A 72089-nucleotide genomic window follows, 5' to 3' on the forward strand; every position below is an offset into this window, starting at 1 on the left:
GCCTGTAGGCGGATGACGTCTCTCCGAGACTGAGTTTATTAAATCCCGTATGGAAACTTTTCACACCATTCACTCCAGAAGCCTTAGAATCTTCATACAATGTCGGATTCTGACGTTTGACCATAAATTTTGAAGCTGGGAGACTAAGCTATTCTACATAATTGAAATCACATAATTCGGAGCTTGTATGGTCAGTCATCTATGCATGCACATTTGTAATTTTTAATCTCGTGCAAATTTTCAGACTCCATTGACTTTAGGATAAGAGCCACATTTCTCAGCCCGTATATCTGATTTACGGGCCCTTTTGGTAGTCATAACAGAGATATAGATGAACACTTCTCGTGAAGGATGTATTGTCATGTTCTCCACAGATTGTTCTCAATTTCCGAGTTTTGTCGAATGCAGAGTTGATAGTAAGGATAATGACGAAGAGTTTGATTGAGATAGTGGTGAGAGATTTTGTGGGGCCAGAAGAAGAACCATCAGGGAAAAGGTTACCGCTAAAGACATCTGAAGAAAGAGGATGACCTACTGGGATGAAGATTTCTCTGATTTAAACATCTCATCTTTCTTAGAAATCTCATCGTCTGCCTTGAAGCTTGGGCACCTCGTGACCTGACTTAGAAGAAACCTTGCCATCTGGCTTAGCATATATACCTAGGATGGAGCTCAAACACCTTGTAGCCTATATCAGATATCTTTTCTAGATTGGAAAATTGAGGAGTCGTTCCATACTAAAGAACTTGGAGGATCTGAAGCTTATATGAAGAACTTGGTGGTGAGTCATGACATGAGGTGGGACCAACTGCTCCTAACGACTTGTTGCAGCTCCAAGTAAGTTTACCCTCTTGTCTTGAACCCATAGTGACATGAATGTAACCCTTAACCACCAATTGTTTATATACGTACTTGATTTCATGAAAAAAATTGGCGAATTTCGTTGTCATAAAAATTCAAACTCAGGTCATATTACCATAACGACCATAAAATCTTCGTCCGGAGTCGGAATGAGGTAGTTGACCTCTCATTCTTTAGCTATGAGGAAGGTGCTATTTTCCCAAAGGAATTTCCTGAATTGGAGTCCATTTGATAGGTGAAAAGGGACCTAAAACCAAGAATTCAGAACTTTTCCAGGAAGAATTTTATAGGTTTCCAATTGTTATGTAGTCGGGTGCTTTGATTGCCACTTAGAGATCGTTCATCCCACATAGCGCCTTTTTAGCATGTTATGTATACACCCATGGTATATAACCCATCCTCAAACTCCTCACTAATTAGCAACAGTTTTAGTTCTTCCGGAAGGCAATGCCAAAACGTTTCTGACGGAGGTCTTGCAAAACGACCAGTAACCTTTCTAAACTATATGACATTCCCCAAAAAGGTTTTTAATGAAGATAAGATTCTAATGAACATGTTTAATGAACTCCATAACTTATACTTGAATCTCCATGCTTAAATCATTTTTTAGCTAATTATAACACTCTTATGAATTTTCAGCGGAGGTATGACCCGAAACATCTTGTGGAAGGGGACTTGGAGTGAAATTTCTAATGACGTGTCTTTCAAATCCAAATTCATGAGAGGGATACTTCTGAAATCCCTGTTGAGGATAGCGCTCCAAGTGGTGATGTTGTACATGATGCCAATGTGATACAAAGTGCACCAATTGAGTATCTGAATGATGAAGTTGTCTCTGATTTCAAATTTGATAGAATCTGGCCTGAACATATATGCATTGGAGGCTTCACCGTCCCTTCGACCTAGGTTGAGTTGTATACCAAGGTGTGGAAGAAGTTCGGCCACTTCTTTGTAGACAGTTATGAAAACTACCGTACTCCGAAGGGAAGGTATCCATGTTATTGTCGACCGTACATGAGATGATTTTTCTTAATCGTAGAGAAATTACCGAAGTAGTGCTCTGGGACTGGGATGGTGTCTTGGATGAAGCTGAGAGAACTAAGCTTAACGTTGGATGGCTTCGTTGTCATATGTGAGTCACTCAGAAAAATTTGAAGGAAGTAGACGTATGTTCTGACTTAGAGGCGGTCTCCAAGGCTAGACATGAAGTTGAAAGGATATTCGATGAGTTGAGGCTTGTAACTGGAACTCTTGGACAGATGCAGAAAGCGCTAAACCAATCTTCGAGGATTTTTCTAAGTAACAGGTTTTGAGGATTTTTATGTGTCTTTGAAATACCCGAATTTTTATGGTTTTATTTTGGAATTTTGAGTAGGTAGATTTTTTTTCTTTTTTGATGAATGGTTTGCAATGGATTTTCCGAAATGGAAATACTGCTTTTTTTAATTAATAAATTAAAATCCTAAGTATGAAAGCAAGACATTGCAAACATTTTGGAGGAATTATAAATGTCGCGTGAAAACACTTTCTCAGTATAGATGAAATTCAAGCTAAGATACTTTGAGATTCAAGCAAACACTTTCTCAGTTTAGATGAAATTCTTATTAGGAATTTATATAAGCATGTGAGAAGTTCACCTCGAAATCACACAGAAAAATAGACACTATGGTCTAGGGATCTGGACCCGTGTACAATGATAGTCCATCGCAAATATGCCTTATAAACTTACAAACGTAAATCATGCCCATTAACAGTCAAGACTTAAACCAAGATTCACAAACACAAAGTGATTTAGCGAACAAGGTTGTCTTAGAAGTATTTATGAGAATTGTATCAATGCCAAACGTATTGGTGAAAGAGTTTATGAGAATCTGCTTAGTTCGATACCGGGAAGGTATATGTAGGGGTACACATACATATAGTCCAGTCCGTGAAATCAGGATATTGGGGTACGCGTACTTGGTATGTATACCCGTAGCCATTCACGAACTAAGATCTCATGGGTACGGGTACTAGGTATGCATACCTCCCTCCCATTCACAAATTCATAACCTTAGGGTGCGCATACTGGGTATGGGTACCTACCTTATTCCGGAACTCAGATCACTAGGGTACGCGTACTAGGTATGCCTACCTACCATGTGTCCATAATTTTAGTAACTTCAGGAAATCTATTTAAACAATTTGAAATATTCCCAGTCACTACAGATAATTAGTATCACTGCTTGGACAATTTCCAAATGATCAACTTGAACACAAATAGCTTTTGAACAATAAATTGTTCTTAACCAAGAATTTCAATGTGTAGGATATTCATCGATTGAATCCTATTTCGAGAGATTTATCAAGAGAAGCTTGACTTGAATTATTTTTTTATTTTTACAATATTAAATCTACTAAAATCATATGATATAGTCTCCTAAGATAGAATGGTAAATGTCGTGAGTAAATAGGATGATTCAATCTTCACATACCTCTTTGTCGATGAAGCTCTTCAAATATCTTCGTTTGATCTTCAGTCTTCAATCTTCAAGGGTTATTCAGTGATATCTGATACTCAAATACCATACTCTAATTCTTAGTTCGAGATGTCACAGTGTGATTGTTAAACCAATTGAGGGTCTGCTTCTAGTAATTCAGATGGGTGCCTTACTAAATCTCCTTTCTCATTTGATTTGTTAGCAGTCAGTCAGTCAGTCAGATTGTGACACGTGTGTCCAATCCGTTGGGTCTTATCTAAGTTCGATTATTGGTATTAATTGTGTAAGAGAAGAGTATTATCTTCTCATTAAGAAAAGTCAAAAAGAAAAACCCTGTGGCTGTGTTCTTTCAGAACCAGAATTGGCTCAATCCCTTGTGGATTTGAGATTTATTCTTCCATTTACATTGTCCTTCTTCCAATTTGATTGTCAGTTGTTTTTGTATCACAACACGAGACTTGACTTTGGTAGACTAGAAACCAAGATATTGTTTTGTGCATATAATATTGATAACAAACTTGAGATAGCTAAACGTGCAAGTTCGAGAGACCGCTGCTTTAACAAACAATTACAAAAATAAAAAAAATGTATTTAGGTATAGAACACAAACTTATCATGTTAAGTGACAGGTATTTTCCATTAACATAAAATCATGAGTTTTACTAAAGTAATGTATTCAGTTTTGTTTGGTCAGACCCTTATTAATAAAGAAAACAACAATTTTAGAGAGATCAAGATTTTTGGACACGTCAAAAGTTGACTCTCAAAATTTAGTCAGTGGGTCCTCCGAGGTTAGCAAGGGCTCTGTTTTATGTGTGTTTCGGTTTTGGTTTTGTTCAAAACTCTCAGTCCATGAAACATTTTTGTGAAGAAAACTAATTAGATACTTTTGGTGGGGTCTTTTTAAGATTTTATCTATCACAATATATTCAGTGAGACTCGTTATATATAAGAAAAAGTACAAATTACATTAGAATAACCAAAAACTAGGAGAGAAGAAGATACAATATATGTTCTTAATGTGGTATAACAAATATTTCATTTTCTATACCAGCTGGCCTGGCAAACTAGCCGCACCACTATAAGAAAATAATGGAGTTGTAGACTTTGTATCAAGTGATCAAGTCTAAAGCACCAATGGTAGAGTCTTAATCATTGGTGGTTTAGTTTATGTCGCTTGGTGGAGACTTTAACTCCAATGTCTCTTTCTCTGTCACCTATAAATAGTGATTTTCAAATTTGATTTCTTACACTAAAATTTTTACATAATTTTTTTTCTTAATCTCAAAATTTATTTTCAAAAATGTTCAAATGGCAGAATTTAAAACCCAACTTGATTTTTTCGGAGTAGTACTTGAAGTTGTTGTGATCAACATATGTAATAGTTATAAAGAAATTGGTAAAAAGCAAAGAAGTCTTCAAGTTTTGGATTTTAACCTAGTCAAACATCTATCTAAAAGACAAAGAAGAGTTCAATACAAGGAAAATCAACGCAAAGACAAAGAAAAAGTTGAAAGTTAATCATACTAGTTAGAAGAACTAAGGAAAATCTCCTCAAGAACGCATCTAGTGAAAGTTTCTTCAAATGAAAAAAACTAGGAGATCAAAGATTGTCAGAGATTTTTATTGAAGTATTTATTTAAGTTTTTGTTGTCCAAGTTAATATCTTGTAAAAAGATACATTATTGTTATTTTGTTAAAAGTTTATATCTTGTAGAAAAGCATAGTTGTTAATGAATTCAGAAATTTGACTTGAAACAAGAAGTATTGTTAAAAATTAACCTTATATTTTTAATTCACCGATATTTAATTAAAATTTATATTTAGCTAAACTCACATTTAATTAAGAAAAATTATAGCTTAATTTAGACTAAAATTGAGAATTAAGAAATTAAAATTTTACTTAGGCCTTGTTTGGTAAAATTTATGATTATCTATTTATGATTATAGACAATTATAAATAGAATGATTTTAGTATAATCATTCTTATAATAAATTTTCACAAACACCTTTCTCAAATAATTGATTACCTTTGAAAAATACTCTCAAAAAAGAGTTGAAAAATCAATGATCTAGGAGTTTTTTTCTAAATCTCTTATTGTTTTTTAGCTCTCTCTTGATAGTTTAGAGAAAATAAGAAGAAAAAACCCAACTCAATTTTATTAAGAAAAATAATTCATTATAATAAGTTTTAAAAACAACTTGTTTCTGTTTCTGAAAATAATGGATTTTTTCAATTATGATTAAAATAATCAATTATTATAATGGTTACCAAACACATATATAATCCATTATGAACTATATAATGGATTATGGGTTGATAATACATTATAATAATGGTTACCAAACAACCCCTAAATAACAAGACTGGATTATATTTGGGCATCACTTTGAAGATCTCACAATAACTTTCATAATCGGTATCTTTTTCGTTCATGAATATCCACTCCATCTGACATCTTTCTTCATGTCCATCTGACATCAGGCTTTCACCATTTCATATTGATATAAAGAAGTGACCACTCAACTTGCTCGCATCATGATTATAGAGGTTCATTTTTCATCTTGAAAATTCTGAAATATGTTTTCCCATGATGACCCGCCTTGTTTTCGTGTACCATCCATAGAAGGTAGAGTAAAAAAAAACAATTCTTGTAAATGCATTCATCTTCAATAAAAATAAATTTCACAGGTCGCCTTTTTCTTGGAGTATCTGAAATATGTAATCCCACATTGACGCGGTTAATACATCTTTGATTTTCGGTGGCATGTTGGTTTTCTATGAACTCAGCAATGTTAGAATTCATATTACGAAAAATTATAAGAGTTTTGAGATGGTTTGTGAGACAAAGATGGTTGGCAGCGTGTGTTTTATATGACTCTATTCGTTTTGAACAGACTTAAATGGAAGAGGTGTGAAATTATGAGAAGTATGGAGGAGGTAATGATTTGAAATGAGTATAAATTATAAGGGGATGAATTTGTGACCGTTGGATGTTGAGCACTGAACGACAAACATAGCGCCGAGCAATGGTCTCCGTATCACTCGCATTGTAATGGCTAGCGAGCGCTAGTTAGCGGTCAATAGATTCTATATACACCTGGCGAAGAATAGATATATTTGCCACTTAGCCAATAATTTTTGCCATCTTGACATGCTCGTAGTGGGTGCATAATTGACAAACCAACTTGTTTGGCTTGTGCACGGGAACTGGCAAAGAATTCACACCAAGAGATTACCATGCGAACGACAGTCTACCGGTCGGTCAAGACTCTAGCGCTCGGTTTGCCGGTTGGGTTTGAAGAACCTATGAGAACCGTCGGATAGGCTTACGTGTGAGATTAAACTTACGTCAAGGATCCACTCCCATTAGAAAATACTTTCATTTCTTCATAAGATCTGATGTACAAGGAAGAAGAACACGTCCAAATCCGACAGTGTATGAAAGAAAGAAAATCCCATCTCAGTTGAGTTCACATTGGGGACATAACTTCACATTTTTTCACTCTTAGCTTTAGAAAAAGTAAATCTAGACATTGAAAACAGTATCCTAAACCAGATCTAGACCTTCTTCGATTCCACAATTCCTTGCTGAAAGAGGAGTCCACCTCTAAATTTGCAACCGTAGTCATTGCAGTATCAGAAAGCATCGCCTAGACAGTGATATAGATAAATGGGATCTAATCAGTCATCGCAATTAGAAGACGAGGAAGATGAAGAAGAAGGAGAAGAAGAACGAGAACACGAAGAAAACAATGGTAGAAGAAGAGGGATAAATGGATTAGGAAGGGAAAGTGAGGAACTATTAGATAATCCATCGTTGATGAAGAAAGTATTACAACAAGAACCAGAAATGTTACCATGTCATGCATCAGCATCACCATTATCACCACAGCTATCAACAATAGGTACACCAAGGTTAGGACCATCAATTAAAGTATGGGATCCATATAATGTATTAGCACCACCACCACCGCCACCACCGTCATTACAGCAACAGGCATTTTCAAGGAGTTATTCATCTGATGGACTAATAGATGAAGATAGATGTGGTGTTACTGAGGTTTTTTTGATTTGTCATGGTGAATGTGGACTGAATTTGAGATCAGATTTGGTTCCAGGGAGATGGCCAGAATCCAGTTTGACACCTAATGGGAAACGGCAAGGGAGAGCTTTATCGGTTTTTCTTAATTCTCAAGGGGTGAGATTTAATGAGGTTTATTGTTCTCCGTTGGATCGAGCTCGGACTACTGCTATCTCAGTTTCCAGGGTAAGTAGTACATTCTACTGTTGATTTTTTATTTCAATTTCGTAGATTCAGAAATTAATTTGTAATTATATTAGAAACACACTGGATGCCACTCAATTACAGCTTAAATCTTTATTCTTGTGTAGTCTTAGGAATAATTTGGTTATCTGTAAGCCAAGGATAGATAGGGAGAATTAGATTAAGGTGACAGGGCACAAATATGAAAATTCTCTTTAGTGGGTAGAAAATGTGGATGTTTTGGAAAACCAGGATGGGGTGTTATTGTGTTCTATAGATTTTGGAGTCATAGGTGGCTGGTAGTGAGGATTTATGCTGATGCAGTTGATGACATTGTATTTGATATATGAAACTAGTGGATGCTGAATTGTTTTCTTTATAGGATTGAGCTATCCCAATAAGGGTGTTTATCTGATAATGATTATAAATCCATCATATATGGTATCCAGTTCACCCACTGAAATTGATAAGTGAATTTTGGTCGTTTGATCACCTGATTCTTTTGGTTCATATTTTAAAACTAATTTGGCGGTATCAAATGGCAAGCTTGGACTGTGTAACAGTTTGAGTAAAGTATGCTGTATTGCTGTAAATGAAACACAGATGGAGAGAATTATGCCCCATCTTAATTTTATATTTTCGACTTAATTACTGAGTTATTTGACCTTTCGATATGTGTGGTGATAAATGTTGATACTGAGCAAATTTTATGTAAAGTTAGCAAATACATATGAAGAAACACGGGTGAGAGACTCATGTCTAATACGAAAGAAAATAAAGCTTTTAAGGTTACAATCCAAAATATCAGTAGAAACCTTAGCTTCCTTGGCATTTCTGCTTAATGTATGGATAGGATAAATTAAAAAGTGGTAGAAATTAGATACGAAGGTGATGCTTTCATAGATTAGTTCGAGCTCTCCAGTTTAAATTATTGGCATCTGCAACTGATCTTGAACATGCTGCCACCAACTGCTGACTATCACTATGAACCCAAAAGAAGGTGTTGCGAATCTCTTTCATCCATTCCATTGCAGAATGTAAGGCCATGTTATCATATCAAAGGCACATTTGACCCAATCTCAGGTTAAGATCCCTTGGGCCACCTATGGGATCAATCAACATATTAGAAATTCCAATTGTTTGTCATGGTCCACATATGAAGCATCCATGCAGGTGTTCCAAACCGACTAAGTGCTTTGCTCCATTGACTGAGCATTGCTTTTAGAAAAAGTGATGTTTTTAGGTAAGAGTGCATGTTTGGGGATAAGGCCAAATCTACATATTTGATGCCCAATATGGTCGTCTTTCTGATGCTGGTTATGACATTTGATATATCGTTTATGATTTCACTGGCCAAATTTGTTCTAGATTTGAATCGAGTCAGGTGTATAAACTTTCTGATTGTCTTTATGCTGAATTCTGCAGGAACTGAATTTCACGGAGGAACGAATACAATACCTAGATGAGCTTACCGAGATGAGTCAGGGTCAGTGGGAGGGATGTCTTCAATCAGAGATATACACCCAAGACACAATGAACATAATTGATAGATTCCAGCCTGATTTTTGTGCACCGTCAGGAGAATCACTTAGGCATGTAGAATTCCGAATGATGCAGTTCCTTAATGTTACAGTTCTTAAACTGGATGAGAGACTGAGGGATATATCAATGCGCCAACAGAACGAGGGTAAACCATTTTCCCCTCAAAACTCGCATTTTTTGCCCAATTCATTCCATGACCGAGATGGACCAGGCGTTCCATCATCACAATCAGATCTGCTTTATAGGCAACGGCAAGGTCTTACAAGGAAAAAATCAGGTAAAAGCAGGCTACAGTATGTAACAAAAATTGGAGATCATGAAAACGAGGACGAGGGTTCTCCAAATGAACCAAACAACCTAGACCATTCACTTCAAGATGGGAATGTCAGAAGCTCATCTTTTTCCATTGGTGTTTTCACCCATGCACTGCCTATTAAGTGTCTCATCACTGGGATACTAGGGTGCGGCCCATTGATGCTGCAAAAGATCTGTGTTGATGATTCCTCAGTCACTGTATTACAACATTCAGTAAGAACAGGTTGGCAAATAAAGAGACTGAATGATACTGCACATCTCAGGCTTCTGTAGCTGTGAACAAGAGAAGAAGCCTCAAAAGATCCCACGGATAAGACGATCCGGACAGATCATTTTGACGAGTAAAAAGAATAAGATCGACACACGAAGGTGGTCGATCAGTTCTTTTTCGCTTGCCTGGCGCCACTTATGAACTTATATTTCAGTTTACTTTACCAGTATTAACTAATCACATTGTAGAGCTGTCAAAAAGAATGCGAGTGAACCAATTCCTCCTTAAAAGGCCTTTGTAGGAGTTGCATCTATATGTTTCTGAGTGAATCTTTTCATTTGTAGAATTCACAGAATCGTTTTCTGTATCATGAAATTAATTTATTTAGAATCTTTTTTTGCCATTTTTCTTAAATCAACTTGTTCATGTAAGACAATTCATCATTCACAGTTATACTCATTTTCAACCTCAATGTTTTCTTCTATTACTATCAAACATGTCTGGGTTTGTTTGTAGGTAGTAGTAGACCTCTTGGAGATTTAAAAATTATTTTCTACCTACCTGCTTTGTTTGGTTTTATTCGGAGGTAATAGATTTTTTGGGGGTTTAAATTTTAATATGGCCTTTGGGTTTTAACCCAACCGAAAAAAGAAGAAGATATGTGTGGATTTTGTCATGTTGACCGGTTCCAAGTGCTTTAAGGTCTTTTTGAAAAGGATTTTGCTATTTTGGTCCAAAATTTATGATATGTTCTGAAGGTGAACATTATCCACAGGAGATATCATCGGTTTTTAGAGTATCTTTGATGGTAACTTAATGTGCATATGATGTGTGTGAAATAAAATTTCCTAATTTAAAGATGTGAAAAAGAATCCATCTCCAAACATAAATGATATTTTAAACCACTGATTTGAAACTTAAATAATCAATTTTTTAATCAATAATTTTAGTTTTTGATGATTAGGATGTTTACATCTTTTAAGGGAATCTCTAAAATCAAAAGACCAATAACTGACATTCGAATAACTACCTCACGCATCATATTTATCTTTGAAGTTTTCACTTGAACCTAGCAACTTACAACCTGTTGGATTAACCTTAATCCGGACCATGTAGACCCGGATCGGGTCGGGTCGTTGCAAAAGCAAGTCGGGTTAGGGTTATCCTTTATGAACCCGTCATAAAATGAGCCAACTCATGGATTATCCGTCAACCTTCATCGGAATTGTTAATTTTAGGATATCATACTAAAACTTATAACTGATATCTCCCAAAATGTTGTAAAATTAAAATCTTATTAAATTTAAATTTTGTAACAGCACAACACCACGTAGAGCGTTGGTTCTACTCTTATCTCATAAAACTACACAACATATCTGACCCGTAACAGAAATTCACGTGGATGGTATTGCCAGAGTCAACCTGCAACCCGCCAGAGCCATCCTACTTAGGGTTTAGGGTTGACATATCTGACCCGTAATTATAAACAGTACGAGCTAGTGTTGGTTTTTATCAACCTGTAATCCGTCCAACTAGCCTAAGACCGGCTTTAACCCAGCCCATTGCCAGGTCTATCTCCAAACTCTCATTAGAGATGCTCTTGGAACAATGTGAAAATTGCTTTTTCTCTGTTTTATCTTCTTTCTTCTTAAAATTAGAGAAAAAATCTCAAAAGTTGTTAGATATCAAATTAATAAATGAATTATTGTACCAAAAAAATAAAAAGAGATAGTTTCTTATCACTGGAAAATGGTGTACATCACAAAGAGAGTGACCCTCGTTTATTGGCTAATACAACCACAAGAAAGGATAATAAATGTAAGATTCATCCTCATAACTACAAGTATTAAATTTAAGTTATTACACTAATTGTGTGGATCATCAAGCAATAGAGGACGCGAAGAGGTGGGAAGGGAAATGAAAATGTGGTGGCGTAAGTATGGTGTAAATCAACCAAATATATAATTACAAGACTCCACTAAGATGGCACCAAATTACTACGACATTGCCTCATTAAAACCTTGGCAGGAAAAACCCAAACGGGATAAAACCTAAACGGAGGAATGATCAAATCTTACAGTGTATCCCCCACGTTATAACAAATGTTGATAATAATGATCTTATGAGAGTTCCGGATGACACTGAAGTTTTCAAAACTCTAAAAAGTATGAAATCTTGGGAAGCACCTGGACCAGACGGTTTTCCACCAGAGTTCTTGAAATCTCATTGGGATATTATAGGATGGATGTGAATGAAATGGTGCAACAATTCTTTCGTACAGGTTATATACTTAAGAGTTTAAATGCTACCAATGTGTCTTTAATCCCAAAGACAGGAAACAAGCAGTTTCCATCAGATCGAAGACCTATTGCATTATGTAACACCTCTTATAAAATAATATTCAAGATTATGTCATTTAGAATGAAGAAGTTAATGGGAAAAATAATCTCCCCTCTACAAGCAGCATATGTCCCGGGAAGACAGGTTTCAGATAATATTCAATTAGCTCAAGAAATAATGCATACTAAAAAGCAAGAATGAAGATGCAAAGTGTTTAGCCTTAAAGATGGATATGTCAAAAGCCTTTGATCGGCTTGAGTGGTCATTTCTTAAGAATGTAATGATTCAAATGGGCTTCTGCCAAGAATGGTGCAGTCTTATTATGCAGTGTATTAGTACTACAAAATTTTTGATACTTCTAAATGGTGCTCCGTGTGCCGCATATCAACCAACGCGGGGGTAGAAGGCAAGTGACCCCCTCTCGCCTTATTTTTTTATTATCGTCATGGAATTTTTTTCTAGGCAATTGTATCATGTTCAACATATGAAAAAAATTGAAGGAATTAAAATAGCACCAGGGACTCCATCTATTTCGCATCTATTTTTCGCGGATGATTGCTTACTATTCTTGAAGGTTAATCTTCATAATGTGCTGAAAATTATTGAAGATTTCGGAAGAGCATCAGGCCAGATGGTTAACTTCAACAAATCCAACGTGTATTTCAGTGCTCAAGTCCCTCGGAGATTCTGTAGAATTTTAACTAGAAGATTGAAGGTACCCAAGATGCAGTCAAATACAAGATATTTGGGAATACCTCTCATTATTTGGAGGAAAAGAAGGAGTGTTTCTCTCATCTGTTGGATAGAGTAAAGAACCGACTTTCAGCTTGGGATGGTAAAACTATGTCTCAATGTGGTAATTCGTTAATGATAAAGACTGCCACAAACACAATCCCAGCATATTCTATAAGCTGCCTTCAAATACCGATTGATACAATCAATAAGATAAAAGTTGTACAAAGGAATTTCTGGTGGGGTTTTGAAGAAAAAAATGGTATGTATGTTATTTACTGGAAAAAAAACTAGGACTGCGTAAGAATTTTGGTGGCCAAGGTTTCAGGGACCTGAAGGTTCTAAATCAAGCTCTATTGGTCAGAACAGCTTGGAGAGTTTGCACAAATACAGATGCACAATGGGTAAAGGATATCCAGGCTAATTATTTCCCATGCACTAGCATGCTTCATGCTACTGTCAGATCGAACTGCTCATGGGATTGGAACGGCATACACAAGCAGATTAGTTTCATAAAACAAAATAGTCATTGGAGACTAAGAAGAGGAAATAAAATAAAAATCTGGCTGGATATTTGGGTTATGGGTCCTGACAGTCCACCAATACCGAGAGAAAAAGTGGCAGATAGTGAAACTTACGTGTGGGTGCAAGAACTTATGCTTCAATATAGAAGACAATGTAACTCTGAATTGGTACGGTATATTTTTGATGCTCAAACTGCTGACTTGATAATGGGTATGCGAATTCCTAGTTCTGTTGAAGATAAGTTGGTGTGGAAACTAACGATAAATGGATGCTTCACACGTCAACATACAATAAACTACATGTTGGAAAAAAAAAACAAACGGATTGGGCGCATCAAATCCGAACCATCCGAGGACCAACCATTGGGAAGCCTCTCTTGAACCACCGTAGTAGTTAACTGCCGATCCAAGCTCGTTTCAAAATAAATTTTTTGAATTTGGAGCACCACAGAGGTAAGCCAATATGGTTTCTATTGCCTGGCTAAATTGGGGCCTAGACCACTTAATTGAGGTCTATAGGTTTTTCCTTCTCACACCCCAAATTACTCTAGGCACCCAAATCTTATAAAAATACTAATTTACCCCCACATTAATTTCTAAAACTTACTCATATAAATTCTAATATTTCTATTTTCAATAAATCCAAAATCAAAAAAACCTAAACCTAAAAAATCTTTCCATTTCTATCATAAACTTTCCAACTTCTCAAAACCCTAAACAAATTTTTTTTCATCCTATAGTCCGACGATCTTCGATCCAACCAAGAAGAAGGTAAATCTCCATCAACCCATCTTCTTATCTTATTGATTTACATCTTTAAATCATCGTTTTTGACAAATCAAAACTCTGATTACACCCAGAATCGGTTTTTATTGACCTATCGAATAAACCGATTCTTGATTTTTTTCGACCATGAAGAGCATGCACAGTAATCGGTTTACATTAGGATTGACATTATCCGATTCTGGCTTAGAAATGAAATATGAAAATACATCGCCAGAATCGGTTTATATATGTAATATGTATAATCCGATTAATATAGTCTTTTCATCTTTCTTTCAGAATCGGATTTTATACATGCACCACATAAACCGATTTTAGTGGTCTCTTCAGAATCAGGTTACATATATTTCTTTATGTACCGATTTTTAACTTGATTTTTGTTTATTTTTTGTGTAGAATGGACTTTGGACACCTACCATTCTATAATCGCGATTTAACCGTGGAGGATATCTTGAGGCAACCACAAAGAGTGCCGGTGAGGAGCCTATATAAGTTTGCTTTCGGAGCTGAGACCCGTATTGAACAAGCCCTTGCATTGATTGATATGCTTTCACTTGAAGAGCTTATTGAGGTCATCACCTTCGCCAGGATGAGGAGAAACATGATTTCAGCTGGAGGAATGCCCACCAAGAATTAGAAGGTATGTTTGAAGAAATGGCTGAATATATGGCCATGGATGATGCAGAAGTTGCTGCTCTTGATGATGTTGCTGCTGGTGGTGTTGCAGATGTTCCTGATGCTGGTGCTGGTGGTGCTGCAGCTGCTCCTGATGATGGTGCTGGTGGTGGTGCTGATGCTCCTGATGTTGTTGCTGCTGCAAATGCTCCTGGTGCTCCTTAAGTTTTTAAGTTTAACTTTTAAATACTAAACTTTAAGTTTATAAGACTTGTGGTTGTTTTTAGTCTTTTGGGATGGTTTTGTGTATTTGATGTTTTTATTTTGGATTATCTTGTGTTGAACTTAATGCACTTAATGTTTAAATTGATTCTAGCCTGACATGCCAACAATTGGTTTACTCGATATGTCTACATAAACCAATTGTGCAATCCATTCTTCCTGGATGTTTTTAAGCCAAGCTAGAATTGGATCACATATGGAAATATATAAACCGATTAGTGTCGGTGAAAGTTCAAAATTTAAAATGACTCTAATCGGTTTACTTTGGTCGCAAGAAAGACCGATTCCTTGTGGCATATAAACACAATCTGGTTTTATAGTCCTTCTAAAAGACCGATTATTTCAAATTATTATACGTTTTTCAAAAAAAATAGTCGTATGGGACTTTCTCTATAAATAGAGACCTCACCCTTGGACCCCATTTTCCCAAAATTGATCATTTTATTCCCCCTCACTCCATATACTCCACAACTACTCATTTCATACATATACATACAAGAAATGGCATCGTTCGACTCCGCGGAAGATTTGGCAATCACGAAAGCATGGTATGCGGAAAATCGGCTTAGACGTCAATCCTACGAAAGAGAGGATTCAACAACCTTTTGGGTTAAAGTACACAACAAATTTATCCAAGAATTTGGAAATCCTAACGCAAGAAGTGTTAAAGCCATCCATGAAAGAAACCTAGTCATCAAAAGTGTGATACTTTCTTTTTTAGCTCTCCAACCTCCGATTTTTAACGCTCGTCCCTTCACCTTGTCCATTGCACAATTTGTAAGTAATTTTGTGGGTTTTTTACGTATCCCATGTTGTGTTATCTTCCAACGAAACACCAATAACAAATATAAGTTTGTTTTTGTGTTTTTTAGCACGAAGTCATGAAAGCGCGCTACTTGGAAGTAAAGGGGGAAGCATTCGCATTCGATGCAAGCTACCACTTCTTGGAAGATAGAATCCCGGAGGATAACCCAGACTACTTGGATGCGGTATCGTCTTCGTCGGAGGAAGATTGATGGCTTTAGAAGTTTTTGTAAAGTTTTTGTGGGTAGACCTCTATGTAAACCCTCACGAGACTATAACTCGTCCACTAGGGTCGCCTAGGGGTTTAAAGGCTTGATGCATGTGCTAAATGCATCCTACAATAATAATGCGATGAATGAAAATTGGTAATGAAAGGAAACAATCGGTTTATATATGTCATAAGAAAAATTCGATTTTCATAATCGAATTATAAGACATGTCAAAGTAAACCGATTCTGGACGTCCTCTGGTAATTCTAAACACCAATCCAGAATCGGTTTACAAGTGAATGAACATAAACCGATTCTGTGTAATTTTTACGAAGAAAAAAAATCAAAATGTTGATGTTTTGATGAACTCTCTAACATTAGTTAATCTCACATCCAAAACAAAATTAACCCCTAATATGATTAATTAGTGCTAATTAATCAGGGGTAAGATAGATAGTCTGGTAATTATTTTGATAAGGAGTGGTGTGAAGTGATTTCTAGTGACCTTTTTTTTTGTCATCTAGCTATAGGCCCCAATTAAGTGGTTTAGGCCCCAATTTAGCCAGGTTCTATTGAACTTCGCGAGTTGACGAATTTTGGTGCTCAGCGAATTTTTCTTTCTATCGGAAACTGACCAAGTTTCCATTGGAAATGTTGTTAGAGATTATTTTCGTCCCGTGCCAAAGGCAGCCATTTCCGTAGTCTCGAGTCTCAAACCAGAGGAATGGAATGAGGATTTTCAAAACCTCATTATTCTCTTCAGTTCATACCAAACATTTCTCAACAAACCCAAACCTAACAATCTTCTTCAACAAATACGTAGACAAGACAAACATATATGCATGGAACACAGTCATTGCGGAGTTAGCTCGGAGTGGCGATTCAATTGAAGCGCTCAAAGCTTTCTCATCACTTAGAAGACTTTCTCTAAAACCAAATCGTTCAACTTTTCCTTGCACCATTAAAGCATGTTCTGCAATTTCTGATGTAAGCTCAGGAAAACAAACCCATCAACAATCCTTAATCTTTGGGTATGAGAATGACCTTTTCGTTTCGTCTGCTCTCATTGACATGTACTCGAAATGCCATGAACTAAATGATGCACGTAAGCTTTTCGATAAAATTCTTTGCAGAAATGTAGTTTCGTGGACATCAATGATTTCTGGTTATATCCAAAACGATAGTGCACATAACGCATTATTGCTTTTTAAAGACTTTTTAAATAAAGAAGTTCTGATGGATCCAGTTGTGATGGTTTCTGCTTTATCTGCTTGTTCTCGGGTTTCTGAGGCCGGTATTACAAAAGGGGTGCATGGATTACTAATAAAAAATGGATTCGAAGGGGATTTGAATGTTGGGAATACTCTAATAGATGCTTATTCAAAATGTGGTGATATGAGTGTTTCAAAGAGAGTTTTCGATGAAATGAGTTGGAGAGATGTTGTTTCTTGGAATTCGATGATAGCCATTTATGCTCAAAATGGCCAATCTATGAAAGCTTTAGAAGTCTTCTATGAAATGTTGAAGGTTGGAGATGTTAGTTACAATGTCGTGACTCTGTCTACTGTGTTGTTGGCTTGTGCACATTCTGGAGCTCTACACTTGGGGAAGTGTATACATGAGTTGGTATGTATTCCAGACTTATTCTCCGTAAATCCTGTCTCCTATCTTTCATGTCTCTGTTATTCTATTTTTTACGAGTTTGATACCTTGGTCTAGGCTACTTGTGAACTTCTTATTAGCTTGTATACAAATGTTCTAATTTGTATTTTAATGGTTTCTTCTGCGTAGGTGATTAAGATGGGTTTGGAGGAAAATGTGGTTATGAGTACTTCAATCATTGACATGTATTGCAAATGTGGGGAAATAAAGATGGCGAGGAAGACATTTGATGGCATGAGGGAGAAGAACGTAAAGTCTTGGACAGCCATGATTGCTGGTTATGGCAAGCATGGTCTTGCAAAAGAAGCTCTTGCTGTTTTCTATGAGATGCACAGAGCAGGAGTTCAGCCAAACTACATAACCTTTGTGTCAGTTCTAGCAGCTTGCAGCCATGCGGGTTTTGTTGAAGAAGGGAGGAATTTCTTTAGCACCATGAATCAAGAGTTTGGTATAGAACCCGGAGCTGAGCATTACAGTTGCATGGTTGATCTTTTGGGGCAAGCTGGATTCTTGAATGAGGCTTTTGACCTGATCAAAGGAATGAAGGTGAAGCCTGATGTCATGGTTTGGGGAGCCCTTCTTGCAGCATGCAGAATTCACAAAAATATCAAGCTTGGTGACATTTCGGCAAAGAAACTGTTCGAATTAGACTCCAGCAATTGCGGTTACCATCTTTTGCTTTCAAATATCTATGCTAGTGCAGGAAGATGGGATGATGTCGAGAGAATGAAAATCTCAATCAAAGGGAAAGGACTAACTAAACCTCCAGGGTTCAGTTTGGTAGAAGCAAAAGGAAGGGTTCATGTATTCCTTGTTGGTGACAAGGAGCATCCTCAGCACAAAGAGATTTACAGTTATTTGGAGATATTATCAGTTAAAATGCATGAAGCTGGTTATCTCCCGGATACAACATCTGTTCTTCATGATATTAATGAGGAAGAGAAAGAAAGTGTGATTCGTGTCCACAGTGAGAAGTTGGCCGTTGCGTTTGGAATCATGAATACAGTTCCAGGGACAACAATACAAGTATTTAAGAATCTTAGGGTATGTGGGGATTGTCATAAAGCCATAAAGTTTATATCGAAGATTCTTAATCAGGATATTGTGGTAAGAGATTCAAAGCGATTCCATCGTTTCACAAACGGGACATGTTCTTGTGAGGATTACTGGTGATATTCGACCACTTGAAATTGAGGACTTCCCGTTTTCAGTGTTTTCAAGGTTCATACATAACTGTCTTGTTTCAACTGCCAGATTTGGCAAGGTTCATTTGTTTCAAGTTCTGGCTACTGGAATCTTGTTTAAAGTTCTGGCTACTAGAATAAATGCCAAAGTTCATATAGTTCTTCCCATGAAAAGCTTTACCAAAAATTCTTATTAGTACTTACCTTTTTTGGCAATTTTTACTGGAAGACCCAAGACCTAAAAATCAGCACATATTTCCCTGTTAAACAATTCTTTCCAAAACACAAACAAACCGTTCCAAAGAAATCAGGGTTAGTGGAGCCTTATCTTTCCCCTTTTTTATCTATAAATGTTTCCCTTTTTACATTCTTATGAGGCCATTTATAGATAACGATTTTTCAGGTGTTTTTCCTTCATTTTTATGTCTCTACTTGACTGTTTACCCGTTTTCTTTAATTTATGTGTGATGTTACACTAGGTGCTTCATCCCGAGTAAGCATTGGAAAATATTACCCATGATTGCAAGGCCGTATTCCCTGTTTCACGTGAGATCATCATAACACTGGTCAAGGAGTACGAAAGACTTCCAGTTCAAGCTCCGAACCATATTTCAAAAGAACCCTTGAGACCAACCTATGTACCACCACTCTGAATCACTGATATCTCTCTCACACACACACACACATGTTGCACCATTATCTCGCTGAAGCCGGTCATTCTTCAGTTAGGGTATCCGGTGCAAAGGCTAGCTTACCGGTATAACCAAGGGGAGGACACAGTTAAGTGTATCAAATGTCAGCCTGCCTTGACCAGATTGACCCAAGCCAGCCCTCTTTAACAATCCCAGATTGATCCTATCCTACCAGTGTGTTCTACAGGGTTTTCAGTTTGCCAGTGTAGGATGACATTTCCTGAGTTTGGGAGGGTGGATCTGTTTATATTTTCACAGCAAACTCATGCTCATTCGCCCTTCGGTACAACAATGTTGAAGCTTCTACCCTGCAAAGCCAACAGAGATGCTATTTTTTAAGCCTCACTTGCGGTAACCCTACTAAGTTACAGTTCGCACAAGAGGAAAAGAATGTTTACTTACCAGCCGGGGTGGACAACATATCTCCCAGTGTTTAAAGCCCAATTAACCTGATTAAGAGGGAAAACTTCATTAATAATGGTCATTTTCTGTAAATATATAAATGAGAAACACTCCAGATGTCTAAGCACTGAAAATATCTGGAAAGTAAATCTCCTTTTACTTTTAACAGGTGGATCCATGAGTTTTTTTCTTTTTCTTTTTTACTTTACTAGACAGACTAGGCACCATCTTGATGGGATAAAGGTAGTCAGCGAGGAAGGAGGGAAATCATACCTTATCTGTTCCAAGAGAATTGGCAACTACATGTGTAACATGTTCGTCAATCTGGGTTGAACATACAGCACCAAACTGTTCAGCTGACTGCCAAAGTGGGTGTAGTTGGGGATTCATCTCACCCACAGGAAAAATTCTACTGAAAACTATACGACAACCAGCCAAAATCTTTCTTTGCTCTGCAGCAAGGATACTTCTGACGTCCAAGTCATTTAAGGACTTGTGAGAGAAAAAGTTTTGATGCACTCTCTCAATTACCTGGTTTCAACGAATTATAAATTATTCAGAGGAGGATTGACAGTGCAAAAGAAAAGAAAAAAAATGACGAGTATATCAAAGGCTCACCGCCAAAGATAAGGCAAGAGTTCCTTCGTCTGGCCGTTCGTCATGGTCTATCTCAAGAAGAGAAGGGCCCATTAGTCCAAACTGCCGCCTACTACACGGAAAATAAGTGTATCTGCAGATACATATAATATCATTAGAATACAATCAATATAAAGAATAATAAAGAGAAAAACTGAACAAGGTGTACCTCTCCACAACTATCAAATTGAGCTTGTTATGAGGCCACACTCTAACAGAATCATCTATGATCACTACATTTGATTCCATTCCCAGAACACCCTCCAAATCCTTAATCTTCTGCAGCCTCTCATCACCATCATATGGGTCTCCTTCGTCTCCCTTCGAAATTACTCGTCCTTCAAATAAAGCTCCGCTAGGATCAAGCACTTTGGCCATCTCAGTGGCATATAACTTATTCCCCATTGTGTACAAATGAAGCTCGTAAAGCTTGCTAGCCTGAATGAATAGTCATAAACAACAGCAAGTAAATCACTAAACACAAATTTCTTAGAACGAATTAAACTAGTGGCCATTTTCGAAAGTTTAGTACCTTCTCAAGGAAATTCCAGACTCCTGGCCGCAATTTGGTCCACATTCTCATGTGGGGAAAGCGAAAAAGATGTCTATGTGGCTTCTCACGATCCTGCTCTTCTTTCTTTCTCAAGACCTCTTCATGAATGGGGTCTACTTCGACAAACTGATAATGAGGAACACAGAAAAGAATGAACCAACGACATTGAAGCAGAGAATTCTCTCGTTGCTAACTAATAATAGGCAACAATTGACTTACCTTGGCTGAATTAAGAAGCGTGTGATCAAGATCCAAGACAAGGCAGAGCTTACGGGCTGCAAACATTGTGTTCTGTTCTTCCATCCTCCTTGCTCTCTCTTTATGAATAGCAGCTCTCTCTTGATCATCGTACCCTTCTAATAAATGTTCAACATCTCCCCACGTGTTCTGTGTTGGCTGCACTATCCTTTCTACAGGTGCTGTTACAGTTCCACTTTCCTGATCCTTAGATTCTGTTACTACAGTTTTCATCTCAGTTGTGTCAGTCTTAATTGGAATTATTGGCGAAGACACTGTTAGAGGAACTACTGAGGGTGCTTGAGAGGCAGAGAGTATATCTGCGAGACTTTTTAGTTCCTTCGTGAATTGCTGAGAGATGTCTGGTGCACCAGAAGGCACGGAATTTGCTTGGGCTTGCACACTTTGCTGTCTAACAATTAGATTCTCCCGGCTATCCTGGGTTAGTGATGATGGAGCTCCAAATGTTTTTAATTGTTCCAGAGGTCCCAATGACTCATTCTTTTGGCATGTGTTCATGCGGGCTGCAAGTCGCGGATCACGCAATTTCATACGAGTTTTTCCAGAATCTCCCTGAGTAAACAAGTCAGCTTCGTAAGTGTTGGTCATGTAACATGAGATAGAGCTGAGATACTGTATGTAAAAAGCTAATGGTTTTAGGAATATGAAGACATCAACAAACTAATTTTTTTGCAGATCAGGTATAAACACAATTAATTTTTGTTCCAAGCTTAGACCGCCTGAGTGAAGATGATTCCAAAACCTTTCTCATCCCCTAGCATGTTTAAGTTATATCCAAGCAAGAATAGTGAATAGCAGCGGTTCCAAATGACATTTAAGAGTATTGCAGTTAAAATGTCCATATATACCATCTCCATATAACAGAAGAAAACCTCATACACCAAAACAGATGCTCACCGTTGAAATTGCTTGGCCGGGAACCTGAGGTTTCACTGAGTATTTTTGATCGATCTCTGAAGACTTTGAAGAAGGAATATTTGCCATGGGAATGGATCCTGGAAAACCATTCAAACTGGAACTAGTTACCAGGTTTTGGGCTGAATTATTAGACTTCTGTAATCGTTGGTGTTCCAATAGTAGACTGATCAACATCGGGTTCACAGCAATATCCTTCAGTGGTGAAGGTAAGGAACCCATATTACCATTACCTATCAGCGATAACTGCTCTTTTCCAGCTCCCGCAGTTAAGTTCCTACCACCATTATCCTGTCTCTGGCCAAGGACAACTTCTCCATTTCCAAATTTCCTAGGATCACTACTTCGAATGGACTCTCCTACTTGATTTGCAAGAGTAGGTTGGGGGCGCGTGACACTGTCTTCACCCCATCCTCCATTTCCAAATTTCCTAGGATCCCTACTACCGATGGACTCCGTCACTTGGTTCGCGAGAGTAGGCTGGGGGCGCACACTAGTGTCTTCACCCCATCCTCCGGTTCCAGAAACTGTGGATCTTGTCAATCCATTTCTTTGCCTTTTCAAGGTATGACCATCCAGTACAGACTCGGGAACACTTTTGTTTTTCCTCGTGTTAATAATTTCTTCTAAGGTTCCACTAGTAGGTGGATTATGTTCAAGATATGCTGAACGTAGGTTGAGATCCCCAGAACCAACTTCGGAGCCAAGATTTTGACGCCTCGGATCCCGCCTTGGATCTCGCCCTCTGCTCTGTTTCTGTGCTACAACAGGATTTATCTCTGTTCCCTGTCTACAAGGGCCATTATTCTGGAAAGCAGCATACACACTTGCAGCTTGCAAAGGAACTGATGGATTAACAGCTCCACCATTACTGACACTGGAACTGGAAACCTCTCCTTTAAGATCATCTTCATCCTCATTACCTTCGTCGGAAGGTGTTGGGCTTGGGAGCAGAGTACTCTGAAGGAGTGAAGTCTGACCGAATTTCTGTTGGTAGGTTGAAACTGCTTTATGAGCATCCGTTTCATAAGGATGCATTTCTGTTCCATCTGACTTAACTGGTCGACTTTCAACAGCTTGTGGTTTGTTTGCCTGCACGGGTCTCAGAGTCTCCCTCGTCGGAGACGGAAACCTATCCATCCCATGATCTCTATGTTGAACCTGTGGTTTGTGTATCAGGAAAGGCTTTGGGGCATCCCTCGTGGGTGATGGAAGATCATCCACATCGTGATCCATATGAAGATCTAGCAATGGACCAAAGCCCCCTCTACTCTTGAGACCGGATAGAGGTCCTGATTGAAATATACCAGACCCAACTTTCACATTACTCTGGTCATTGTGCTTAACAGATATTGGTTCCAAAAGGGACTTCTTTGAAGAATTCAGAACATGAGGAGGGTTTTCTCCTACAATTCCGATTTCAATCCGATTCGTTCCAAGATGAGGATTTTCTCCATGACCATTTTGACTTGCACCATTCTTCTCTTGGAGAGGGTTTTTGCCTACAATTCCAGATTCAATCCGATTCATGCCTAGACTAGGATTTGCTTCATGATCATTTTGATTTGCACCGTTCTTTTCTAGTATCTCTTTTTGTTTTTCCAGTGACTGTATGATGTCTTCTAACTCTTCCATCTGCTCCGACGAGAAAAGACTGGCATTTTGAGTCTTCACATGGACTAGCAACCTGCATTATAGTAGAACACAGGATAAACATACTTGTGGTTAACGAAATTCATTAAAAAAAATCGAAAAGTTTTAAGCTCTAGAAAAAACCTTGAGAATACGTCTTTATATTGTGTTTGTTCTTTAAAATTCATAGTACAGTACACCTACGGGCATAACCATTATCGTTAGTGCTAATAATCATTACCATGTAAGGAAAAAAACACTCTTAAAAACCCTGAGAGCTGATTTCTTACAAATTTAACAGCTTGTAACGCAGCAACAGACTGCTGAATGAGACTGTTAACAGATGATGAAGTCCCGTTATTCAGAACAAACTTCTGCAATTTATCCAAAGACGTCCAAAGTTCACCACATGCGCCACCAAATGGTCTAAACAAATCAAAATAACACAAATTAATCAAATGTCAAACCATTCAGTCATCAGACCAATATAATGAATAATCAAAGTCTTTCAGAGTTGATTTACCCATAACTCAATGAAGAGTGAACTTACTTTCCGACATTTTTTGCATTTATAATGAGTTGTATAACTTGTCGAATTGATTTAATCTCCTCATTCTCATTATCATCAGTGGTACTACTAGATATACCATTGAGATTTGATTCTACTACAGTTCCCTCAACCATCTCTGTATCATTATCACCAATTTCTCCTTCTTCAATTTCACCTTCTTCTTTCTCACTATCAACATCATTTACAACAACACCTTCATCACTGATTTCAATTACAACTGACGTTGCTGCCACCGCCGCATTTATATTATCCTCATCAACATTCCTCAATGGTCTATTTTGAACAGCTTGTTTCCAAGCATAATTATACATCGGTGTTGCGAAATTCCTTGGAAAAACTTGATTATACTTGAATAGATCTTCCATTGTCCAAACCATACGTTTTGATTCTTCCCTAATAACAGGTTTTGTTACGGCTTCTTCTTTTTCTTCTTCCTTGGCCTTTTCTTCTTCCTTAACCTTTTCTTCTTCTACTACTATAAGTTCTTCTTCTACAACTTTATCGTCGTTATCATTAATTTCCTGTTGATTATCATCATCAGAAATCTCACCTTCTTCTACATCTACAACAATCGAAATCTCTCCTTCTCCTTCTCCCTCTACTTCTTTACCCATCAAATCTCTAGGGTTAATAAATCCAATTACGCTCATCAGTCTATTTCAATTCAATCAAAGAGGATAAATTATTTTGATTCTAACTAGATCTATAGATCTAAATCAACAAAACCCCCAAACAAAATTATAAAAAAAAAATACAACGCTTATACAGATTTCGTTGTGGTTATGGGGTTTTTAGAGTTAAATCGACAAATTAGGTATTTTTTTGATCTTCTTCTAAGGAAGATTATGAAACCCTAGATTTTTATTTTTATTTTCTTTTTTCAAAGTACACAGCAGAACAGAGGGGATTCAGATCCTCAAAACGATGATGATGTGGATGGAGAGTTAGTTTATTTATTCAAAAATGATAGAGTGACCGAAGAAAATGTACGTGCACCGTGTGAGAGGGTGGTGGTACCCACACCCCTTCCAGATGCTAAACACGCTCATCTGTGGCCGTTCATTCCACTCGCTGTACGTTCCACGGTTGTTTTCTTCGGTACGTCTATCATTACTCTTATTTATTTATAAAGTCCTTTTTTTTCTTTTCTTTTGAGGTGTGTCCTGTAATCTTGACTGTACACGTAAGCTCATGTAATAAAAACTTTTTTTAGATGTTTTTTTCCTTTTATTCCTAGGGAAGAACTTTCCTAGTTGGAACTAATTTGAGGTTTAGGTTCTGTTCTTCTAATTTTGGTTGATGTTGACTGTTGAGTAAAAGTTTGGATGCAAATTAGTATGAATGGCTGATAACATAGTTTTCCATCTGCTGGATCATATAGCTATGAAACAAGGAGGACAAAAATTCCAACATCCGCAAATTTTGGATGATTAATCTCCATGCCTAGCCAATTTATCCTCTGATTTATTACATTTTCACCTAAATTACCTATATTTCCAAGCTATAAAACTGATGGGAATGCTATAGATACTTTCCATTTTGGTTGACTTTGCACAAATATCTCTGAAAGGTAAAAAATAATTTTTTTCGGAGTCAATTTGAGAAAATTGCTTTCTCTTATAGAAACAACTTGTATTAGTTGTTTTCATTTTTGGAAGCAACTTGTATTAAATTGCGTCCATTTCTGGAAACGAGTTGTTCTAATTGCTTCTATTTTTAGAAGGTAAGGGTATGTTTTAAGTTTGATAAGGGTATATTTTAAGAGGTAGATTTTGAGGGGTATTTTAATAAGTTTCCCAAAACAATATTTAGAATACTTATAATCCCAAAGTGATATTACAGTCCTGCCAAGAGATCTCAAGCAATATAGTCAATTTCGGATTTCGGTCCATCTTGGCCGAGACCGAGACACTGGTATAATTTTCTCTCGGGGAGATTCTCGGTGAAAATCTCAGAGTAACTACCAAAACTTTGTTTTCGAAATTTATACCTATAATATGTATATCAAACATTTTTCATATGCTTTTCGCTCATAATTGTGTATAAACATAGTGAAATACCACCAAATTTTATAAAAAGAAACAAATTTTGATTCAAAATAGCAGAAACCCCAAGGTCCATACAAATGCCGAGATCTCCGGTCGAGTGATCAACCGAGATTCAACCAAAATTTCTGGGCAATTCCAATTCCATCCAAATTTCGTCTCGGCGAAATCAAACATTTCATTATCTTAAATACCGAAACCGCAATTTTCGACGAGATATCGGTCATCTCAGCCGAGATTGACTACATTGATCTCGAGTATATCTCCTTTAACTGCCAGCACACTGGTTTAACATCAAGTTCTGATTAAGGTGGGGCATTCTAATAAAATGTCCCTGTGAGTTGACCATTTTCGTCCATTTTTTTAAAAGATTGACGATTGTTAGTGTATATACGTGACAGTAAATCAATCATATTAAAAAAACATTGAAACCATCTGGTAAGACGTAGTTAACCCATGCTAGAAGAGTGAGTCATTTATAAGCCAACTCGCGAAGAACCCTTATTGAAACTTGTTCACCTTCTTCTTCTAACTGTAATATTTTATTCCCCAAATTGAAACCTAAAATCAGCAAAATTAAGGAGCCCTAATCATCAAATGTAAATAAATATATACGTGCGCATGCGCATATGTGTGCATGTGCAATATGAATAGCTCGTAACTATTTCATTCAAATAGAATATGAGTGAATCATTAACAATCAGAATTCCCTTTCGTTTGAAGAAGGTTTATGCAATCAGGATCACTGAATTGTTGAAACATCCAAGATGCCTTGTTTCCTTTATTGTTTAAGTCATCTTTTAAATTTTCGAAACAACCTACCTAAACCATTAATTCCAATTGCATCAAGACAACACAACAACGTCAGTTTCCAATGGTTTCTTGTCTTAAAAACTTGTCCAAATCTCAACTAAGTTATACCTAATTTCCTTAATTTTCAATATTTCTTACAATGCCACATTAACCAAGGGTAGCATTTACTTAAGACTTGGGTCAGAAATGGTGATAGTTGAAGTGCAATTAAACTTGAATTTACATTTATGAAGAACTGGCAACTCGTGCATTTTCTCAAACAGTTTATATGTGTCTCACAAACTTGTGCTGGAGAAAACCTTATTGAATTTATCTGCAATATTAGTTCTCTTTTCCTGTAATATTAAATTCATACACGACCTATGATTCATAATTTATCAAGTGCTTTAATATTACAACAGCACACCTTTGTTGATTGTTAGAGCATTTATGGGTCAAACTTATAAGTTTTGATATCTCAACCTTGTTGTAATTGTTAGTTGCATAAAACTATATATTTATTACTAGTCTACCAAGTCAACTCTCGGGCTAGGATTATAGTATATATGGTAGTTGAGTATCAGACATCACTAAATAACCCTCGAAAATCGAACACTGGAAAACAAACCCAAGTTGAAAGAGACAAATTGAACAAATATGGTCGTCCCCTATTGGGATGTACTATTAAACCAAAATTAGGGTTATCTACTAAGAAATACGGTAGGGAGCTTTATGAAAGAAGACATTTGTGAGAACTTCATCAACAAAGATGTATGTGAAGACTGATATATCTTATTTACTCATTGTATCTACCATTCTATCTTATGAGACGTTGTCGTATGATTTAGTAGATTTAATATTACAAAGAAAAGATTTTGAGTTCAATCGTATCTTGGTTAAACTCTCAAAAAATGACTCGAGAAAATGATGTTCATAGATCCTTGACAATCTTAGTTAAAACAATTTATTGTTCAGATACTAATTTTACTTCAAGTTGATCATTTGGAAATTTCCTAAGCAAACATTACATACCATATAAGGATATTGGGAGTGTTTCAAATTAGTTATGAAAGAATTTCATAACTGCTATGTGAAAGGTACGCATACCCAGTATGCATACCTAAGTCAATCTGAATTCTGGGAACTGTGGAGGTTTGCATACCCTTTACATCTGAGTTCGGGAATAGGGTTAAGTTTGCAAACTCGATTTGCATACCCCTATGATCTTACTTCGCGAACTGGAAGTAGTTTGCAAACCCCATTTGCATACACTGAAGGCTAACTTCGTGAACTGCCGAGAGGTTTTGCACATTTATACAGTTCCAGATGGCAAAATTTCATGAACTTTTTATATGATTATATTCGTTTTTGCTACAACTCTCATAGATAGTTCCAAGACAACTTTGTGTTAGAGAATTTATCGATCGAACTCGCAAGCGTTGCTACCTTAAGCTTGTTTGTCAAGTTTAGTTGCCAAAACTATAAGTCTTGATTTCTAGTCTACTTATAGCTAAGTCTCGGATTGGGATAGTAAGTGTAGTTGAGCTTTAGACTCCACGACGTTCATCGAATAAAGACGAAGAACTACTCAAGTGAATTTGTGGAACTTCATCAACAAAGAGGTATGTTAAGACTTGAACTTATCTATCGCTCAAAAGTCTATCTATTATATCTCCTATTTTGAGACAAAAGTCGTATTGCTATATAGACTTCGATTATACACATTTGTTGTTTTTAGCCGAGTTTATCTCGCTTATCTATTTCTCGAAATATGTGTTGGTAAGCTTTCGCTTTGGCTAAGTTCATCTTTACTCGTGACGAAAGTCATGTTGATTATTTCAATAACTTGAAAATCGCTTTGATGAAGACAGTTTGTGGATAACAACTATTTTAACATCCTCTAAGAAAGTTTCAATAATTGAAATGAGAGTTCAGAACAAGTAACCATGTTTGGATGTAAACATAGTGTGTTCTCACATTTGTGTAAAAGTCCAAAACTGGGAACCTAAAATATGCGTACATGTACGCGTACTGGCGGTTGTTGGAAATCCGGGTAAGTATGCATACCCGTACGCATACTGGCGGAAGTTTCACTTCGTGATTTTCTACTAGATTTTGGAAGTAAAAAAAACTCAATCCAGTCACTTAATTATGCGTACCCGTTCGCATACCTAATCAGGTTACTTTCTAATTTGTTCATGAACTAAAACATTTATATAATAAGGAATGCAATCATTGCAAATCGTGGATATAATATTCATGAATTGATTCGAGTGAATCAAAATCGATTTTTCTTCGATTGTGTCTTGTATACTTTTATGAGATCTAAGCAATTGAACAACTCTCTAACTAGTTCATTTGAGTCATTTGAACTAATTATGGTAAAGATGAATAAGGTTGATATGAGAGTGCTCATATGGCTAACCATTGGTTAACTATTGTTGAACCAACTAGGTGTACACGTTTAGGTACGGTTACCCAAACCTAAATTAAGGTACATTTCATTTGTATATAATAAACTAAGTTCGATCTAACGGTTGAAAAATGTTAGCTTGAATCTAATCAGGTTTTCATCTGTGAATATTGAATGCTTTGTTACCAAGGTAACGTAGATTGCAAACCCATATTTGAAATCTATATAAAGGAGAACTCTAGCAACTAGGAAACCTAATCCCTACACCTCCTGTGTGATACTAGTTGCATAAGCTAGAGTCGATTTTCCTTTAACCTTAGGTTTTTCACGAAACCCTGTAGGTTAACAACTTGAAGACTTCATTGGGATTGTGAAGCCAGACCCAACTATTTTCTATGTAGTTGCCTTATCTGATCTTGCTGTTTTCTATCGTGTTTGAGTACAATCGTAAGATTGGCTTGAGATTTATATCTCTGATAGGCAAGATAGAAAAGTAGTCACAAATACCTTCGTCTCATCGTTTGTGATTCCACAATATCTTGTTTCATTAATCGATTAAGATTATTGTGAGGTGATTGATAATACTAGGTTGTTCTTTGGGATATAAGTTCGGGCTATCAATTGGTTCCCGTTCACCTTGATTTATTAAAAGACGGAACAAAAACTCATAGGTATATTTGTGGGAGACAGATTTATCTATTCAATAGACTTTTCTGTGTGATACAGATTTGTTTATCAAGTCTTCGACTTTGGGTCGTAGCAACTCTTAGTTATAGGTGAGATCAGCTAAAGAAATCAAGTGCGTAGTATCCTGCTGGGATCAGAGACGTAAGGAACGCGACTGTACCTTGAATCAGTGTAATATTGATTAGGGTTCAACTGCATTCCAGTCCCAAGTTAACTTGTAGTAGGCTAGTGTCTGTAGCGGCTTTATACATTGTGGTGTTCAAATCTGGACTAGGTCCCGGGGTTTTTATGCATTTGCGGTTTCCCCGTTAACAAAACTTCTGGTGTCTGTGTTATTTCTTTTTCGAATTATATTTTGTTATATAATTGAAATATCACCGGTTGTGCGTTGAATCGAACAATTGGTAAATCTAACATTTGGTTATTGATTGAAATTGATTGATCCTTGAACATTGGTCTTTGGTACCGTTCAAGTTACTGCTCTTGTATTCAATCAGGCTCGCAAATTCCTATTTGTTTGATTGCGGATTGAATCGAGAAATTGAGATATAATTGTTTGATATACTTTTTCTTAAGATTTGGTTTTACTGTCTAGTTGATTCTATTGAAAGTATATTGGAGTAAGTCCATACAAATTTCTAAGCGAAATATTGGGTGAGGTTGTTGTACCCCCACTTTTTCACTTTATTTTAGACTTGTGGATTATTGTTTAGTCTTAAGTGATATTGAACACCGGTAGTGCTTGTAAGTTGAAAGGCTTACTTAGGAGCTATGGAGTATCATTGTGCATGGTTCCGTAACTCTATACCATAGTGCATAATCTTCTCTGTAATTTCAAGGCATACTTTTCACAAGCTACATGAATTCCTAACTAGAAATTTCATCTAAACTGAAAAAATATTTGCTTGAATCTCAAGAAATCTTAGGTTGAACTCAAAGTTATCTGTAGCCTTGAAAATCTACAAATAGATAGACTCTAGCAACATGATTTCTTAATCTCTGTCGCTCTTGCGTCTTGATTGCAGTGATAGAGTCGTCCTCTATAACCTAAGCTTCTTTATGAAGCCGATTCTAGGTTACAACTTTAAAGACTTCAGAGATTCGTGAAGCCCGGTTAAAATATCTTTCAACTGATAATTCTTGTAGTTGAATCTTGTTCTACTGGTTATTAAGTTGAATTTCACGAACTTTAGATCATGAACAAGATAGACAGAAATCACAAAGTTCTCTTCGTCTCAGACTTTATGATTCCTCAAGATAGATATCTAAGATTTCTTAGATTTATTTGGATTATTCTCGAGAGGTGATTACTGGCCTAGGCTTCTCTTTGCTGGAATTTGTTTACTTCCAAACCTAGATTGAAACATATCAAAAGGAAAACCAAACAGGCTTGTTTATTAGAGGCAGACAGGTATCAAAAGTCTTCACTGAAGTTGAAGCAACTCTTAGGATGTAAAGGACATCAGTTAAATGGCAACGTTATACGTATCAGCCAAGTTACTCGTGAGTAACTTGGGATCATCCTCTGGATAATACAATCATCCAATACTCGATCTATCCGAGTTTTAACATGTTGCTTCACCGAGTCAGTGAGGGATCAGTCTGAGGCCCGAGAAAAAGAAAGTTGAAGAGAAAAAAAAATCAGGAAGTTGAAGAAGAAAAACGGGATGGACTGGAGGAACATAGATTTTGTCTTATCCCTTCAAATCAGACAACCTTTTCAAACCTTTGATCCAAAGCCCTTTTTTCTTAATCAATTAAATTAAAGATTACTTTGATTATCAATAAATAAATCCAATCACATGTATTTCTCAACTTTGGTTCTCAGTTAAAAATGTTTGTCTTATCTTAAGTATAAAATACAGTTTGGCTAAGTTAGCATGTGTTAATGGTGGTCCATATTTGTCCTTAAAAAGATAAATCTATGGTTGTACTTCTCCTGACCACACCCTCATCTCGCACATGTAAGTGGTGGCCAAGATTTCATCTCCCAATTGATAAAACTATGGCTGTAATTTCTCCCATAAAACTAACATTTTATGACCCATTAATGAAAATATAATATAATAAATATAGTAAATAATTTATATATAATAAATACATAAACTAATTAGTATTTCACACTAATTGATGATAATAAATGATTTATTAATTGCTCATAATAATGTTTGTTCACTAATTGCTCATAATAAATAATCTATCAATTTTTTTCATTATAAAATTTCTCTTAATTAAACATGATAAGTAGTGTTTGCCCGCCAACAGAGTGTAAAATCCCCTTTTTGTACAAATAAAAATTTCTCTTAATTAAATTAATAAATTTGTATTTCTATTAATAAATAATTTTGATAAAAACAGAAACAATATCAATAGATATAATTTGCCATAGTAGGTTGTGGAAGCGGTGGCCGAGGTCGAATGAATCACTAATTTAATAATATCAGTAGATATTAGTTACGGCATGGGTTAATCCCTATACACACGTAAATAACCACTAATCTAAGGGACAAGTACAAGAGACCTGGATCTTCCGGTAACTCATACAATGGAACAATTTATGTTTTGTTTATGCAATCTCATTAAGCAAAATCAATACTAATACTTTGTTACTTGACTTTCTTATTATTATCATCAAGAATATAAGGCACAATTTGAATAATTTTTCCATGTGAGTGGTGGTTCAGATTTGTCCTCACAAGAGATAAATCTAGGGATGTAATCGTTTGTCATAAGTGATGGTTGTGAGGGATTAAAATACATCTAAAGGACAAAATTTATCATGTCATTAAGGTTCCATAATTCTTCATAATAAATACTCTATTAATTTGTCATGATAATATTTTATTAAATGTCAAATTAAAAATGATAATATATAAATTATTCTACTAATGATGAGATTTGTCCCCACAAGAAATAAATCTAGGGATGTAATCATTTGTCATAAGTGATGGTTGTGATTGAGATTTAAAATGTATCTAACGGACAAAATTTATCATGTCATTAAGGTTCCATATATTCTATTAATTTGTCATGACAATATTTTATTAAATGTCAAATTAAAAATGATAATATATAAATTATTCTACCAATGATGATAATAAATATGTTTTTTATACTCAGGATTAGTTTGGTATTGCTACGAGCTTTACAAAAATGTTTTTTCGATTTACGTTACTGGATCGACCTATGGAACAAAACCAATTGAATGGTTTCCGAAGTACGTTGTTGTGCCGAGCTCTGTAGAAAAAAGAAATTGAATGGTCAGAAATTATAAACTAAAGCTAAAATTTATTCTAATGGGAAAAAAATCAGGTTTAGCTATAATTAGTGAGAAAATGACAAAAGTAGACATATATGCAATATTAAATTTTCTAATTAGTATTATTACTAAAAGGTATTATTTTTCTTAACCACTTTTTAAAAATCAATAATTGCTTAATATTTGTTGTTGATAAATTAAAGTATATTTCAGTGATAAAGTATAACATAAAATGTAGTTTGAAATTAAAAATAATTATCTTTAAAAAAATAAAATATAACGAATAAAAATTGGTGATATATAGATTCAAGGATAATTGTTGTCAGATATAAAAAAAAGATGGGATAGAATTGGAAAATAAAATATGAAATTAGGGTGAACTATAGCATTTGCTTTTGAAGCTTTTAAAAGCTCCTTCTCCTCCACTTTTAAAATTATAGATTTTGGAAGTATTTTGCATAAAAAACACTTTATGAAATCTTGGCTAAACACTAGGATGAAAAAATATTACTATAAATATGTTTTCAAAGTACTTTTTTTTTTGAAAGAAAAAAGCAGTATCAAACTTAGTTAGATTGGCTAACAATTATATAAGTGGGTCATAATGACATAGTCAAGTATTGGTGCCCAGTGAGTAATTTCATATCGTCTCACGTATTTCTTGATAAATGGTTTCACGTTATTTTTATTCAATGATGATGGATAACAGAGTTTATTGTTCGTAGAGCGTATTGTTATTAGGTTAAGTACATAATAATTTGACTTACTAACTAATCATGATTTTAATATTTTTATGCAACAAATAATCTCACACTTGGAAGCGTAATGTTCTAGAATGTAATGGTTGACCCGCTACCGATAATGTCCTCACTTAACCATTGCGGTCATCTGACAGTATGGGGTTTTCAATGGCCAGCATTGCGGTCATCCAGCAACAGCTTCTCAGGAGGTCACCCATCCCAGGATTACTCAATACCGAGCATGCTTAACTATAGAGATTTTTTGCCAAATATGAAACCAATTATGCTGAAAAGGTCTCGGTGTTAGGAAAGGACAAACCATTACCTATATTCCATTTGACGAATCCTACCTGCCGAGTCGGAGTACTATAGTACCACCAACTTAATTTGGAGCCGCCCTCGGCAACGGAATATGTTCAATCCTTGACTCTGGAATTTTTTCTCACTCATGAGACCCTTTCCCGACACAATACGTCAAGCATACTCTTTAACCCTCGGCAGGTAACCCGTGGTCGACTATATTACCATTTGTAAGGACCTGATCCTCCGTGAATATTGTCCCCACTTAGTCACTGCGGTTATCCGATATTGTGGGATTTTCAACTGACACTGATGCGGTCATCCATCAACAATTTTCTGGGAGGTAGCCATACCTAGATTTCTCTCACCTGAGAACGCAAAATACGGTGTTTTTTTACCAATTTGGATCCAACTATGTTGAAAAGTCCATAGTGTTACGAAAGGACAAGTCATTACCTATATTCCGTTCGGTGAACTCTTCCTGACGAATTGAATTATGCACATAATATATCTGGGAAATTTGAAAAAATAGAACTACATCGTATATGATTAAAATGGTTGCCATCGTAAATAACTTAACATTTTAAAATATAATAGCTTAAGTTATTGAATTATCTTTTTATTATGTCAATGAAATAGTAAGAACATAAATAATTACGTTATGTATTGTTGATTCAATTCCGGGTTTTACTATTTTCAGACTATTCTTAAAGGGGAAAAACACAACAAGGATCCGAACACTGCTAATATCTACACAATTATTCTTGAGAAGAATGAGTTCAAAGGCTGCAATTTTGTTACAACTTACATAGTTTAATGTTTTGGTACCGCTCGGCTATTGGAGTATGTGGCACGATAAACCACATATGTATAGCTAGGGATAGTCCCTCATGGAATAAAGAGGAATACATGTGGATTTTAATAATCTTAGGCATCTCCATACATAACACCAAGGCATTTTAGTTAAAAACCCCACACCTCTTATCCCAAGGTGGTCAAGTGGGGTTCGGGGCTATGCGGTCGGGCCCTGAGTAGTGTCTGATGGTCCGTGAAGATCCTAACAATTGGTATCAGGTCAGAACCCATGGTTGGTCTACTGTCCAAACGTATAAGTGGTTGTGGATGTCACCCGGTTTAGGGCGCAAGTGGAGTCAGACTCAAAGTGAAGCATACAAGGCCCAAAGTTGAACTGACGTTCAAAGTGAAGTTAGTGTCTCACCCATTAACTCAAATGGAGCAGGGTTCTATATCGACAAGGAGATGCTCAAGGTTGAACTGATGCTTAAGGTGGAGTTAATGTCTTACACATTAACTCTCAAGTGGAGAAGGGTTCTAGGTCGGCAAGAAAGTGCTCAAGGTGGAGTTAGTACTTGCCTTCTCATTAACTCAAGGTGGAGTAGGATTCCAGGGCGCATAGTGACAATAATCATGATCGATGGTTAGCATATACAGATGGTAATCATATGATGGAGTCTGATTGGACTGGTGAAGTGGTTAAATCTTGCCAAGGTGGAGATTGTTGGAGTATGTGGCGCGATAAACCTCATATGTATGTCTAGGAATAGTCCCACATGGAAGAAAGAGGAGTACATGTGGAGCTTAATAAGCTTGGGCATCTCCTTACGTAGCACCGAGGCCTTTTATATTAAAACCGCACACCTCTTATCCCAAAGTGGTCAAGTAGGGATAGCATCAGTGCTATGTGGTTGGGCCCATATATAGTAGGTTCATATGGTCTGTGAAGATCCTAACATCCTTCACTAAAATAAGGAAGATGCAGAAAGGTAATACCATTTCAAAGGATCGATAAGATATCTTTGTAAACTAAAAAACATATAAAATAATGTTTTTTGGGGGGACAAAATATGTAAAAATTAATTGCGATATAATTTCATGGTTGGATTGAGGATGCAACTCGAGAAAGAATTGGCATGGTATGCGAAAATGTCAAGGCGGAAAATGAGGAAAAGGATTTGTGGAGTGAAGAATAAAAATATTTGTCAGGTTTTTCTTTACTTTTGTAATGACAAGAAGGGTAAACTTGATATTAATAAATATTATATTTAATATTCATATATGTCGGAAAATGCATAACTGAATAAAAATTATGCTCATGCCGTTACGGCACGGGTTAAGCCCTAGTAAAAGATAAGAGAATTCATTTAAATTCGAGAGGATGGGATTTACGAGAAACGTGGTAACGGTTTGTAAATCAACCACCCGATCTTTAATTTGAATTAAAAAAGGGAGTAGAAATGGAAATTTATAGACGAAGAAGAAAGAGGAAAATTAAATAAGATGGATATAACCTTGAAATATTTTTATGTTATGTTTCAAGGAGTTGTGGGAGTTAAAAAATTGGGAGGTTTTAAACGGTCGGATGGGGACTTAAGAGATTGTTCTGGATACGTGGATGGTAATTATAATTGGTTTATGTGTAATATGTGACTTGTCGATTTACTCTAGTGGTGTCGGCCATGATCGGGGATCGACATCCATCCGATACGGGACCGATCCCCGAGAAATACAACATTGTCTAAGGGACTCAAGTGTGTAGAATATTGTGAGGTTCATGAGACATAAAGAACATGGTTGCAGCTGAATTGCTTGAAGGCTTAATCCAATCTCAACTACATTCCAGTCTGAAGTCTGATAATAGGAGAGTATCTATAACGGTTTAATAGAGTGTGGTGTTCAAAGCTGTGGGAGATCCCAAGGTTTTTCTGCTGTTGATGGTGAGTTTTTTACAATGGTATTTATGGTAAAATTTACCTTCTCCGGTTGCATAAATATAGCATAATTATCCTTGATCCGACATTAGGATTAAGAATTTGTAATAATTTGTATTACACAAGAGAATCAATAATGCATGTTCAATTAATGGACTCAGTAGTCTTGTGGCTATTCCAAATATGTAAATGTACGCCAAATTTCAGGACTTTCCCCAGCTGAAACCTTGTTATTTCATGTGCGCCAGTATATGCACCTTTTATGCCACATAGAATGCATTATTCATATTAGGACTATATTCATAATAGGATTTGACGTAATTTTTGAACAAACATGCTACTTAAAGTATCATATTTAATACATAGTCATCGTCTTAAGTCGCAAACTCCCACACCCGAGTTCCTTGAACATGTTATATTGGCGCTATCGTATTGAAATTCATACTAGAATAACATTGTGCTCCCAATTTGGGAATGGCATACTGCCATAATTCAAACCCTAGATTATAGCCACACAATGATTGAGTCATAAGCTAGTGGCCTAAGTATTGTAGCATAGCACAACCGCTGCAGCTCATAATGCTCTAGATAAGTCAAGAATGGACTTATGGCATAACTGGAATTATCCCAAAATAATCGGCCAAGTCAATGGCATAATTTTCATAGTCAATGTTTGGCAAGCTACAACCGATAGACACATTTTTGTGTCTGAATTGTCCTCAGTGTCTCTATTGTTAGTGCTTGATTTTGTGCTTGATTATGGTGTTTTATGTGTTTGTAGGTGTTTTTAGAGAAATACACTTGTGTGGAAAAAGTTGCTCGAAAAGTGCTATTTGGACTCCCGGAGGAGATTTGCTATTCGGACCCCAGTTTTGTCTAAGGGACACTCAATTACTAAGGGGCACCTCGATCACTATTTGCACCCCAAGATATCCACCTGTTATTCGCACCCTACTCTGGATAGGCGGCAACCCTTTCTTCCCCACGATTTGAATATTTTTGGCGGGAAAGCAGTGTGTGAAGCTGGCTGAAATTAGGGTTCATCTCCTGGAATGGATTTAAAGAGATTCAATCACTGGAATCTATTGTGATATGCCTGTTTCGTCTTAACAGGCTTGGTATGCTCGATGGATTTGATCCAGTTGGGCTGGATAAGCCGGGAGAAGAAAAACAGAGAGTGAGAAGTTTCGGTCTCTGTTAATGACTTGCCAGACAACATCATAACTTCTGGTGGGATTTTTGGCGAGTTTTAGGGAGATCAAAGCGTGTGAATTGGTTGGAGATATCCTTTTTCTATTAAACAGGACCGGTATGCCAGTTGGATTCGTCTAAATTTGGCTACAATCTCGTGTGGAAGCAAACAGAGGACACGAGTTCTTCACGGGTTTCGTGTGTTCATAACATGTTCTATGTGTTTTTGGAGTATGCTGAGTCGCAACAGACGAATTGTGGAGTTAAGAAAAGAGATCATACGCATAATTGACAGCTGCAGATGCATGGCGCATGCAAGAAAGGAAAGAAAACAACCCGAGAATATTTTTTCTTAACTACGTGTTATGGGATATATTTTGGAGTTATGAGGATTAATCCTTGGTCCGGTCGAGTATATATAAGGTTCTAGGGAAGTCTAGAAGGGGATGGAGAGTTTGGGAAGGCTTTGGAACAATACAGAGGCGAAACACGATCACCAGAAAAACCTGCTGCTGCTGCTGCCATTGAAGAACACCAAGAACATTGACCCACAGAAGCAGTCGTTTTTGCTACAGTATTTGCGACTGCTCGGCGACAGTCTTAGAGCTACAGTAACAGTGACACATCCTCTGTATCGTTCTTTGGTTTGCAACAATTATAAGCGTTACAAACCCGGTTTTGAATTATTTCTCCCTTTTCATCATTTGTAAACACCATTTGAGCAATGAAATCAACTTTTGAGCGTGTTTCCAACATGATAATGAGCTAAATCTCCCACAACCAAGGCAATGAGGAAGCTATTTACGCATGAATAATTGGTAACTATTTTATTTTCTCTAATTTATAATTCACTCAATCACTGCTTTTGCAGAGTTTTAAATTGTTTGCATAATTTTCTTAATTAGTTGTGATTCAATCTGATAGGTTATACTTTGTTTAGTCAATTGATAATCTATGCTTAGGGAATACAATTGATATTTGAGAATTTTCCTGATTATTTGTGAATTAAGAAATAAGGGTCTTAAAAGATAATTAGAGTTTTGGATTATTTGCCATAATTTATTCATGTGTGATAGTGGAATCAGTCTCTTGGTTATTCCTAATAATCGTGAATTAAGTTTTTATTTGTTTTTAAATTTCATTAAATCTAAAATCTTTTGCTTTCATAAGTCTCAATGAACTTTTTACTACAACAACTTGAAATCACATCAATTTTTGGCGCCGCCGACGCGGACTTGTCTTTAGGCTAGAGTTTTTTAGATTTTTTTTTAGGTTTTTATTTGTTTTTAATTTTTATTTTATTTGTGCTTCTTTACGTTTTTGGGTCTTTGTCTTTTCCTTACAGATTTTGGAGTTTGGAGCGAAAGAAAAATTTGCCAAAGTTTTTGGTGAATAATTAAAGATTTTGAGTAAAAGCAAAGCGAAGGGAGCGAAAGAAAAGAAGAATAAAAATTAATTAGAAAAAAAGAGAGAGAGATAATTTTTTTAGATTATCTTTTTCTTTTGCACTTTATTTTTGGACTGTGGACTTTGAGACTTTTTTTTTAAACTCTACGAAAGGGTAGTTTAAATATCAACTGTTTGCAGCGAAGGACGGCGATTACGATATCACCTTGGCCCCTCGGGTTCGTACATGACATAGGAGTCGTGGCCCGAGTCGACTTCAGCGGTTCATCCCCCGTCTGGTATGGGAGGTAAGTTTGTCGAAATACTCGCGAATCTCCTGTCAGCGAGTTACTGTATTCCTTCGTTTTCATATATGCTGAGGATTTGAAAACGACTGCTTTAATTTTCTAGTAAAGGGCAAGGACTGGCCATACAAGATAAGGGTTCGGATTTTATCACTGTTCCCTTCTTGCCCGCCTTAGGAAAACGAAACCAAACGCGAACCTAAGCCTAAAATTTGACTAGAACGAGACCTATAGGGTAACGATCTTAATAGGAAAGTCATTCGAAAAATATTGGTTACTCTTTTAAGCATGCTTCAAAGTTCATGATGGTTTCCGTGAGTTGAATACGCCGCCTTGTAACGCCGGTGAGGCCTTGGGTATCAAAGCTCCATTGATCTTCCCTCGTCTCGATTCAACTTACTTAAACTCGGATTGATTCCAGAGGGGTTTTCTTAAATTGTAACGAATTCCCTTTCGAAGGATTAAAAGATGGTCTAGAAACAATCTAAGTGGAGCCATCATGATTTTTGTTTGCTAGAAATCAGTAGGTTTGCTTTTGTGGAGTCAGCCTTGTTTGTGTTTGAATAGAACTTCCCTTCCTTTTAGGATTTCTTTCTTTTTCTTTTGTTTTTCTAGTGTATGCCCAAGGTTATTAAAGAGCGGGCTTGGAAAAGAAACATTGTAGGTCGTTTAATTAGTGATAAACCTAATAGTTCTTCTTGTGAAGGCGGGGAGCTCGAAGACTCTTCTTTTGAGAGCCTTGTTTTTGGAAACTTCAGTTTTGAGAATCTGTCTCTTCGTGAGGAAAATACCCCTAGTACTTCAGATGTGCCAGCGATGGCAACTTTGAAAGATTACATGTTCCCAACTAGGTCCACCGGAGCTTCGTGCATTAAATTGCCAGCCACTACGGCTAATTTCGAGATAAAACCTAGTATTCTTCAGATGATCCCTATATTCTTAGGGAAATATGATGAGAACCCTTATTTTCATATTAGGGACTTTGAGGAAATTTGTGGGACAATTAGAATAAAATACCTTACTGATGAAGTCTTGAAACTTAAGATGTTTCCCTTTTCCTTGAGAGATAAATCCAAGACCTGGCTGAACAACCTACCATCTGAATCCATTGAAACATGGTCGGAACTTATTGCTGCTTTCTATATGAAATTCTACCCTAAGCATAAAACTACGTCTGTTAGGCAGAAAATTAGTGCTAGTATGCAACAAGAGGGAGAGTCTCTTTATAGGTTCTTAGAGAGATTCAATGATCTCCTATCCCAGTTTCCTCACCATGGATTTGATAAGATGAACCTCGTATAAATTATTTATGATGGTTTAGACTATTCAACCAAAGCCATGGTTGAGTCTATGTGCGCTGGTGAGTTCACTAGTAAAAGTGTTGATGATGCTTTCACCTTCTTAGGAGCTGTCGCTGAAAAATCCCAACAGTGGGAGTCTTTTGTTGAACCCCCCAAAAGACTCTTGGTTAATAGAAGTAGCACCAATGTGGTAGATACAAACTTCAGGTATGATGCTAATTTTGCTGCTTTGTCTAGAAGGTTAGAAGCTTTGGAATTGAATCATCCTAAACATAGGTCTCTTGTTGAACCTGATGATAGGTTTAGAGCCTCTCAAGTGTCTAGTTGTGGAGTAGAACCCAATAACTCGTTTTGGGAAGGTCAGGTTAGTGAAGAGTAAGCCCATGTTGTCTATAACAATGTTAGGTTTGAGAACCGACGAAAGTTTGACCCATACTCAGAGATTTACAACCCTGGTTGGAGAAACCATCCTAATGTTTCTTGGTCTAAGGGTCAGAATCAAGGACAATCTAGTAATTCTCAGCCTCCCCCAGGTTTTGGTTATGCTAAGAACTCTTCAGATTAACCCCAGTTTCAGAATGAGAAAAAGATATCCACCTTAGAAGAAACCCTTACTATGTTAGCAAAGAACCATCAGATGTTATCAAAGAACCACTATGGTTTTCAAGAAGAAACCAGGCAGAATTTTAAGAATAATTCCCAGTCTCTTGCTAACTTAGAACTTCAAGTTGGCCAAATAGCTAAGTTTCTTAGTGAAAGAGAAGATGGAAGATTCCCTAGTCAAACTGATCCTAACCCTAAAGGAGAGAAATCGTACAATCATGTGAATTCTATAACAACCCTTAGGAGTGGAAAGAAAGTTGACAATAAGGTTGCCATGCTTGATAGTGAACATGTTGTAGTTCACCTTTCTGAGCCAGAAAATGGGGAGACTGATAGAGTCTCCAAAGAGACCAATGAGGGTCCTGCTGAGCCCGGATTTTTTCCCAGAGCCCCGTTCCCCCAGCTACTAGTTCCAACTAAGAGGGAGTCTAATTTTAATGATATATTGGAGGTTTTTAAGCAGGTTACTATCAACCTCCCATTGTTAGATGCGATTAAGCAGATTCCCGTTTATGCCAAGTTTCTTAAGGATATGTGTACGCGAAAGCGAAAACTTAGTGTCCAGAAAAAAGCGTTCCTAGCTAGTGGTGTGCTTGGGAACGACACACAAAAGACTTGCAAGTATACAAGGCCAAGTTTTAGTATAGAGAGTAAGCAAGGGATCAGTCCACAGGGAGTGGGAGCATACGAGAAATTTTCCTAAGCTAGCAATGGAGACAAGGCACTATGGCAGTGAGCAAGGCAAAGTAATATGGCAATTGCAAAGAACCAAAACAGTTAACAAAGCAAAGATGACAAAACAGCATGGAACCAGCCAAGGGCAGGGGGAGTTTGTGCACTGATTTCAGTGCACAACAGCTACAAATTGCAAGAAATTAAACAAGCAAAACAGGTAAGGAGATAAACTGAACAGGAAGCAAAACAGAACTGAATTTAAGTGACTGTAAAAGGGATTGTGGCTAAGATAAGGGCTTAGAATCCACCTTTGTGTCCTAGCCAAGCAATGTGATCCTAGGTTGAGTTGAAAATCCTATGCATATATCTAGAATGGGATGAAAACTAATTTGCTCACTAGTTTGCCCCTAGCATTGACTGTCTTTTGACAGAACAATCAATCACAGGCACTATGAGCATCAATCTCTTCCCATTGCTCAATCAAAACAGACATCAAGATAACTATCCTAGCAATTCACCATTTGAAAATGCACTAGGCTTCATCTGAGCCTCAGCCTAATGCATTTTAGCTCATGCTAAACATGTAACTAGCAATAACATTCATTGAGTATGATAATTCAAGCAACATTCAACATTCGAGATAATTGAAAACAACATGCACACATTCACTGTTAACTGCATAAGAAGAACTGAAATTGGAATTGCATAAAAATAAATTTGTTTCCATTCTCTACTGGCTAGTCCAGAGATCCCAATTTTACAACCCCTAACACCCTTTTATAGTTACAGCCAAAAAAAAACTAAAATCCCCAAATCAGTGAAATTAGGGTTTTACAAAAAATCCTTACCTAATCTCTGAAAACGATTGATAGCTCTCACCCATGCTTCCTTGTCGTCTGCTGATACTACCCATGCCTTCGATTTATTCTCTAACCTCACCTATTTCATCAACTCCTAACCTAGGGTTCCTGTGAGATGAAACGATTAGGAGGTGATGTAATAAGTGGCTAGAAAAGTAGGTCTAAGTGATGATGGCTCGAGTGGTGATGGTTGAATGATTTTGGGGGAGAAGATGGTGGAGTGATTTGGGGGAGAAGATGGTGGTGATGGAGACAGCGTCGCTGTTTCAGAAGAGGGGAAGAAGGAGATGGCTCGATGGGTTTTGGCAGAAGGGTGCGTTTGGTGCGGGTAATAGGGTTAGGTTGCTTAGGTGTTAAACGGGATCATCAAATTTGATGTTTTGTGTAGGGAATCCGTGGGATGATAACTTCTGAAACGGATCTAACGGCGAGATGGAGACAGATTATGAGCGACCGTTGGATGCAAAAATACAACGAAACTAACGGCTCAAGATGGAGTTAGGTGCTGTAGTGTTGGACGGGAGCTTCCGATTTCGATGAACGACGATGAAGCGACCATTGGATGATGAGATGGATCCAATCCGACGGCTGAAGATGGAGACGGGTTTGGATATAGGAAATGAGTTTGGGTGAGGGTTTTGGGCCTTGGGTATGCCAAGCCCATATCTTCTTTAAGAACAATTCTTCCTTCTTCAAGACCATTCCTAGCCTCTTGGTTTTGTGCACAACGTTCTTCGCGGCTTCCTTGCGTAACTCCTCCCGGCTTTTCACTACTTTTCTGCTCTATTCCGCTCCGCAATTCATCCAAACTTTATTTATTACCTAAAAATATAAAATTAAGTAAGAAAAATATTTATTCTTGAAAACAATGAAAATACAGAATATGGGATAAAATGTAGAATTAATGCACAAAGGATGAGTTAAATGCCAACAAAAAGGGATAAATATATGCACTTTTTAGCACTCATCAAATACCCCCAAACCTGAATTTTACTTGTCCTCAAGTAAAACAAAACTAAGGAAATCCTACATATACCACTGTCGCTGGTCTCTCGAATGCATTTAGCGTATGCACTAAGCCTTTTAAACCACTAAGTGTCCCTAGTGGACGAGTGAAGTCTCGTGAAGGTTTGCTTAGAACGTACCTACAAAGTTCTAGGTCAAAATATAAGCTCAGATTCCATCAAATGTGATATGTGAAAGTCAGTTTAAGCTCACAGCAAAATGGAGATGTCAATCTAGCTATCTAAGGAACAATCCTAGCACTGATAACAACTAAAGACACGTGATAAGAGTGTAAAGTGTATCTACACATGTTTCTAGAATGACCTGAAGTTATGACTACTAATCACCAAGAGATAGTTTTTAGGCTAAGAACCGAATTCTAAGCCAAGCTAGCTGTCCGGCTTTACGAGAATTGTGAATGTTCACCCAATGAGTTGGTGATATTTCAGTTTACCCGCGTTATACATCGATGGCTGCACCCTCCTTGCTTATTACAAGACTATTTACAACAAAAAGATAACTCTTTACATGACTCTTATTTACATTGATTACTCTCTTTTATTTTTGGAACAAGAGAGAACTATTGTCTTTAACATGACAAAACATAGAATAAATAAATACTTGATATATAATATATATATATATTATATATATATATATATATTTATTTTTTTGATATATTTTTTTTTGATATATATATATATATATATATATATATATTGAAGAAAAACTTTGATCTTTACAACATCATGACACTTTTGATACATGAACAAAAAGAAAAACATAATTACATGACTCTTAGCAAGAGGTGGCCCTTATCGAATGCATCCGGTCAAATTCTATGGTTGCTTTTCTTAACGTATCCTCCAACTTCTATCCCAGCCAACCAAAGAACAAGCTAGTCAAGTCTCATTCAGTATTCTAAAGTGATTGACAATCTAACTTCCTATCAAACACCTTGAAGATCGAGGCTATACATGTATTGGTAGATCGTGCGCGTGCAAGTTTCTTATCACTATGTGAATTGTGCTAGAATCAGGGTGCCTAAATATCTAGACTAAGACTCCTAATAATTACATATTTGCACAAGAGTCAACATTTCAAGGTAAATGAGCTCCATTTTTTATGATTTTTTTTTTTTTTTTTTTTTGAATTTTTAAATTTTTCAAAAAGAAGGAGTTCTGTTTTCAATTATGGCATATTATCGTGGTATCTACTCTATACCCCCAAACCTGAACTAAACATTGTCCTCAATGTTTAAAAATATGGAAAGAATTAAAATACAACATATGGAAAGGGACATGCTGAGTAGAGTAAAAGGAGAGAGAATACCCGATTTCGGCGAAAGCAGAATTAAAACTCCGTTATCCAAGGCAAAACTCCAACATATTCGGAGTCACAATGGATGAGCACAAAATATATACAAAAGGAAATTTAACTAACACATTATCTACAAGAAAATTTTGGTTTTTAATGGGATTGGACTTTTTGGGAAAAATTTGGTTTTGTCGGGAGTGAAAACTTTTTGGTTTTTTTAGGGAAAAAGGCTTTTTGGTTTTCAATGGGGAAGAAAACGCAGCTACTTATGTACAAGGGTGGACCAGCTTAGTCCACATAGACTGGGTCCTCCAGGTTGGTTGTTTCAGTGTCGGGTGAGAATGGTTCAAGGAATGGTTTTAATCTCTGCCCGTTGACTTTGAAAATGTTCTTGTTGGAGACATCTTCAAGCTCTACAGCTCCATGAGGGAAAACTGTGCGTACTAGGTACGGTCCCTTCCATCTGGAACGCAGTTTTCCTGGAAAAAGATGTAACCGGGAGTCATACATCAAGACTTTCTGACCAGGAGTGAAGGATTTGCGTAGAATACGCTTGTCATGAAATATCTTCATCTTCTGCTTATATAACCTGGCACTGTCATAAGCCTCATTTCTCAATTCTTCCAACTCGTTGAGTTGAAGTTTCCGTTGAATTCCAGCTTCGTCCAGAGAAAAGTTCAGTTGCTTGATTGCCCAATAAGCTCGATGTTCTAACTCCACAGGAAGATGGCACGGCTTTCCATACACTAGACGATAGGGGGACCTGCCAATTGGTGTCTTATACGCTGTTCTATAGGTCCACAAAGCATCATGCAATCTTATTGACCAATCTTTCCTAGACGGGTTAACCGTCTTTTCTAGAATGTGCTTGATTTCCCTATTAGACACTTCCACTTGTCCACTGGTCTGAGGGTGGTACGGAGTAGCAACCTTGTGAGTTATTCCATACTTGCGTACTAAAAAATCGAAGTGCCTATTGCAGAAATGTGAACCACCGTCACTGATGATAGCTCTCAGGGTACCAAAACGTGAAAATATGTTTTCCTTTAAAAAGGAAAGTACCACCTTGTGGTCATTTGTTCTGGTTGCGATGGCTTCTACCCACTTGGAGACGTAGTCAACGGCGACTAAGATGTACAACTTGCTGTCAGACATGGGAAATGGACCCATGAAGTCGATCCCCCAAACATCAAAAATCTCAACAATCAATAGGATTCAATGGCATCATGTTTCTCCTTGAAATGCTTCCCAGCTTCTGACAACGTTCACAGGCAACACAGTAATCATGGCAGTCCTTGAACAACGATGGCCAATAGAACCCACACTGCAAGATCTTTGCAGCGGTTTTCTTGGCACTGAAATGGCCTCCACATGCTTGGTCATGACAGAAAGATATCACATCTTTCTGTTCGGTGTTGGGGACACATTCCTAATGATTTGGTCTGGGCAGTACTTAAACAAATATGGGTCATCCCAAAGGAAATGTTTAACTTCAGCCAGGAATTTAGAGCGGTCTTGTCTCGACCAACGTGAGGGCATCCTACCTGTAGCGAGGTAGTTAACAATATCAGCAAACCAAGGAAGGTCTGAGATAGACATCAGCTGTTCATCTGGGAATGATTCTCTAATCAGCTCAAATTCATCAATAGACTCTAAAGTAATCTAGACAAATGATCAGCAACCACATTCTCACAACCTTTCTTATCACGGATTTCGAGATCGAATTCCTGTAATAGTATCCATCGAATAAGGCGAGCTTTAGCATCCTTCTTGGAAAGAAGATACTTCAAAGCCGCATGGTCTGTGTATATGATGATCTTAGACCCTATCAGATAAGATCTAAACTTGTCTAATGCGAAAACGACGGCAAGCAATTCCTTCTCGGTAGTTGAATAATTGAGTTGGGCATCATTAAGGGTTTTGCTAGCATAGTATATCACATATGGTAGTCTATCAACTCGCTGTCCTAAAACAGCACCAACAGCATAATCAGAGGCATCACACATAAGTTCGAACGGAAGCTTCCAATCGGGTGGTCGGACTATAGGAGCGGTGGTGAGAAGGGTTTTTAATTCCTCCCATGCCTTCACACAAGCAGCATCGAAATTGAAGGCAACATCTTTGGAGAGAAGACTGCACAGAGGTCTGGAGATTTTGCTGAAATCTTTGATGAATCGCCGGTAAAAACCAGCATGACCTAGAAATGATCTGATCTCCTTCACAGAGCGAGGTTGTGGTAGATGTTGAATGAGGTCAACTTTAGCTTTATCCACTTCAATTCCTTTTTCTGAGATGATGTGTCCTAGAACTATTCCTGAATTCACCATAAAATGGCATTTTTCCCAATTTAGAACAAGGTTCTTTTCTTTACATCTGGATATATAGGGCAAGATGCTTCAAACATTCGTCAAACGAGGAACCAAAAACAGAGAAATCATCCATAAAGATCTCGAGAAAACTATCTATCATGTCAGAAAAAATGCTCATCATGCAACGCTGAAAAGTAGCAGGTGCATTACACAACCCGAAGGGCATACGTCTATAAGCAAACGTCCCAAATGGACACGTGAATGTAGTTTTTTCCTGATCTTCCGGAGCAATGTGAATTTGGTTATAACCGGAAAAGCCATCTAGAAAACAGTAGTGACTGTGTCCAGACACACGTTCTAGCATTTGGTCAATGAAAGGGAGCGGGAAGTGATCCTTCCTTGTTACTGTGTTCAACTTCCTGTAGTCGATGCATACTCGCCATCCTGTGGTTGTACGAGTAGGGACTAATTCATTCTTGTCGTTCTGAACTACAGTAATGCCTGACTTCTTAGGCACAACTTGAATGGGACTAACCCATTTGCTATCGGGAATTGGGTATATGATACCCGCATCAAGAGTTTCAGGATTCTCCTTTGACTACATCTCTCATGTTAGGATTAAGTCTCCTTTGCATTTCCCTAGATGGTTTGGCATTCTCTTCGAGATTAATGTGGTGCATGCAAATGGTGGGATATTCCTTTGAGTCTGAGATGGTCCATCCTAAGGCCTCTTGTGTTCCTTAAGTACTTCTAAAAGCTTACTTTCCTGTTCCGTGTCTAAACATGATGAAATAATGACAGGTAAAGTATCATAAGAACCTAGGAATGCGTACTTCAACGTACTAGGCAATGTTTTCAATTCAAGCTTGGGTGGCTCAACAATGGATGGAATGAGCTTGGAATCAGAGAGTAAGGGTGGTTCCACTTCATATTTCCTTTCAGTGACGTCCATTTGAGGTACAGATTCGAGCAGAGATAGGACGTCACTACAGTATGCATCATCATAGGAATCTGAGTTAAAGTTCTCCATACATGCTTGAAAGGGTCGACGGATAGAATGTTAGTCAACGAATCTTGTATTAATCCTTCAATCATATTAACTTCATGCACATCATCATCATCAAGATTCACAGGTTGTTGACTAATATCGAACACATTCAATTCTATCGTCATGTTGCCAAAAGACAGTTTCAACACTCCATTACGACAATTAATGATCGCATTGGACGTAGCAAGAAAGGACGTCCTAAGATGACTGGAATGTGACAGTCTGGGTTTTGTACAGGTTGAGTGTCTAAGACAATGAAGTCTACGGGAAAATAGAATTTGTCAACCTTGATCAAAACGTCTTCGACCATCCACGAGGAATCTTGACAGATCGGTCTGCCAGTTGTAGAGTGATAGATGTTGGCTTCAACTCCCCAAGACCTAACTGCTCATAAACAGAATATGGCAGAAGGTTAACACTTGCACCTAGGTCTAATAACGCTTTATTGACCGTGTGTTCTCCTATAGTGCAAGAAATTGTTGGACATCCTGGATCCCTAAACTTGGGTGGAGTTTTGTTCAGAATGATGGAACTCACCTGCTCAGCTAAGAAAGCACGTTTGTGCACATTGAGCTTGCGCTTTTGAGTACACAAGTCTTTGAGGAATTTGGCATAAGCAGGGATTTGCTTGATTGCTTCAAGAAAAGGAATGTTGATGTTGACTCTCTTGAACAGATCTAACATCTCATTGTAATGGGTACTTTTCTGTTGATAGATCAATCTTGAGGAAATGGGGCAACAGGAGAATGAGTTGGCAAAGGGACATTCACAGCAGTAGAATTGTCAGGCTTTCCAACTTGCTCAGATTCTTTGGTTTTCTGGGGTTGTGGAGACAGCGTGGAATTTGTATCAGATTCATTAGGTTCGCCCACGTTGTTCTCGATGACTTTACCACTTCGGAGGGTGGTAATGGCATGGACTTGATCGGGAGAGGTTTCCTTGCAGGATGAGAGCCTGTTTGAAATACACTCTTTGGATTTTGTTGGGGTTGGCTCGGAAGTTTACCCTTTTCTCTCTCCTATGGAATCACAGATTTGACCCATTTTGATCAAGACTTTTCTGACTTTGCACCAGACTCTGGAACATTTCCTCTAGGGTGGATAATCTCTTGTCGGTATTGTGTTGAGGATATGATTGTTGTTGAGGTTTGATTGTTGTTGAGGGTTTCTCGGGTGTTGATAACCTTGATTGTTCTGATATCCCTGATTGTTTTGATAGCTCTGATTGGGTTGAGATGGTCCTCCCTGAGTGGGTCCTTTGGACCATGAAAAGTTAGGGTGGTTTCTCCATCCTGGATTGTAGGTCTGTGAATAGGGTTATGCTCTTGTTTTTGAAACATGGCATGTGCCTGTTCAAGCCTAGATTCCTGGACTGCAAGCAAATCGGGACAATTTTGGAATTGATGGTTGGGATCGTTACAAGCGGCACATACAGACGAAGCGACATGTTCTCGGAGAGTAGTGGTGGAAGGTTTTGAATTTTTATGTAGTTCTAACTCTTCTAATCTCCTAACTATTGATGCCATGTTTGTTTTCCCTCGAAATTGCTTCAATCCTAAAAGCCTTAGCTTCTGATGTAGTCTTTCTGGGTTCACGGATGGATTCCCACTGTTGCGTCTTTTCAGCTACTTCAATCAAGAAGTCCCAAGACGCATCAGCAGTTTTGTCTACGAATAGACCATTACACATCGACTCAACCGTTGTTCGGGTGGACACATCTAGACCTTCATACAAAATTTGCACAAGTCTCCATTTTTCAAAACCATGATGGGGACATTGGAGCAATAATTCATTGAATCTCTCCAGTATCTAGCTAAGGTCTCACCCTCTAATTGCACAAAGCTATTCAGACTTTGACGAATTGTCGCAGTCTTGTGATTGGGAAAAACTTTTTGAAAAACTCCTTTATGAGGTCATCCCATGTCATGATGGATTGAGGCTGTAAAGCATAAGCCAGGCCTTTGCCTTATCTTTCAGGGAGAAAGGAAAGAGCCTTAACTTTAGGGTTTCGTCGGCATTTGAGTGAAACGCAGAGTTCCACAAATTTCCTCGAATTCTCTCACGTGGTGGTAGGGTTTTCATTCTCAACACCTCTAAAAATAGGAAGCATTGTATTGTGCTCGATTTCAGCTCATAATGGCCATTACCTCGGGTAGCACAATACAAGAAGGTTGACTGGCTCTAGTTGGGTACATATAATCCTTGAGGGTACGGGGTTCTCCCATTGTTTCTGGTTGATCTGGACTGTCTCCCTCAGAACTTAGAATTTCGATAGGTTCGTCTGGGTTAATTCTAACAAGTCTGTTTGTTTGGTCTCTGTAGGTCACAATCATGTCCTAGTAGGTACCTTAACTAACATTTAGTCAGAGCAATCGGAAACAATTTTGGACCACAAAAAGGCCCAATATTTTGGTTTAAAATGGGTTTTGATGATTTGGTTTTGAGTGGGTTTTGGTTTTAATAAGGGATTTTGTTTTTGGTTTAAAATTGGGCTTTGGAATTTTTTGAACTAAACCTAGCATAAATTAGCACAACCCATAAAAGAAAATAAAAACAATAATAATAATTAAGACAAGCCCATAAAAGAAAAAGAAAAAGAAAAATAAAAGAAAAATAAAAACAAAAAATAATTACAGTCCCAAATAAAAAAAAAAAAGAAAAAGAAAATAAAGGAAAATAAAAATTATTACAATCCCAAATAAAATAATTAAATTAATTATTACAAGCCCGAATTTGAATTTAAATGAGGCCCAAGTGGGTTAACTCATGGGTTAGGCTTACTTGATTTTTGGAGGGAAGCCCAAAAATAGGCTTTTGGTCCCCTTTTAGTTGCACAGCCCAGTTGGGCTTTAGGATCGTCCTAAGTAGCTCACGCTCAAGCCCAGCAACAACAGGTGGAACAGAGCCCAGCAGCAGCAACATCAACGAAACCCAGCTCAGTTGAAGTGGTGAAGCCCAGCAGTAATGGTGGCACAAGCCCACCTCAGTTGGACGAGCCCAGCAACTTGTTGAGATGCAGCAGCCCAGAATCCCAGTTCGCAGATGAAGCAGCAGGCTTGGCTTGGCAGCAGCAGGCTTGGTTCACCAGCTCCAGCAACAGCAACAACAGCATCCAAGGTTCCAGCAGCAGCAGCAGCTCAGGTGGCCAGCAACACAGCTCTGCAGCAACTCAGTGGCACCTGCAATGATAGTGATGAAGCTCAGACAACTCAGTGCAATGATTGCAGGTCAGGACAGCAAAGGAAATCAGCAGCAGCAAGCACCACTCCTCGGCAACGGCGCCAAAAACTTGGTGTGGTTAGAAACGACACACAAAAGACTTGCAAGTATACAAGGCCAAGTTTTAGTATAGAGAGTAAGCAAGGGATCAGTCCACAGGGAGTGGGAGCATACGAGAAATTTTCCTAAGCTAGCAATGGAGACAAGGCACTATGGCAGTGAGCAAGGCAAAGTAATATGGCAATTGCAAAGAACCAAAACAGTTAACAAAGCAAAGATGACAAAACAGCATGGAACCAAGGCTGTGAGCCAAGGGCAGGGGGAGTTTGTGCACTGATTTCAGTGCACAACAGCTACAAATTGCAAGAAATTAAACAAGCAAAACAGGTAAGGAGATAAACTGAACAGGAAGCAAAACAGAACTGAATTTAAGTGACTGTAAAAGGGATTGTGGCTAAGCTAAGGGCTTAGAATCCACCTTTGTGTCCTAGCCAAGCAATGTGATCCTAGGTTGAGTTGAAAATCCTATGCATACATCTAGAATGGGATGAAAACTAATTTGCTCACTAGTTTGCCCCTAGCATTGACTGTCTTTTGACAGAACAATCAATCACAGGCACTATGAGCATCAATCTCTTCCCATTGCTCAATCAAAACAGACATCAAGATAACTATCCTAGCAATTCACCATTTGACAATGCACTAGGCTTCATCTGAGCCTCAGCCTAATGCAGTTTAGCTCATGCTAAACATGTAACTAGCAATAACATTCATTGAGTATGATAATTCAAGCAACATTCAACATTCGAGATAATTGAAAACAACATGCACACATTCACTGTTAACTGCATAAGAAGAACTGAAATTGGAATTGCATCAAAATAAATTTGTTTCCATTCTCTACTGGCTAGTCCAGAGATCCCAATTTTACAACCCCTAACACCCTTTTATAGTTACAGCCAAAAAAAAACTAAAATCCCCAAATCAGTGAAATTAGGGTCTTACAAAAAATCCTTACCTAATCTCTGAAAACGATTGATAGCTCTCACCCATGCTTCCTTGTCGTCTGCTGATACTACCCATGCCTTCGATTTATTCTCTAACCTCACCTATTTCATCAACTCCTAACCTAGGGGTTCCTGTGAGATGAAACGATTAGGAGGTGATGTAATAAGTGGCTAGAAAAGTAGGTCTAAGTGATGATGGCTCGAGTGGTGATGGTTGAATGATTTGGGGGGAGAAGATGGTGGAGTGATTTGGGGGAGAAGATGGTGGTGATGGAGACAGCGTCGCTGTTTCAGAAGAGGGGAAGAAGGAGATGGCTCGATGGTTTTTGGCAGAAGGGTGCGTTTGGTGCGGGTAATAGGGTTAGGTTGCTTAGGTGTTAAACGGGATCATCAAATTTGATGTTTTGTGAAGGGAATCCGTGGGATGGTAACTTCTGAAACGGATCTAACGGCGAGATGGAGACAGATTATGAGCGACCGTTGGATGCAAAAATACAACGAAACTAACGGCTCAAGATGGAGTTAGGTGCTGTAGTGTTGGACAGGAGCTTCCGATTTCGATGAACGACGATGAAGCGACCATTGGATGATGAGATGGATCCAATCCGACGGCTGAAGATGGAGGCGGGTTTGGATATAGGAAATGGGTTTGGGTGAGGGTTTTGGGCCTTGGGTATGCCAAGCCCATATCTTCTTTAAGAACAATTCTTCCTTCTTCAAGACCATTCCTAGCCTCTTGGTTTTGTGCACAACGTTCTTCGCGGCTTCCTTGCGTAACTCCTCCCGGCTTTTCACTACTTTTCTGCTCTATTCCGCTCCGCAATTCATCCAAACTTTATTTATTACCTAAAAATATAAAATTAAGTAAGAAAAATATTTATTCTTGAAAACAATGAAAATACAGAATATGGGATAAAATGTAGAATTAATGCACAAAGGATGAGTTAAATGCCAACAAAAAGGGATAAATATATGCACTTTTTAGCACTCGCCAGCTAGTCATGTGAGTTCTATTATTCAGAATAACACTACTCCTAAGTATAAAGACCCGGGGTCCCCTACTATTTCTTGCATAATATGTAAACACCATGTCGAGAAAGCTTTGCTTGACTTAGGAGCCAGTGTGAACTTACTGCCATACCATGTGTACCTTAAGCTAGGACTTGGTGAGATGAAACCTACCCAGATGATACTTCAGTTAGCTAATAGGTCCGTTAAAATTCCTCGTGGTGTGATCGAGGACGTTCTTATTGAGGTCGACAAGTTTATTTATCCAGTGGATTTTGTTATCCTAGATACCCAACCTGTCCCTGACCCAGAGAACCAAATACCAGTGATTTTAGGTCGCCTGTTTTTAGCTACATCCAATGCGATCATTAACTGTCGAAATGGTATTATGGATTTGTCTTTTGGTAATATGAATATTGAGCTTAACATTTTTAATATTAGTAAGTTACCCTCTGAACTAGATGGCTCGAGCGTAGAAGAGGTGAACATGATAGGAACATTAGTCGAGGAGTCATTACCAAACACTTTGTTAGAAGATCCATTAGAGAAATGCCTAGCCCACTTTGGGATTGATTTTGATGATGACGATGTGATTAATGAGGTAAATGCTTTGTTAGATTCAACCCCTTTGATAGACACTAGTAATGGATGAAAACCTAAGTTCGAACCTCTACCCGTTTCTGAGTCTACCTTAGTTCCTTCGTTAGAAAATCCTCCTAAGTTGGACCTTAAACCATTACCAGATTCCCTGAAATATGTGTTTTTAGGCCCATATGAAACTTTACCTGCGATTATAGCATCCGACTTGGATAGTGATCAGGAAAGTAGGCTAGTGACTGTCATTCAGAATAACAAGGAAGCTTTAGGGTGGACCATAGAAGACATTAAGGGTATAAGTCCTACTGATTGTATGCATCATATCTATTTAGAGAGTGACACCAAACCTTCTAGGGAGATGCAACGTCGACTGAACCCAAATATGAAAGAAGTAGTTCGAACCGAGGTTCTTAAGCTGTTAGATGCAGGCATTATCTACCCCATTTCAGACAGTAAGTGGGTCATCCCCGTTTAGGTTGTTCCCAAGAAATCCGGTATTACTGTAGTCCAGAATGATAACAATGAGTTAATCCCAACCCGGGTGACCACGAGTTGGCGTGTTTGTATTGACTATAGGAAATTGAACAAGGTCACTAGGAAGGACCACTTTCCCCTTCCCTTCATCGACCAAATGCTAGAGAGATTAGCTGGACGTAGCCACTATTGCTTTTTAAATTGATACTGCAGTTATAATCAGATTGTCATAGCCTCAGAAGACCAAGAGAAAACCACTTTTACCTGTCCCTTTGGTACCTTTGCGTATAAACGCATGCCTTTCGGGCTATGCAATGCCCCTGCGACCTTTCAGCGTTGTATGTTGAGCATATTTTCTGACATGGTAGAACGGTTCTTAGAGGTCTTTATGTATGATTTTTCAGTGTTTGGTTCGTCTTTCGATGAGTGCTTGCATCATTTGTCATTAGTTTTAACTAGGTGTAAGGAAAAGAATTTAGTGCTTAATTGGGAGAAATGTCACTTCATGGTTCGTTCAGGAATTGTTCTAGGGAATATCGTATCTTCGAAGGGTATAGAGGTACATAGAGCCAAAGTTGACCTCATTAAAACTTTACAGGTCCCAAAAACCGTAAGAGATATTAGGTCATTCTAAGGGCATGCAGGTTTTTATCGTCGATTCATTAAGGACTTTATCTTAATTTCTAAACCTCTTTGCAATTTGCTTGCAAAAGACGTTAAGTTTGTCTTTGATGATGCTTGTTTAGAGGCTTTTGAGAAGCTTAAGAATTTACTCACTAACGGCCCCATAGTCCAGGCACCCAACTGGAACCTACCCTTTGAGATCATGTGTGATGCTTCAGATTATGCTATTGGTGTTGTGCTAGGTCAGCGAGAAAATAAGTTACTTCATGTGATTTACTATACTAGCAAAACTCTGAATGATGCCCAGTTGAACTATACCACTACGGAGAAGGAACTATTAGCTATTGTGTTTGCCTTAGACAAGTTTAGATCATACCTCTTAGGTTCTAAGGTCATAATCTTTACTGATCATGCTTCTTTGAAGTATCTTCTTTCCAAGAAGGATACGAAACCTAGATTAATTAGATGGATCCTATTGTTGCAGGAATTTTCCTTAGACATTAGAGATAAAAAAGGTGCAGAAAATGTAGTAGCAGACCAATTGTCTAGGCTTGTTGTGGATACCCTTAATGATTCTCCTCCTGTTAGGGATAGTTTTCCTGATGAAGAACTGTTCTTTCTTACCAAGCAGCTTGGTATACGAATATAGTGAATTATCTTGTTACTGCTCGAATGCCCCAACATTGGGGTAAACAAGATCGTTCTAGGTTTTTATCCGAGGTGAAGCACTTCTTTTGGGATGATCCTTATTTGTTTAAGTATTATCCAGACCAGATTATTAGGAGATGTATACATGAGAGTGACCAGTCCAGTATCATTTACTTTTGTCATGATCATGCTTGTGGGGGTCACTTTAGTGCTAAGAAAACTGCTGTTAAGATATTGCAGTGTGGATTCTATTGGCCTTCGTTGTTTAAAGACTCTCGTAGTTGTTGTGTTACTTGTGAGCGTTGCCAGAAATTAGGAACCATTTCCCGTAGGAACATGATGCCCTTGAACCCTATTTTAGTTGTTGAGGTCTTTGATGTGTGGGGTATTGACTTTATGGGTCCGTTTCCTAATTCTTTTGGTAACCTTTACATCCTTGTCGCAGTAGACTATGTCTCTAAGTGGATTGAGGCGATTTCGTGTAAAACCAATGACCATAGGGTTGTGATTGAGTTCTTGAAAATAATATACTTACACGTTTTGGTACACCGCGAGCTATAACTAGTGATGGAGGGTCGCACTTTTGTAATGGACCTTTTAGGCTTTTGATGAAGAAATATGGTATTACACATAAGGTATCTACCCCATATCATCCACAGACTAGTGGTCAGGTAGAGGTTTCCAATAGGGAGATAAAACGTATATTAGAGAAAACAGTTAATCCTAATCGGAAAGACTGGTCGTCTAGGCTTACTGATGCCTTATGGGCTTACCGTACTGCGTTTAAGACCCCCATTGGAATGTCGCCTTATCGTCTTGTGTATGGCAAGGCATGTCATTTACATGTTGAGTTAGAACATAGAGCTTATTGGGCTGTTAAGCAGCTAAATTTTTCACTTGACAAGGCAGGAGCCCATAGGAAACTCCAGCTCAATGAGTTGGAAGAGATTCATATAGATGGTTATGATAGTGCGAAGGAGTATAAGAACAAAATGAAACTTGTGGATGATAATAATATTTTAAGAAAGTCATTTTCTCCAGGTCAAAAAGTTCTTCTGTATGATACCCGCTTGCATCTTTTCCCTGGGAAGTTACGTTCTCGGTGGACGGGTCCTTTTATTGTTCGCACTGTCTTTCCTCATGGAGCTGTTGATATTGAGACACCGGATGATAGTAGTTCTTCGAAGGTTAACGATCAGAGATTGAAAACTTTTTTAGAGCCCTTTCCTACAGGTGATATTGAGGAGGTCCCTCTGGAGGACCCTGTTTACCCTTGATTGACCATCGAGGCGATTGTATGTTGTATATTAGTTTTTGATTTCTCTCTTCACCCAGGTACTATCTTTCCGACTTCTCTCTTTACTGATTCCTCATGTTACTTTGCTTTTTGGTATTGCTCTTTCATTAGAAACATTGAGGACAATGTTAGATTTAAGTTTGGGGGTGGGGAAGAAACTTTTTGTTAGCTTTTAGTTGCAATAAATAAACTCCAGAGCCTAGAAATTTATGCTTATTAAGGTTGGAACTAACCAATCTAAGTGGATGGAAACATCTTGGTTGTAGGAGTTGAGGAACCAATATGATTAGATGGAAACATCTAAAGAGTCTATTCATAAAAGCACAGAGCCAGGTGTTAGAATTAAAAAAAAACATGGTAGTTTCGCCATAACTCGTTGAATCCTAATCCCTTCTGTTTTTATTTCTTAAATGATTTGGTGGGGCACACGACTCAAGTTGTTACCATTGCTAGGTGAAATCGAGTGATTGAGTTTCCAAAAAAAAAAGTTTGAGACCAGACCATCAGACCAACCAGAATAAATTCAATAAAGTCGACCACTGGTGCCCTTGTATATGCCAGTTGTGTTGACCTAGAGTTAGGTTTATCGACCACTGGTCCCCTTGTATATGCCAGTTGTGTTGATATTAGTCATACCGGTATCTCAGTCCATTAGGATAGGATCATCTTGGCAGAGGCCTTCAGACAGATATGGGAAACACCGTTCACTTTAACCATCTATTTTTTATGTTTATCCATCTTATTAACCTTTCCATGTGATTGGTTGACTCTGGTAATGATGTCTAGAAACTATCTGAGTAGAGTCACTTACATATGAATTATAGTATGCTGAGTGCAAACTCGTGTACAACAATTGGAATTTCGCATCAGGGTACTTCCTCCTATAGTCAATGTTTGTATGCCAACCAAGGAGATTCTTTAGTGCCTTCCAAGGTTCTGCGTAGATAGATAGGGTATGGAGTAAATGTTTTGTGGGTACACCTCTGGTAAACCCTCCGGAGACAACACTCCGTCGCTAGGGCCACCTAGCGGTTTAACGGCTTGTTGCACGTGCTAAGTGTAGTCATTTTATATTCTAGATTATTTTTGCTCGAGGACTAGAAAATAATAAGTTTGGGGGTATTTTTATACACACATTTTTGTGTCTGAATTGTCCTCGGTGTCTCTATTGTTAGTGCTTGATTATGTGCTTATTATGGTGTTTGTAGGTGTTTTTAGAGAAATACACTTTCGGACCCCAGTTTTGGCTAAGGGCACTCAATTACTAAGGGGCACCTCGATCACTATTTGCACCCCAAGATATCCACCTGCTATTCGCACCCTACTCTGGATAGGGGGAAACCCTTTCTTCCCCACGGTTTGAATATTTTTGGCGGGAAAGCAGTGTGTGAAGCTGGATGAAATTAGGGTTCATCTCCTGGACTGGATTTAAAGAGATTCAATCACTGGAATCTATTGTGATAGGCCTGTTTCGTCTTAACAGGCTTGGTATGCTCGATGTATTTGATCCAGTTGGGCTGGATAAGCCGGGAGAAGAAAAACAAAGAGTGAGAAGTTTCGGTCTCTGTTAATGACTTGCCAGACAACATCATAACTTTTGGTGGGATTTTTGGCGAGTTTTAGGGAGATTAAAGCGTGTGAATTGGTTGGAGATATCCTTTTTCGATTAAATAGGACTAGTATGCCAGTTGGATTCGTCTAAATTTGGATACAATCTCATGTGGAAGCAAATAGAGGACACGAGTTCTTCACGGGTTCTGTGTGTTCATAACATGTTCTATGTGTTTTTGGAGTATGCTGAGTCGCAACAGAGGCATTGTGGAGTTAAGAAAAGAGATTATACGCATAATTGACAGCCGTAGATGCATAGCGCATGTAAGAAAGGAAAGAAAACAACCCGAGAATATTTTTTCTTAACTACGTGTTATGGTAGATATTTTGGAGTTATGCGGAGTAATCCTTGGTCCAGTCGAGTATATATAAGGTTCTGGGGAAGTCTAGAAGGGGACAGAGAGTTTGGGAAGGATTTGGAACATCACAGAGGCGAAACACGATCACCAGAAAAACCTGTTTCTGCTTCTTCCATTAAAGAACACCAAGAACATTGACCCACAAAAGCAGTCGTTTTTAGTACAATATTTGCGACTGCTCTGCGACAGTCTTAGAGCTACAGTAATAGTGACACATCCTTTGTATCGTTCTTTGGTTTGCAACAATTATAAGCGTTACAAACCCGGTTTTGAATTATTTCTCCCTTTTCATCATTTGTAAACACCATTTGAGCAATGAAATCAACTTTTGAGCGTGTTTCCAACATGATAATGAGCTAAATCTCCCACAACCAAGGAAATGAGGAAGCTATTTACGCATGAATAATTGGTAAATATTTTATTTTCTCTAATTTATAATTTATAATTCACTCAATCACTGCTTCTGCAGAGTTTTAAATTGTTTGCATAATTTTCTTAATTAGTTGTGATTCAATCTAATAGATTATACTTTGTTTAGTCAATTGATAATCTATGCTTAGGGATACAATTGATATTTGAGAATTTTCCTGATTATTTGTGAATTTAGAAATAAGGGACTTAAAAGATAATTATAGTTTTGGATTATTTGCCATAATTTATTCATGTGTGATAGTGGAATCAGCGTCTTGGTTATCCCTAATAATCTTGAATTAAGTTTTGTTTGTTTTTAAATTTCATTCAATCTAAAATCTTTTGCTTTCACAAGTCTCAACGAACTTTTTACTACAACAACTTCAAATCACATCAACAACCAAGATTGTTGCATAGCCACTATCGCACCTATTAGCCATTATAGTTGCAAACCCTAATTGGCCAAGTCTGTGGCATAACTGCCATAGCACATACAACTTGTCCAGGCCTTGATCAAGTCTGTGGCATAACTTCTACAGCTCATACAACTTGGCCAGGCCTTAGCCAAATCTGTGGAAGCCTCATATGACCCTTTGGGACTTTGGCCAACTACGGAAAAGTCCATAACATAACCGGTACTGTGCCACATGCCACAAACACGTGGTGGCCAAGTTTGCAAACCCTAATATGCTACTAGGGGCCACGAGCAATCAACGGCTTATAAGAATTAATCTCAACTTAACTCCAGCTAATCTCAACTTAGCTTCAGCTATCCTAGTTGAAATAAAGTTATGGTCAATACCACGTGACCTGAGAATTGGCCATGACCGGCTAAGTTCATTAAATCCTAAAGGTTGGAGCCAATTCTAACCTAGGAAGTTATGACAATTTATTAGTAAAAGAAACTCCTAAATCAATCAACTAGGTTGAGATAAATACTCCACGACCATCATAATAGAGACAAGGTAGTTAATATCGTATATCGGTCTCGTATCGGCCGGGTCCGATACACCTATACAAAAAATAATATCGGTTTTTATCGGTGATACATCATTTAATATAGAATTTCAAATAATTATAAAACCATGATAACAAATAATAAGAATCATAAACATGTATCAAATTTCTAAAATACAAGATGGTTTATTATCCAACGTTGTGATTGTTGTCCCGTTATGCCGGTAAATATTTTTTTATTATCCTTTATATTTCTTTGCTTTGCAATCGAAATATGGTTTCCATATTATATCCTACCATATAGTCATTGATTTTATATTATAAATATATTAGGGATTTTACCTTCTCCAATTGATATTCGACATGTCTGTAAATACTAGATGCATGTCGATGAAAAATTTATTCATGAAACCAATATTATCGGTGTACAAGTAAAACCGATATATCTGTCTGTACCGGCATGTACAACCGATAATATCATTCGGTTTTCGATATCGTATAGGTATTTTCCGATATCCGATAAAAACCTGTAATATCGGCTTGTACAACCGATATTGACTACCTTGAATAGAGATGACCCAATTAAAGCCACACCATAATTCTCGTTTATCGGCTATGGCCAAGCCGCGCTACTCCTATGACCTAGCCGGCCAACATCAAACCACGACCAAATACACATTAGCCCAATCACCATGGTTAGCCACTAGTACGCCATAATGACGTACACACGTGTTTATGGCCAAGGTGAGATCCAGTTATTTCGGTCTCAATCACTGTGGGTGGGCCTGAGCATATTAGGCCGCTTTTAAGGTCGTAGCTCGCTAAGTTGATTTTGGCGCCACCTTAGGTCCAAAATATTCCACACGCCACCTTAGGTCTAGAATATGCCACAACATCTCCAATAGGTCGCAACTTGACTTGTTATTCCCATGATCGAGTTATGGCTCCACCTTTCTCATCTTGGTTGTTCTGGCTAAGGCCAAACATACTAGGCTACTTTAAGGCCGCAACTTTACGGGATGGCATTAGCGCCATTTTAGGCCATGGCGTGCCAACCCCTAGCGCCATATTAAGCCACGCCATGCCATGCTACGCCTACAACCACATCAAGGCCTAATCTCAATTGAGGCCAAATATATTAGACTATCTTTTGAGTTTCAGCCTGCTAGGTTAATTATAGCGCTATTACAGGCTATGGTGTGCCAAATATTAACGTTATTCTAGGCCATAATGCCACTTGTTATTCTATCGCCACGATTATGCCATGAATGTGCCATGCCACATGCCATGCGACTATTTAACACCCCAATATATTAATCCAAGATTGTGGCCAAGACATGGCATGCTTATTTCCATCTTAACCGTCGTGGAAAAGAGTGAACATGTGTGCTGCTTTTACGCCATTAGCATGCCATGCTAATATTTGGCACTATAACCAACTATTAACGTGCCAAGCTATCTTCTAACAACTTAATATGTGATAAACATGCCACAACACATGCTTGGCGTCCTAGTTGTCTATGGCCAAGTTGATTTCTCAACAACTCCATAAAACTCAATCAAACATGTTATAAGACATGTGGCATATAAACGTCTATGATTTATCCAAAACAAGAGGTAGTCCATGACTCCATTAATTCCTACGAAACATCAAATACGTCACACTAGGGGATTCTTCATGGGGTATTGATCTGGTGGTTTACAACAACATGCAGCGTGGCAACTCCCCTTGATGAGAAGTTACAAGTAGTGGTGACGGTTATGGCAGTTGAAGAGATAATGGATACAACAAAAGGGTTTCTTCTAGAAACTTCCCTAAATATCTCACCTTACCTCCATTATCTTCATATTCTTCATCTCTCCATAATCTCACAACCTCCATTACTTACGAGAAAAGCAATGTGTATCCTAAATACTACAAATAGGCCACTTAGCTTATTTAGAAAACAGAACAAGCTTGTGATATCAAAAAAATACACAATTCAATACCATTTGAATCTCTCAAACTTTCTCTGCTTCCCTCCAATAAGATCAACCATATTCTCTCATCGTGATCGAAGCAGGACGGAACGGCTACTTTTGTGGTTTAGGCTTGTCCTATTTAATTTTTAGTTTTGAACCTAAAAAGAAAATACCACAGCGGTGCATTTTTTTTGCTTGTAAGTAATTTTTAGGTACTAACGCAATGCAGTTTTCCTCGTTAAGAAAATTCTAGTATCTTGTGTGCTTATTGTTTTGTACTATAACAAGAATGGCATAATAAGTATGCAATCAGTCTAGAAAATTTAAGTCCTTATTGAGTGAGGTCAAACCCAAACTTGTTCTTGTTGAATTCGTATCCTAAAAGATAGATCGCAAGTTTTATACTTGTTGGAATTTGGATCTTATACAAGTAGGGATAGGCAGGGCATGGATTTGTAGGCAGGCCGTGACACCGTGGTCGTGGACGAGTAGGGATGTCCATGGATTGGCCATGTCCTAGATATTGGGACGGCCACCACAACATGGTCACGACCAAATGAAGATGGCCATGGAAGCTCGGCCATGTCCGTAGGGACCATACTTATGGCCAAGATAGCATTTAGATGTTACTTCCGCTGCAAAGTAAGCAAAGCATGGATGCTCCTAGGGTAGGAATTTGAGTACTGTGAATACCAATATTCCGCGGAGCACGTGTCACGATCTTAGTGGTCGCGTACAGGATAACTGTGTAGCCCTCGCTATACAGAGAAACCTGAGTAGCAGAGGATACCTTAGCAGATCTACTTTATCTCATCCAACCTCGACGACCAAGATGGAGATAGTAAAGCCTAGTTTAGAGAGAGGCAGCTGGCGAAGGGACATAGGTAGATGACATATCTAATCAGCATTAAATGCACAAATCTCTTATATACACGCATAACCAAAGTACGTGGAGAGAAATGATCGGAATCTGACTGGCAAAGGCTAGCGGTGAACAAAGGTACAATCTGTACTGAGGCTGGGAAGTTCCAGAAGGAATGTGGGTCAGCTGAGGTGGCAGAGTCCGACTGGAGAAAGCACTACCATTTGTACGAAAATTATATAAGGGAATGACGGACCCAAAGACAACAAAGATATACCTGGAGCAGAAGGGGATATAAATACCAAGCTTCACCAAAAAATTAAGGGCATTCAATATCTAGGAGAGAAGATCTAGTATTAAGCTTATACCTCTTTAATGTTTAAAACATAAGTATTTACTTCAACTTGAGTTCTCTCTATTACTTTGGGAAGCATTTAAGATCTTTGTAACCACCACAACTTAATACAAATAATCAATCATTACCCCGTGGACGTAGACGAAAGTCGAACCACGTAATCTCTTATGTCTCATGATAACTTATTTGCATTTGCGTTATATTTGTGTTCTTCGTTATTATTGTGATCTCGAATATCTTTTATTGCTTAGCATTATCAGTTCAATAGAGGCATCAATACTACTTAGTACCCGATTCTCTGAGCTGTATACATTACGTAGACTATGGGAGGATTAGTAGTCACAATTTGGCGCTAGAAGGATTTCCTCACCAGCTTGAGTTTTTATGTTCCGTCATTTATTTTAACTTACGCATTTATTTAACAAAGAGATTTGAGTTCAACAGCGGTAAATTTCACTTTCTAGTGATTCGTTCATTCATTGTTTTCGCAAGTTCTTGGAGTTCATAGCCTTTAAAGACTCGAAATCTTAAAGATCTACAAAAATCTCTGCAAAAACGGACTCATAAAACGTTAAAACTTTTGTTTTGTACTAAAAACAACATTTTCTGACAGAGTATCCCTCAGATCTGAGTACCTCTGAGCACTGAGAAATCTCAGCGAGAATTTAAGGAAGCAAAAATCTTTTCAAGTATTTAATACCCCATCTTTCGAAAAGATATGACACCTTTTTCATTTGTTTTCAACATTTAAGACTGTTTTTTCCAAGGGTGTCATAAGAAATTTAATACTTGTCTTTTCAGGCGTCATTTCAGTCCTTTTTCTGAAAAGACTGCTTAGCCGTCTTATGTGTCAGAGCATTAATTTCTACGTTTTAACAAAGGCACCCAAGTAGCAGATTTTGTCGTTTTTTCAGTGACCACAGGCATGCAGAAACCAAGTGATGTACCAACAAGCTCACAACCGGCAGTTACGAGAGAAAGATCTCAAAACCATCTCAAGCGAATCAAAGAAAAGAGGCAGAGGACGGGAAAAGTGAAATAGCAAGAAGAACGGTTGCTAACAAGCCACCCATTCCTGCTGAAGGGATGGGGAAAACATCGGGAGCTCAACCACTTTACATCATGCCATTACCGGAGCATCCTAATGTAACAAAGCCACCTGCGGCCAACGCAGGGTTACCCATAACCTTAGCTCCTACAGGGCGGGGGTTGGGAAACCTAACTCCAATCTATCTAGATCCCTACGCTCCGGTCATAGAAGAAGGAGTGGGTGACTCTGAGGATCCGACCGACATCACTCCTCAGGGTGGTGGAATCCACAATGAAGATCAAATGGCAGCACAAGTAGCAGCTTTGCTACTCCGTAACAAGGAGCATGAGGATGCAATGCACGTGATGACCCAAGAGAAACAGAACCTAAAAGGTATGCTGGATGTACAGATCGAAGGTTCCCAAACTCACCCTTCGTTAAAGAGGCGTGGGAACGTAGCTATCTCAAGAAGACGAAGGGTGGATCTTAACCCACCAAAGGCTAACCCACCAGGGGGAGCCAGGAGAACGCAGCATGATCCAAACGAAATGGATACAACTTACAAGCCCTCCCAGTCTTATTATGATGATACATTTTCTAGAGATGCTCACAATGTGAACATGGTCATGGAGAAAATAGAGAAAATGCGGAAGGAGATACAACGATTGAAAACCGGTCACGCAGGAGTAAGGCTAGAAGAGGTGCTCCAGGAAGCGACAACATCTCCGTTGTCTTTTCGTATCTCGAGGGAGCCTATCCCTGCGAAATGCCCAGTACCTACATTTCAGGCATACAACGGTACCTATGATCCATCAGCCCACCTATGATACTACACTCGTGTCCTTGCCCATTGAGAAATAGATGAGGTACTACTTTGTAGGTACTTTCCTGCAAGCTTGACAGGATTAACATTGGCATGGTATGAAAATTTACCAGCAAACTCAATTGACTCTTTTGAGCAATTGTCTACGGTGTTGTTGGAGATATATATGTATAACAAGTCAACAAAGGCAGGGTTAGATAGGCTATTTGATTTAGCTATCGGATCCCGCGAAAAATTGATGCAATACACAAACAGGTGGCAGAAGACATGCCAAGCAATCGGGAAAGTCAATCCAGAAATTAGCATTAATTGCTATAAGTACGGAATTGATAGAACCTCAGCTATATTCGTGGAGATCCACAACCGATCCCTTGATTCCGAATGAGAGCTTAGGGTTGTCCAAGATCGCTACATCAGACTTGAAGAAATTCAGAAGGACAACCCCAGGGCGCAAGCAAAGACAACAACAGCTCCGCAACGAACCAACTCTCTGGAACCAATTCCGGAGATACCTAAGAGGCAAAATAAAGCCGGGGGCAGAACCATCTCTCGAGACAAAATATCAAAATATGTAGATGGCAAAGGCAGAGGAAAAGGAAGAGAAGAATTTGTAGATAAGACTACACAAAGTTAAACACCACATTCTCCCACATTCTAAGCAAGAAAGGAGCGAAACCGGGCTTTCCGTACCCTAACACTAGGGGAAAGCAATCGAATAAAACAAAGGAGGCTAAGGAGTACTGTGAGTACCACCAGTACTATGGGCATACAACTGATACATGCTATCACCTAAGGAACACGATTCAGAGACTCATAGACGAAGGAAAATTCATGGAGTATGTGCGGATACAACCAACTGATACTGAGGTAGCCCCCAAGAAAAGGGTAGAACTACCTCAGGACAGCAAATACATCAACATGATCACCTTCTCCAGCGGAGACCAGGAGGATCTACTCGAAGACATCCTCGAGTTAGCTCGAAACAGAAGAAATCTAGAAGCCCATGAGGTGTTCAAGCTAAGTGGACCACCTACTAGCACTTGTGAAGAATGGACGGATACACCATTAACATTCTCAAAAAGAGACGTCAACCAGGAGGTCGAGATGCACAACGATCCACTTGTGATCACTCTTCCAATACATGGATGGAACGTTACGAAAGTCCTCATTGATGGGGGCATCTCATTAAATGTATTGTTCTACGAACCTTACCTACGTATGGGTTTGACAACTTAACAAATGGATTCATCCACTTGCACAATATACGATTTTAACAGAGCGCTCTCTAGACCAAAAGGAGAAATTGTCTTACAGGTATGCGCATGACCCTTAGTAACCAATACAAGGTTCTGTGTTGTGGAAGCACCTTCGCCCTACAACTTAATCATGGGAAGACCATGGGTCCATCGATTACGAGGAACAACTTCGACATATCACCAGGACCTTCGATTCCCTACACCTATGGGTGAAATGGAAATCAAAGGTGATCAACAGTATGCAAGGCTATGCAATATAGCAGAGGTCAGACTCAACGAAGAAAGAGCCGCTGCACGGAAACACGAAAGGAAAAACGAAAAGCGAACACCAAGGAAGTAAATGACGGGGCCTTTCTAGTACCCGAAGCCACCTCAGTTCCGGAAGCAAGCTGAAAAGACGAGGGTACCCAAATATACCTCAATCTAAAACTTTTCCAACCTATAAGTCCTTTCTCCGAAAGTGATTGTCTATGGACGGAGTCGAGACAATACAACTAATCGGTTCACACTTCGTGTGATCGTCTATGGATACGACATCGAGACAATACAACAACGAAGTATGTTTACTTGATAAAAAGGTTCGGACTTAAAAAAACACAATAGGATTCACCTATCAAGTAAATAGGAATTAACGTTTGTGTGATTTACTTTAAATTATAATAAAGACAATTATACTTGCGGAAAATAAAAGTAAATAACACAACAAGATTTTTTTAACGAGGAAAACCGAAAATGCAGAAAAACCCCTGGACCTAGTACAGAATTGAATACTCTCGGGATTAAGACGCTACACAAAATTACACCAACTTTGTATAGTTGAGACCAAACAACTAAACCTATAGTTCACCTAGTTCCGTCTGTATTCCCACGCCTCCAACTTATAAATAAGTCACGTACTTGGATCAATTTCTTTGGTTCATATTCCAAACAGTAAAGGAACAACAAATCTGTTTGGTATCAACTCTTTTCAACCAAGTGGTACGAGTCGGACAAAGTCTCTTCTATTTGTCTTAACATAAACTCCTTCGCCAGGTCCTTAGATATATCTTATGTTCAATTACCAAAGTAATCGTTAAGATTTTGCGATCAACACTCTTAAGCCAAAGAATTGTGTTGATGCCGATCTAATCAATTAATCAATCCAATTCTATCACAAGGATAAAACCAATTATTAATTGGATCCTCTTTTTACCGAAACAAGTATTGTGCACACCAAAGATTATGAACTCACAAATCAGAAATATTTAATATCTTCTTCGCCTTCAAATCTTCTTAGATCTTCAATAAACACCTGCACACAATCACTTGAATCTCTTGTGATCAATCACGCACAGAATGGAGTCTGTTAACAATGGATTATCACAAGATTATCTTTAGAACTAACAACATTCTAAAGATCCCTGTCGAAACTCTGAACTAGTTTGAGTGAATCTTATATCAGAAGAGAAGATTCTCAAGCATAAACAAACTAAGTGCAATCAAAGTTCAACCACCGTTAGTCAATCAAATCAATGAAAACAAAAGATAAACTGCAATTATCTAGTTTCCCACCAATGGTACTGACTAGAGCTTCTCAATCCCAAAGAAGACTTTAAATCGAGCGGCCATAAGAGATTTCACATAATTAGGTTACTCTCCTCTCCGAATAAGCGGCTTCACCAGTAGCAGCACAACAAGAGGTAGTTTGCTGTTACGAAGGATTAGTTTTCTAGAAATACAAACTTCAATATTTATAGACTAGCAAGTTTGGACACCAAGGAATTTCCAAAACCGAAAATATTCTCAAGATATTCATTAAAGCACAACTTCTCTTTCCATAATTCCTGGAAATGCTTTGTCAAAAAATAATGATTGAAATATCTCAGAAAATCTTTAATTAGTAAATGCACATTACCAATTCTTATTTTCCTAAAAATAAAATTAATAACCTTAATTAAAATATTCTTAACTTATTTATGTTTCGGTCCTAGGATTCTCTTCCCTTAGCCATTAAGGAATAACTTTGAACAATAAAATAATAAAATTTCACAACACGTGTTCAAAGTATGTCGACACCCTAACTTTGTAAGTTCTCTTTCATACTTACAACCTTGAAACCGAATTGCCACACTTCCATACAAGTTTAGAATTGGTCCATCTGAATTTCAAGAACTATGCGATTGATCAAATAACATTCAATCACAAATCATGAGTGTAACGGTTCTACCTCCATGTGAGTACTGTGCATAGTCACATTAGCTTTCCAAAATTAGGTTGACTAGGTACTAGAATCGGTTCCCCACATTTATATGGTATCTAACTTGAATGTGTTGCACATGTCCATAGGATCGGTTCCCCTTTTCCTAAAAACGTGTTGCACATGTCCATAGGATCGGTTCCCCTTTCTGCTATAAACATGCTGCACCTCATACAAGGATCGGTTCCCCTTTGTGATGTACTGCACCTCTTACTAGGATTGGTTCCCTACATATATATGGTATCTAACTTGAATGTGTTGCACATGTCCATAGGATCGGTTCCCCTTTGCCTAAAAACGTGTTGCACATGTCCATAGGATCGGTTCCCCTTTCTGCTATAAACCTGCTGCACCTCATACAAGGATCAGTTCCCCTTTGTGATGTACTGCACCTCTTACTAGGATCGGTTCCCCTTTTCCCAGTTTTGGTCAGACATAAAATCACAAATCCGATCATACCATCTCAGGTGATTACTTAAGATCGGTTTCACTAATAAAAGTCATACCAATAAATAATTCAGGCCTTTGTGAATAGTTTTACCAAGAACACAAACAAGTCATGAACGATTCTACTAAATCACACATATTGGATGTTCACAAGACATGCAATGAATAACAATCCCAATAACGCCTGGAGATTTCCTTTTCGATTCACAAACAAGTTTATGAACTTACTTCCTTAGAACACATGTACACATTGTTCCCTAGGATGAAATCCTCACCTCATACCCATACATAATCACAATAGCATTCAAATGATTATGGCGATGTTTTATCTACAAAGTTTAATGGTTAAGCAACAAACCTCGTATTGTATTCCTGGATACTATGTCTATCTAGAGTTCAAATATGCTTCGCAGTTTTGTTTTCAATATGCACGACTTGAAAGATACATTAGGTAATGAAACAGTTCAATTCAAATATCACTAACCTCAAGTGAAGGATGATTGTTGTCGTTGTAGCTCCTTGCTTCTTCACATCTTCAAGTCTTCGCAATACTTATAATGCCTCATATCCCAATACTTTCAAGCTAACATATACAAAGTTGACTCTAGTACATAATCAAGCGACTCTTAACATGAGTTTTGATTCACTAGAATATGACAACCAAACTTGACATACCAATGCTTGGTGGGTTCAACCGAGCTATGCTCTAACAATATCCCCCTTGTCAATTTTAGTGACAAAAATCTAACATCGTATGGATAAACAAATTACAAGAATTCATTACACATACGCTTGATTCCCGAATTCAACAACACAGTAAACTGCATACATTCAATCCTCAAAAATGTCATTGTTGACATTATAATAACAAAGATAATACTCCCCCTAAGGAAGATAGGTAGATATTCAATCCGCACATATTTGTTATACCACTTAATATGATATGTTACTCCCCCTTAGTCTGTGCTTTCACTCTTTCGTTTAGATAAACGTTTAAGCACCAATGTTCTTTTCCTTAGCGATACCAATCAATATAAAATCAATGCCAGTACCACTTATTTACTCCATATATTTCTCCCCCTTTTTGTCACAAATGACAAAGAAACGAAAAAATAAAGGACAACATGAAAATAATCTTACAAATCTCAAAATAGACTTGCAACCTGTAGAGTTAGGCACGGGGGTTCCACACACCATGTTCTGATAACCAATATCAAAATCGAAATTACAAGTAGTTTTATTTTGATATGTTATCAAGGAAACAATTGTTCGAAACAATTTTTCCACTTTAGTTTAGCAAAACAAAAATCAACTAAGCAACTTAGTTCCTTTGCTAAACCGATTGTACAAAAACAATCGCTTATTCGATAAGACCAAAATAAAGATAACTCTATTTTTCTCATCAGGTTCTAATTACCCATAAACTTAGACCATTTAATTTTAAACAAGACAAGTACTAGGTTAGTTAACT

At 37.9% G+C, this 72089-nt stretch overlaps 3 protein-coding genes across 3 annotated transcripts; 2 read left to right on the forward strand and 1 right to left on the reverse strand.

Annotated features, from left to right (window-relative positions):
- The first annotated feature begins 6755 nt into the window (after positions 1–6755).
- On the forward strand, positions 6756–10080 carry LOC113362775. Its single transcript, XM_026605270.1, has 2 exons — positions 6756–7612; positions 9035–10080. Exons 1-2 carry the CDS (start codon positions 7016–7018, stop codon positions 9737–9739), a joined length of 1302 nt encoding a protein of 433 aa, XP_026461055.1. The 5' UTR covers positions 6756–7015; the 3' UTR covers positions 9740–10080.
- A 6482-nt stretch (positions 10081–16562) lies between these two features.
- Positions 16563–18924, forward strand: LOC113362778 (pentatricopeptide repeat-containing protein At3g26782, mitochondrial). The gene is made up of 2 exons (XM_026605272.1): positions 16563–17592; positions 17758–18924. Exons 1-2 carry the CDS (start codon positions 16696–16698, stop codon positions 18799–18801), a joined length of 1941 nt encoding a protein of 646 aa, XP_026461057.1. The 5' UTR covers positions 16563–16695; the 3' UTR covers positions 18802–18924.
- A 133-nt stretch (positions 18925–19057) lies between these two features.
- On the reverse strand, positions 19058–25407 carry LOC113362776 (RNA polymerase II C-terminal domain phosphatase-like 3). Its single transcript, XM_026605271.1, has 11 exons — positions 24451–25407; positions 24191–24326; positions 24045–24100; positions 22251–23955; positions 21315–21905; positions 21075–21221; positions 20712–20980; positions 20525–20636; positions 20180–20437; positions 19907–19953; positions 19058–19812 (listed from the first exon to the last, which is right to left on the reverse strand). The coding sequence occupies exons 1-11, from the start codon at positions 25119–25121 to the stop codon at positions 19749–19751; spliced, it is 4056 nt and encodes a 1351-aa protein (XP_026461056.1). The 5' UTR covers positions 25122–25407; the 3' UTR covers positions 19058–19748.
- Between the last annotated feature and the right edge of the window lie 46682 nt (positions 25408–72089).

This window comes from Papaver somniferum, chromosome 4 (assembly GCF_003573695.1).
Source record: "Papaver somniferum cultivar HN1 chromosome 4, ASM357369v1, whole genome shotgun sequence".
Taxonomy (NCBI): Eukaryota; Viridiplantae; Streptophyta; class Magnoliopsida; order Ranunculales; family Papaveraceae; genus Papaver; species Papaver somniferum.

Bases quoted from the DNA above. Each gene is read 5' to 3' on its own strand.
- LOC113362775 (XM_026605270.1), top strand. From the start codon at position 7,016: ATGGGATCTAATCAGTCATCGCAATTAGAAGACGAGGAAGATGAAGAA. The intron at 7,613-9,034 runs GTAAGTAGTACA...TGAATTCTGCAG, and splicing joins CTGCTATCTCAGTTTCCAGG to GAACTGAATTTCACGGAGGA.
- LOC113362776 (XM_026605271.1), bottom strand. From the start codon at position 25,121: ATGAGCGTAATTGGATTTATTAACCCTAGAGATTTGATGGGTAAAGAA. The intron at 20,637-20,711 runs GTACACCTTGTT...ATGTATCTGCAG, and splicing joins AATTTGATAGTTGTGGAGAG to ATACACTTATTTTCCGTGTA. The intron at 19,954-20,179 runs GTATGATTTCCC...CCTCTTAATCAG, and splicing joins ATTCTCTTGGAACAGATAAG to GTTAATTGGGCTTTAAACAC.
- LOC113362778 (XM_026605272.1), top strand. From the start codon at position 16,696: ATGAGGATTTTCAAAACCTCATTATTCTCTTCAGTTCATACCAAACAT. The intron at 17,593-17,757 runs GTATGTATTCCA...TCTTCTGCGTAG, and splicing joins GGAAGTGTATACATGAGTTG to GTGATTAAGATGGGTTTGGA.